This window comes from Camelus bactrianus, chromosome 15 (assembly GCF_048773025.1).
Source record: "Camelus bactrianus isolate YW-2024 breed Bactrian camel chromosome 15, ASM4877302v1, whole genome shotgun sequence".
NCBI lineage: Eukaryota > Metazoa > Chordata > Mammalia > Artiodactyla > Camelidae > Camelus > Camelus bactrianus.
In genome coordinates this window covers 67,325,247-67,395,436 of record NC_133553.1, presented here as the reverse complement: position 1 = coordinate 67,395,436, position 70,190 = coordinate 67,325,247, and the positions used below count along the sequence as shown (strand labels likewise).

The window sequence follows — 70,190 nt, the reverse complement described above, 5'->3', positions numbered from 1 at the left end:
ACAGGTGACAGGGTTTAAGCAGGTTTGACCCCTGGCATGAGGGGCAAAGTAAGATGTGAAAACAAGTTCCCTACCCTGGCAGGGCCTGTGAGTTTCAGGCCCTGTGTTGGTGGGAACAAGGCAGGTCTCTCTAGAACTTTTATGTACATGAAATTCTCCATGAGCTGGGCCAGACTCATTCCAGTGTGTGTAAGATTTGGCTCAGATCATTTGTGCCAAGCTTTGGCAGCTGGAATGAGACTGGCTGCCCCAGATTCTTGTCGACTTTAGCTGCTTTTGAACTGTATCCAGGGTCAAGGAGGGAACATACTGTGACGGGGTCAAGACTGTCCAGGAGGGCAAAAAAAGATGGTAGATGTCTTAAAGGGAAGCTGAGACACCCAAAGGGGCCAGGCTCAGGTTAGGCGGTGGCTATATCTACCCCCGATCGCTGCTGTGGCCTGCAGCCAGCAACAGCGTAGCCCCAGCTCACTCCGTGCAGCCACACTGCTCGTCCCGCTGTTCCTCCAACACCCGGAGCCAATTCCCACTCAGGACCTTAGCACCTTTGTTTCCCTAACCCTCAGTGTTACTTGTTCCTTCATGTATTCAGCTCTCTGACCAAATGCCATCTACCCAAGAAGGCCCTCCCACACCACCTGTCTAATGTCCCCTAGTCCTTACCTCTGCCTTCCTTGTCTATGTGACATTTCTAGCCAAAACCGCATTTTTTGTTTGTTTGTTTATTCATTTATTGTCTGTTCCTCTAATGTGGTAGGGATCTTGTCTTGTTCACTGATATATATATAGAGAGAGAACAGAGGCTCAAACCCTGGCTCCACTAACTGTGGGATCTCAGGCAAGTTACTTATCTCTCTGTAAAATGGACTGGAAAATGGGAATGATAATTATATCTACCTCCAGGGTTGTGATAAGAGCTGATTGAATCAATGTGTATAAAATCTTAGGTCGATTCTGGCCAATGGGAAATAATTAGTATTAAACAGTAACATTATTATAACGACTATACTCCCAGGAAGCTCACGACTTGTGTATTCCGAGGGGGTGGGGCGGGGCAGTCCTGGCAGCGTTTGGGAATGAGCGAGTCATCACTGTTACTTCTCCCCAAGCCAAGATGCCCCTGCAGGCTCTGAACCAGCCCTTTTCTCCCCTCTGCACCTGCTCTCTGTTGCCCCCTGCAGGCCCTAGATGGAGGCTGGTGAAAGCTAACTGGGCTGGGGGAGCTACAGCTGATAATACTGCCTAAGGAGGAAAGAGGCTTTAGATGGCAGTCCCTTTACTTAAGCTTAGACCTTGACAAAACTGCCACAGAAGCCATCATTTGCAAACATGATTGGGAATCACTGAGACCACAGAGGGACTGTGAGTACCTAGGAGTTCAGGTCCCAAGAGGGACCCAGAGCAAGACCATCCCACTGCTCCCCCAGGCTGCAGGGGACCGTGCTCTGGCACGTGGGCCAACCTGAGACACCCTGTAAAGCCACTCCTCGGATTAGCCAATGCCTCCTCCAGCCTGGTATTTTCTTGACCTCCTTGCCCCCATTCAAATAGCCAGACTATTCCGTGCTTTGCCTCAGGGACGGGGTGTGAAAGCAGAAAGAAGAGACAAAAGGAGCTTCCTGCCTTAGGGGAACAGAAAAGACACTTGGCTGGAGCTCAACTGAAGCGCGGGAGACGTGGGAGACGATGCTTACGAGAAAGACCAAGGCTGTCCCCTGCCCCGCATTCAAGGCCACCTGCAAACATGGAGGCGGGCTCTGAGTTCCACCATGACCTGCAGGCACCAATGAACAAGGACTGTGGGGGACAAGGCAAGGACATGGAGTGTAGGGACCTACAAAGGTCTAGAGTCTAGAACTCTGCAGAGCCCCCCACTGCAACCTCAAAATGGAAACCATGAGGGAAACTCAGAACCAACAGCGATACGTGTCAGCACCTTTTTAAAACAGGGGCTCAAAATATAGATGGAGAGTGTTTTGTTTTGTTTTGTTTTTAGATGGAGAGTTTTAAAAAAATAAACTAATGTTTTCTACACCCTTGAGTTTACGGGCTGAAATTGATAGTCCAAAAACAGATTTTTTTTTTAAAGAAAACAATGTTGCTTAAATGTACTATTTTAAAATTTTCATTTAATAAACATGTAAAAAAATTACAAAACAAAACAATTTAAAATAAACAAAGAATGAAATTAAATTAAAATTTTGACTTAGAGGAGAAGCTGGAGCAGCAAAGTCAGAAATTTAATCATTTGTAGGACTCAGAACATTGAACTCTGATCTGAAATTGAATGTGACTGTTCCTTAAGATTGGGTGTGAACTTACGTCCCAGTTTGCCTTGGGTTGTCTCCATTTGCCCTGTTGTCTTGGCTTCATTATTCAGTTCCCTCTTTCATTCTCAGAAGGGATCCAGTTTGGGCAACAAGTTATATGGTGACTCTGCTTAAAATTTTTGAATGAGAGTGATCCCGTGGGCTGGCCAACTCTGAGCAAGGTGCTATGAAATGGAAAGTAAGGATTTCCAGGCAGAGGTGGCTAGGGGCTGTGGGACAGTGACGCTCAGCCTCCTGGGGGGCTGAGAATCTCACCTGGTTGGGAAAGGAAGGGCAGGTGTGGCATGTTGAGGGGAGTCGCGGTGAGGCTGAAGGTCAGGTGCGGGGCGGAGCTGAGAGGACAGTGGTGGCGTCAGAGTGAGATGTTTGAATTTAATATTTCAGCCGTGGAGCACTGCAGGGTGACAGCATGGCCCAAGCTATGACCGCAGGAGCAGGCAGGAGTAATGGAACCCTGGCTGCATTTGGGGACAGGAATTGGGCAGCTAAGCAAGAGACTTGGAAGGGGGGTTGACAACTCTACACCTTTTACTCCTATTGAATTTTGGATCTTGTTACTGTATTACCTTTTCAAAAAAACATACAAATAAAATTAAAATATAAAGGAATTCAGGCTACCTTAACCATAGATTCTTCTAGATCAAGAGTGGAATCAATCATTTTATCAAGTTTTTAAAAACCCTGTTCATAAAAACAAGTTGCCTTGAAATACTTGAAAAGATGCTCAACCTCACTTATTTGAAAAAAGAAAAGGAAGAACATTAGAGCCACAGTGAAATACCATTTTTCACCTTTAGACTGGCAAGTATCAAAAGCTTTCACAGCAGCAAGTGTGGAAGGAAATGGGTTGTCTCCCGCGCCGCGGCTGGAGAGGCTGCGGGCGAGCGCGGGCACCGTGGGGCTGTTCCGACAGTATCCGTAACTCCTACAAATGCACTTACCTTTGCTGGGTAACAGCAACTCTTTGTCTAGAAAATTATCTTACAGATATACCCCCACCTGTGGACAAAGACGCCTGTGTGGTTCGGGGCAGTTACTCACCTCCCTACACTTACATCAGAGGGTTCTCGTGGGAGTTAAGTGATGCAAGGCACAGATAGGCTATTAAAGAGGGCCTGGCACACAGTAAGTGCTCAGTAAATGCTGGCTGTTATTGTTACAGCGTTGTTCATGGCAGCAAAACATTGGAAATAACATAATGATAAAGGAAAGTTTTGTCTTACATTGGAAAAACCATGGAATAGAATGGGCATACTTTTCAAGCCAAAAAGAGAAAGAAAAATATCATATGATATCACTCATATGTGGAATCTAAAAAAAAAAAGACAAATGAACTTACATATAAAACAGAAACAGACTCACAGACATAGAATACAGACTTGTCGCTGCCAGTGGGGAGGGAGGTGGGAAGGGATAAACTGGGAGTTTGAGATTTGCAGATACTGACTGGTATATATAAAATAGATAAATAATTGTATACTGTAGAGCACAGGGAAACATATTCAATATCTTGTGGTAGCTCATGGTGAAACAGAATATGAAAATGAATCTATGTGTGTTCCTGTATGACTGAAGCTCTTGCTGTACACCAGAAACTGCCACAACACTGTAAACTGACTATACCTCAATAAAATAAAAAGAGTGGGCATGCTTTTTAAATAGTGCTATGGAATGATTTTTTATAAATATTGTTAAATGGAAGAAAAGGAGAGTGTAGAAAAGTGGGTGTGGTTGCCATCATTTGTGTGTGGGGTGTGCCTACGGGTGCACGTCCTCTCCAGGGATGAAGTCAGAAGCAACCGGTAACAATGACGATTCCTGGGGGGAGAACTGAGAGACAGGGACTCGAGGGCCACTGTGTAACCTCTTGTACCTGTTATATTGCCTGCCATAGGGACGTATTCTCTAGTCAGAAACAATTAAACACATTGATGCATAGATCCTAAAGAATCGAAAGCAGGGACTCAAACAGATACTTGATGTCACTGTTTGTAGCAGCATTACTCACAATAGCCAAAAAGAGGGGGAGACACCCCATTGTTTACGGATAGATGAAAACACAGACGAAATGTGACCTGTCCACACAGGAGAATCTTATTCAGCCTTAAAAAGGAGGAAAAGCCTGACATGTGCTAAAACATGGGTGAAACCTGAGAGCGTTGTGCTAAGTGAAATAAGCCAGGCACAAAAGGGCAAATACTTGTACGACTCCACTTATATGAGCTGTCAAGAATAACCAGATTCATAGAAGCAGAAAGTAGAACAGTGATTATCTGGAGCTGGGGGGAGAAGGAATGGGGAGTTGGTATTAAATGGGCACAGAGTAGCGGGGAGGGCATAGCTCAAGCGGTAGAGCGTATGCTCAGCACACACAAGGCCCTGGGTGCAACCCCTGTACCCCCTCTAAAAATAAATAAGTAAGTAAACCTAATTACCTTCCCCCCCAAAATAAAAAATAAAAATAAATAGACATTAAAAATAAATAAATAATAAAATTTTAAAAAAATAAATAAAAATGGGTACAGAGTTTCTGCTGAGGCTGATGAAAAAGTTCTGGAAGTGGAGGGTGGTGATGATTGTACAACAGAGTGAAGGTGCCTCCTTAATGCCATTGAATGATACACTCGAAAATGGTTAAAATGGTAAATTTTATATCATGTCCATTTTATCACAAAAAATAACAAGTAAAGAATTTTAATCATAAAAGTGGTCCGTTTTTGCTTGCTCAGAGTCATGTTAACTGCAGAGATTATTTACCAGGAGGTGTGGTGAACAAGCCACAAGAAAGACTCCCCCTACCCAGAAAGGACTCAATCTCCAGACCCTGGCAGGTCATGCCGTTCTGCTGACTGGCTTTGGGGGGATTCGTGGTGCAGAACAGAGGGGAAAGGCTGAGCCAGGACCAGGGCGGGAGGGGCGCTTCACCCAAGTTGGGGAAGAAAAGGAAGGGAAGAGGAGACGGGTGGGCGCAGAAGCAGAGAAAACCCCTGACTGGCCACAGAGACTTTCTCCAGGAGGAAGGAGGTGAGAGCTGGGAATGTTCGGCGAGGGGCTGGATTTTGAGGGGGCTGGAAAAGGCTGGCCTTTGAGCGGTCTCCAGGGATGTGTAAAAGACACCATGTTCCCCAGAGGAGCCCGGAGAGGCTGGTGATCACAAATGTGTAGAGAGCATTTCCCTCTCCTCACCTCTTCTCTCTCCCCAGACAACAGCCCTGAAGGGGGTTGCAGACCACTGGTAGCTAAATAAGTGAGTAAGTAAGAGTGAACGCCAAGACTCCCCATCCAGACCGCCAACTGCCACAGGCTTCTGCAGCCACACCAAGCTGGGATGGGAAGAGGCCTTCAATTTGAAGTCGAGATTGAAGTTTGAATTATTATTGGGATGGACATTACAGTTACTGAAATGAGACAGAGACTCTTGTGAGCTGAACAGTCACGTGACTTGTCTAAATGCCATCCAGTGGCAGACCAAGATCCAGCCCGGCAGAGTACATTTAAAAGAGCAGCAAGAGGCAAAGCTCCAGTGGCTGTCTGATTTTATCCGCTGAGTCATGCTTGTTCATCGGAATAGTTACACAATGCTATCTTCAGTTGTTAATTGAAATGCACATACTTTGCCTCTCCTGCTATATTGTAAGCTCTCGGACGGCAGGGCCCCATGTGCTGTTTATCTTCCTCCTGCCCCCTCAGCCCCGCGAAGCGCTTTGCATGTACACAGTAGGCACTGGAATGGCTGCTAACTGAAATGCTAGCCCAGAGGGATTACCCGAAGTGAGGCAGCCCTGGGCCATTTGTGTGCTTAAAACACTGTTCTCAGCATCAAGCCGGTGAGTAACAAGATCTGGCTGAGTTGAAATGACTCCTTCTAGAGAGAGAGCCCATGATCTAGGGTGTCTGATATAAAATGCTGCTGCCAGTTGCCCAGACCGAGGAGGATAGGGGCAAAGATGAAGGAGGGGTGGATGGTCCTTTTCTGTTTCTCTGTTAGGGCTGCCCTTGTTCTGGATCAAGGAGAGGAAGGCCAAAACACAAGAGGAGGGCGAGTCAGACCCCGTTTACGACCTATGACACCAGAAGTGAGTACTGCATGACTTACTGGGCCTCCAACCGAGCTGAATTCATTTTTGATTAAGAGAATCTGCAAGGGCTCCTGGTCTCGAGATTGTATAAAATCACCCCAGTCATGTACTCCTGAGATAATAAACCAACAGAAGCACAGAGCCCAGTTCTTCAGGGAGGAAAGTGGATCCCAAGCAGCTCAAGAAGCAATCTTTTCTACAGATGAAGGCTGAGAAAAGGAAACCCAGGACCAGCTGATTCTGGTTTGGGGAATGGTAACGTTGAAGAACGCACCGTTTCTTTCTTGTGACGAAGTTATCTCCCATGCTGGCATGGCCACCATCCCTGTTCACAGAGGAGGGAGGTAAAAGAGATGTTTGAGGGTCTCCACTATGAAGTCTAAGTACTTGATTACTGCCTTTCTGGTTAAGTGAATTTGACTGAAGCGAGAGTTGGGCCGACACTCAGTCGAGCAACAAGCCACTTAACTGAGTGCCTGCAATTCATGGGGAAAGATGACTCTCCTTAGACTGAGACATCCAAAATAAGTTGTGGGGTGAGAAGGAGAAAGAGCATGGTTGGTGGATCTTGGGGTACTACTGAGAAAACACCTCTGCTCATGAGCTCATGGCTCAGTTCCAGATTCCAGGAGGCCTACTTGGAGAGAGGGCAAAACACACTTTCTCAGGGACAGAAGTCCGTAGAGCTAAGGGCGCTGGGTTTCTAAGTCAGAATTGCATCAAGGGCCGGATGCCACTTTCCTTGGAAAGCCACCTGATCTCCAGGGGCCCTGCTAACACAAGAACTGTGCAGCCTGTCCCTTCTAGGGAGAGAGATGTGGCTGGGCTCCCTGGCTGCTCACACGTCCCCTTCCTCTCATCCCCTCAAGAGCCCGAGAAGCAGATCCTTGGGAAAAGGGTGCCTCCCTCGGACTGGAAAGCTTAGCTGAAGTGGGGATTTTTAATATAAGTCCTGGACTTTCAGAAGCCCCTAAGAAGATGCTGTAAAGAACCCTTATTGAACTGGAAGCAGCCTGAAGCAAGCACAGGACCAACCACTGTGAAAAGCATGGATTGAAGAGGGGTAGTTAGACACCCCCCCACCTCCAGGCAGAGAACAGAACCAGGTGTGCTCTCAGCTCCGGGCGAAGCCGCACATTGCCCAGATGCCCATACGCAGACCCACTCCTCTCTCTGAAGGCGGGGACAGGGGAGCACAGAAAAGTGACACTACTACAGGACAAACCGGTCATTCTCTTATGGGTCCTCTCCTATGTTGAAATATTATAGATCAATTTAAACAATTAGATTGTCCCTTATCTTTGCCCTCCAAGTCTTGTATAGATATTTAGCAAAAAGCAATAAAATTCTCCCCTGACTCTCGGTGGGCTGGGGATTCCTGCCTATGCTGCTCAGTGCGCTCACCCACATCCCCAGACCGCAACCGACAGCCATGCTGTAACTCCATATATTTAAAATCCACTCTACTCACCCCCAGTGCAGTGGCCTGGCTGCTCCTGGGCCCTTGAATCCAATCCCTTTAGGGTGGACCTTTCAGTGGGAACCCACCCACCACTCCTTTTTTTCTCCTTCTGTGATTAACATAGTGCCTCCTCTATTGCCCCACCAATCAGCTGTTTTAGAACCGAAGAGTCTTTGTCTGTTCATAGGCGCTGTAAAAAGTAACATTCGTTTTATGTTTTTTAATCTAGTGTCCATGTCTTCCACGATTCTCATTGGCTTATCTAATCAGCACGTCCCAGGGAGGTTTATTACTTGCTGGCTTAGCTTGTCCAAGTACAATGAGCCAGCTGAGGCATTTACCCAGGGAGAATCCGCTCCTTGAAATAGGCAGTCCTCGGCAAAGATGTCACCCCCTTTGCCTCTTCTCTCCAAAGGCCAGAGATTAAAGAGGGCATTCCACATCCCACTGCCACCCCAGCTCCGCAAACCCCAATGCCTGCTCCTTCAGAGAAGGACACAGAAAACCAAAGAACAAACCAAACTCTACAAGAAAAATGTTGTGTACTCTGTGACTTCTTGAAGTTTTATGCTGTTATTAATTCCTTTTTTGTAAATAGGAAAGATACGATGGGGGAACATAAGTGGAAAACAGGAAGTTTGGAGGGAGGAGAGAAGGGACAGTGAGTGGGAAGGGAAAGGAAGTGGGAGGTCGGGGCCCGGGGTGGGGTGGGGAGAGGAGCATGCTGGGAGCCCCTGGCAGTGTCAGCTTCTCCAGGCACCAAGTGTTGGGCTTGGCATTACACACACCTTCTCTTATTTAACTCTCTCAACAGGCCTGCCAAGAGAGCATTTTCATCCCCAACCTTGCAAATGTAGAAACTAAGGCTCAGAGAATATAACACTTGTCTGGACTCACAGAAATAGGCGAAAGAGCTGGGGTGAAGCCCCACTGAAAAATGAACTCCACACGCCTGCTTCCACAGGCCCTTCTGTGGATTTTCTGTGTCTTTTGGCCTGTATTTCAGGGTTTACTTCCCTTTCAGGTAGGAAATTAATCTGGCTTGAAGACCCACCTTCTTCCTAGATCGTGCAGAGTTTTCCCTCAGTGGAAGAGCCACACCGTCGGACCGAGGGCCCGCCTGCAGCAGACAGGCGGAAAATCTGATTTGGAGGCCACGGTTGAGCCATCACATTAACCGTAGTTTCTCTTCATAACCCACGGAGTGGAAGACTTGCGAGACTGCAGTGACCAGCTCACCCCAGGCTGCCTGAGACTTCTCTGGTTTGAGCACTGAAAGTCCTGTGACCCAGCAAAGTCCTTAGTCTTGGGCAGATCGGGACAGCCTAGGCCAGAAGGCACAGTCCCACGCCTCAAGGAGTTTCCAGCGGGTCAGAGATGAGACAAATTCACAAGCACAAGAGTGTGAGGCCCCATAAAGAAGCAAGACGGGAGGGAGGCAGCCAGTAAAAGAGAAATCACGTGCATTTGGTGAATTAATTCATTCCACAAATGGTCATCGCTTGCCTTCTAAGGGCCAGACCTTAACCCAGGCCCTGTGGGTTAAAGAAACACATCATGGAGGAAGTGGCATTCAGATGGGCAGAGAAGGTGGGGGTAGGCACAGGATTTGGAACAGCAGAATTTCCAAGGGGGTAGTTGAGGCAGAGGGAAGAGCTGTAAAAATGAAGAACTGTGTCCTGGGAACATGGGGGTGGTTTCCCTGGCACAGGGCAAGTTTGGGGACAAAAAGCTTTGGGGGGACCATTCTAAAGAGGCATGAACGTCAGGAAACGTGTCTGAACTCAAAGGAATGCAGACTGGGACTTTGTGCAAGAATGGAATAATGGCTCCAGAGTGGATCGTGGCACAGGTGGAAGGATCAGTTGGGACATTACTGATACAGGAAAAATGGGGCCCACGAGGTTAGCTGTGTCCCTGGGATGCACCCCATCAAGTGTGGGTCCTTGGCTTTAGGCAGGAACTCAAGAGCAAGCCATACTTGAGTAAAAGTAGATTTATTCAGAGAGACACACACTCCATAGACCAAGTGGAGGCCATCTCTGAAGGCCAGAGAGACCACGAGGTGTGGGGGTGGGTGTTTAGTTTAAAGTAAAAGCGGGTACACACTCCACAGACAGAGTGCAGGCCGTGTCCGGAGGCGAGAGAGTGAGAGGCCGTGAGGCCCTCTGTTACTAGTCACTGGTTTCTGTGGGCTCAGTGGCTTCATATGCTAACAAGTGGGAGGATCATTCCAACTACCCTGCGGAAGGGGTGGGGATTCCCAGGAACTGGGCCACCGCCCACTTTTTAACTTTCCATGGTCAGCCTCCGAACTGTCATGGCGCCTGTGGGAAAGCCATTTCCCATGCTAATATATTACAACGAGAGTATAATGAAGCTCAAGGTCTACTGGAAGGCAAATCTCCCGCCATCTTGGGCCTCAAGGTCTACTGGGAGTCGAATGTTCCCCCGTCTTGGCGCTAGCTGCTGTGTCAGTCTTTTAATGGCTGTGTCCTGCCCGCTTCCTTCCTGTCTCATTACTGCCAGGCATTCAAGTGAAACACTTTGGTTTCTACCTCCCCTGGTTTTGTTTAAATCATTTGGATATTAATCCAGATTATTTTGCTTTTTTATTTTCATTTTTGTTTTTCACTTCATACTGGAGTTTGAGGGTGGTCTTTTTCCTGGGTTACTGAGGGGACAGACAGGAAGTTATGGGATGAGCAGCTTTCCCTCCAGGATGCACAAGGTGGACAGGTTTGCAGGCTGAGGATCCTTTCCTGATGGAGGAAATAGGGTGGGAACTGCTCTGGCAGCAAAATGCTTTCCTCTTAGTGTCCAGTGTCCACTGAGAATTGGCTGGTGTGCTGCATGCTCCTCTAATGCCACCTTAGGGGTCCACCACTGCAGCTACGGTGAGTTACTTTTAATTTTTTATTTTTTTTTTTTGGCTTAAAACAACAAACATTTATTATTCCAAAGTTCCTGTTGGTCAGGAGTTCTTATTTACTCTGAATGCCATTCTGCCTTGCTGGAGAAGGACAACTGATGTGGGTGAACAAAGGACAGGCGGGGTGGGGGGAGGGGGACACAGAGCCTGAAACTCCCTGATTACCACTGACTGTCACAATGTCTGCTGTCTCAGAGCCTCAGGATTTCCCACTCTGCTTACTTCTCAGGTGACTCCCTCTTTTCTCCATGTCTGGAAGTAGGTTTCTCAACAAACGTGATGAGAGTAGTTAACTCGTAGAACTCAACTTACACCCAGAACTCAGGCAACAAGGGATACTGGGAAATAAAGTTTTTGTCTTTCCAGTCTCTCCAAATCCAAGGATCTACCACAGGGTTTTTAAATCTTTACCAGTTAGTAAAGTTATATTTGGTTCTCCAACTGACAATTGTGTGTTTTTTCTATTACCCAAAGTGGGTGGAGTGGTGAGAGGCGTACCTTCCCCTGACTGTTCCCAAGCCATTCAGCCGTGGCCGGGCAGCCAGCTCTCTAAGAAGGCGACAGTCCCACGTGAACCACATGACCGCGGTGGGACTGGAGAGGAGAGATCTGGGTGTCAGGTCCCAAAGAATCCACTGTATTCCCTTCCTTGTTTTCCAACTTTGCTTTGGAATTTTTCCCTTTTCTTTCATTAAAAAAAGAAGTGTCATTTCAGTGGGATTGAGGGAGAAAAGAGAAGTAAATGTCAGGGTTCAGTTCATCACCTTGAACTAGAGTTTTCAATTCCTATTCAGGTTGAACTGTTTTTCATTTGGTTTTGAACAATTGCATTTTTGTGAATTGATATCCATATCCATGTTTAAATTGGTGTATTTCTACTTTCATATTCATTTAAAAGAATTCTTTATCATATATTAGAAACATTTTTCTGTTTGTCATTTATTTTTGTTTATGGTCTTTTCTTTTTCTTCTTTTCCTTACAGAAGGGTTTAGTATGTGCATGAATTTTAAGGAAGTCAAATCACCCATACTTTTCTTTAAGGTTTCTAGGTTTATTGTCAATCTCAGAAATGCTTTAATTATCCTCAAGTTTATGTACACTTACATTTTCTTCTAGTTCTTTTCTGGTTTTGTTTTTTATATTTAACTATTCAATCCATTGGGACTTTAATTTAGTATATGATAAAAGGATTTAATATCATTATTTTTCCCAAGTGTTACATCACCAGTTGTCAAGTTTTGTACCCTCTACTCATTGGTTCGAAATACTACCTTTATCACAGGCTAATGTTTCCGTGTGCTTAGTCTGTGCTCAGCCAACCATCCTGACAACATGTTCTACACTCAGTCTCCTTTTGCTACTATCTATTCTCCCCTCAAATCACTGTGTCCCAGGTTCTACCCCCACAGCGTCACAAACATTTCTCCAGCAAATCTTATCATCAGACTCCTAATTGTCAAAGTCTGTGGATGCTTCTCAGGTCTTTTCTTGAGGGACCTCTCTGTTACATTTGACATTGCTGGCAATTCTTTCCTTCTTGAAATCCATTCTATGGGGGTGATTGTGTTTGGCTGTTTTGGTAAATTCGGGGACTTCTGTGTCATTAGGTATGTACACCTTCATCTTTGCTAAATAACACCAAGGCACTTTCCAGAAGGGTTGTGGAATTTCACACCCCCACCAGTAGTGTGCGATAGTCTAACTAGATTATTTAAAGACAAGAATTGGTAGATCTGGGATGTGCTGGGTCTCTGCTCCCTGGCATTTGCTCAGTTCCCCCTTTTCACCTTCTTCCCGCAGATTTTTTCCTCTCCTGTGAGCTTACATCCTGCTGTTGGCCTAAGCCAACCCCACCACCGTCTCTACTCTCTCCTCCAACACAAACCAACTGAGAGCTTTAAACCCAGCTTCCTAAAACCTCATTTGCATTTTCAAAATCATCAGTGGTTTCCCAGGGCAGTCAAATAAAGTCTGAAATCCTTGGATTAGCACCCAAAAACCTTCCTCTGCCTGGTTTCCTCATTTTTTCCAAGATTTATCTCCCCCCTACTCCCTAAGGGGGGTGCAATCGAATCCAACCAAGGGAACTCATCCTGCTGGTGGGAGTGTAAATTGGTACAACCACTCTGCAAAAACAATGTGGCAATGTTTAATAAAGAAGGAAATACACCTGCTGGATGACCAAGCAGTTTCACCTTTTATGTGTGTACCAGGGCACATGAATAAGAGTGCTTACATAGCATTGTTTGTAGGTGCTCAAACATGGAAACAACCCAAATACCCATCAAGAGTAAAATGGATAAGTAAGTTCCAGTCTCTGCATCCTTCTTCACTCTGCCCCGCCATTGACCCTAGGTCAGTGAGTATGTTTCTTTTGCAGATATAGCTCTGTTTAAAACTACCTATTTTCCAAAATAGAGAGTTAGGGTTATTTCCAATGAAAAATGAATTTCCAATATCATTGTGGTAATATGTAGGAACATTCCAGCGGGGAAGGTATAGCTCAGTGGTAGTATGCATGAGGTCCTGGGTTCAATCCCCAGTACCTCCATTTAAAAAATAAAATAAATAAATGAACCTAATTACCTACCCCCTCAAAAAAAAATATGTAGGAACATTCTAACAAGTTGAGGTCACATTTTATCATTCTATTAATCTAAGTGCTCCTTTTCTTTTTTTTAATTCACTTTTTAAAATGTATACACATTTGGGGGAAGGATATAGCTCAGTGGTAGAGCACGTGCTTAGCATGCACAAGGTTGTGGGTTCAATCCCCAGTACCTCCATTAAAAACAACAATAATAAACTTTTTAAAAAATAAAAAACACTTTAAAAGTAAAAATAAAATATATACACATTAAATGGAGTATAACCTATTAAAGTATTGAATCACCGGGTTGTACAGTTGAAACTAATATAATATTGTAAATTGACTATACGTCAATAATTAATTAATTAATTAGCACATGTATTAAAAATAATAAAATAAAATCTATATACAGTCTCTTTTGGGGTTCAGTTCTATAAGTGTTAACTAATGGATACAGCCTATCCTTTCCTTTTTTTTTTTACAAAGGAGTATCAAGATGGGCTTAAGGTAGTGTCTTAGATAATGTTCACTGGGGCCTTGGAAAACAAAGTTTCATTTCACACCTTGGTAGGTGGGTTGTGTTTACTCTTATGAGTTCATGAAAGTGAAGTTCCACCTTGGTCCTTGCTCAACTGTTTAGCTCCTGATCGCCTGCCAGGACGGCCAGTCCTGGGCTGACCCTTTTCACTAGAATCAGAAGGGTCTCTTCTGGCAAAACAGGCCTGGCTTTTACTCTCTACTGGAAATGAACAAGCTGTTGCTGCAGGTGAAGGGCCCAGCCAGGGCTCTTTCTAAACCAGGTGCCCTTGGCTACGGAGTATGTGTATGACCTAAAACTCCAGAGGAGGGTCTGCCATATCTGAGCTACCTTACCTTCTAGACAGTGTCAAAATGTGATGGCCTAAGCATTGAGGGAGAGTGAATACTTGTCCCCTCACTTCTCCAAGAAAGGCAGGGAACATTGGGCCATTTAATCATATAGTAATCACACAGTTTTCAAAGCACCTTGAATCAGCTAACTGTTTAACCACAAGCCCACCATTCCATTCCATTTGCTCCGACATTATGGAAAAAAATCAAAATTTTAATTAATAGGAATAAAATTCTAGAAATACCTGCAACCCATCAAGAGACCAGCCAATGTCTCACCCAGTATTTCACCCCTTCCCTTGCCTGTTGTTTTGACCTTTCCACTTCAGTGGGTGACTTCACAAAAATGGGATGCTAGGCCTCACCAAGATGGTGACCTCGACGGCCAGCCTCTCTAGGTGGGTAGGGATTAGCATCTCCTATAAGTTCCCAGGTGATGCTAATGCTGTTGGTCAAGGGACCACACTTGGAGAATCCCTGCTATAAATCAAACTAACTATTTATAGGAAATGTGAAAGGTACAGGAATCTATTAACACCATGAGGATGCATTAAAAAAAATGGACTCTAAGAAATAGTTCCTTCAACAAATAAATTATAAGGAAAAAGCAAGCAGGGAAGAATTTAGAGATTAATGGAAACTTAATAGGCATGGAGAGCAAAGCCAAGATACCAGCCCGGAAGGAGTAGGAGCCTAGTCCTGCACATGAAGCTGGACATTAGCGTCTACCAGACTCTGCCACAGGTTTCCAGTGGTGGCTACTGGCTAAATGCATTGCAGCCTGCTTAGACTGTTCACATCCAAATCACTTTAAAGGGAAAGACTGTCTATATCAACTTGAGTATTAAGTATCATGGGAGCTCTCTGCCCAGGCACCAGTAGAACAAAATCCTGGCTGAGGAGACGTGACAGATTCCAGGTTCTCTTTTATAATTTCGCTCCAGGATGACACTGGACATAGTGCTTTCACTGTCATTTGCTTCATAGATCAGGGTGGTATCTTTGCAAAACTACTTCAAGTGGGTAAAGCAGATATCTGAGATGTCCAGGGAATCTCAGGAAATGGACACTCACCCCAAACTGAATCTGGGCTTCAAGGAAGGACAGATCATCAAGTAAAGCAATGGGAACATTACCACCAAAAGATGGTGTGTTTCTAAGTGCAGGACTGTAAGAGACTAGGGGGCCTAAGTTTACTCCCATCCCACCTGGAGGCAAAGTCACTATTCCCCCTCCATCCTCCAAGATTGCCGTCAATATTCAGGTCGCCCCACTACCCATTCCAAATCTAACCTTGGAAGCAGTGATGCAGATTTCCTTTTAGGGTGAGATTCTCCTGCTCCAGTCATGACAGCAGCTCCAGTCTCTGAGCAATGACCTGAGGAGACTTTGGCACTGCATCCAGCTCTGTTCCAAACCTGGCACCACAGCTATCCAACTGAGACCAGGTCTGAATAGCACTGGCAGGACATCAAAGACAGACTTGAAGAATAAAAATGCCCTTGAGAAGACAGGGAAGAAAACCCCACCCTTGAGGAAGAAAATGGAGGAGGTACAGAAGGTAGACCTGATAAAGAGACTCTTACAATGTATGATGTATGGGTTTGGGGATGATCATAATCCTTGTACTGAGCCAGTGGATATTCCTGAGGACCTTGTCATAGTGTCCATCACTGGAATGACTCAAGGCAATGTAAACTGGAAGACAGGGTCAAGTGCGAATTGAAGATATCAACTTCTTGATTTGAAGGGATCCAGGAAGTTTGCTACTAAGTCTTACTTACTATGGATGAAGAATTGAAACAAACTAGAAAAGCATTTGATGATGGCTCCTATGGATCTTGACATCTTTAATAATTTCTGAAGCTTCATTATTTTCTGGGACAACCATATATAGCAACTGAATATTTTCTACAGTAAAGTGCTGATATCTAACTATGTAAATAAAAGATGGAGAAACACAAGATTTTCATGTCTTTTGATTTCAGAATGATATTTTAAGTGCCTACCACATTTAAATTACTTATTAGGTTTTAATGACCACACAAAAGTTGAAGTATCTTGCAAACCACACAGGTCCTTTTGACTATCTGAAAGATGTATTACATGTCTTTGTGCCATTGTAGGCTGTACTATAACTGCTTAACATGTGAAATCTAAATGTCACCTTGGACTGTATGATAGCTGAAACATGTGTTTCATGTATTCTCATTTCTAGACAACAGAAATCTAACAGATTATTAAAGACAGTGAACTAGTTTGTGTTTTCTTAAGTAAAAGATGATATAAGAATACAGTATTTTGTAAGAATGTTTATCTGTCTCAAAAGATAAATGGTTTCTCAATAAGGAAACACAGGCCTTAAAAAATATATTAGACCAAATAGACTTAATTGATATTTATAAAGCATTCCATTCAAAAGCAGCAGAATATACATTCTTCTCAAGTCCACATGGAACCTTCTCTAGGCTAGATCACATGCTGGGCCACCAAGCAAGCCTTGGTAAATTTAAGAAAACTGAAATCATATCAAGCATCTTTTCTGACCACAACGCTATGAAGCTAGAAATCAACTATAAGAAAAAAAACTGCATTGACACAACATTGTAAACTGACTATAATTCAATAAAATAAAATTTAAAAAAAAGAAAAGGAAAGAAAAGAATGCAAAAAAACCACAAACACATGGAGGCTAAATAATATGCTACTAAACAACCAATGGATCACTGAAGAAATCAAAGAGGAAATCTAAAAATACCTACAGACAAATGAAAATAAAAACATGATGATCCAAAAACCTATGGGAGGCAGCAAAAGCAGTTCTAAGAGGAAGTTTATAGCAATACAGTCCTACCTCAGGAAACAAGAAAAATCTCAAATCAACAATCTAACCTTACACGCAAAGCAACTAGAGAAGGAGGAACAATCAAAACCCAAAGTTAGTAGAAGAAAAGAAATGATAAAGATTAGAGCAGAAATAAATGAAATAGAGACTAAAAATAATTTTAAAAGATCAATGAAACTAAAAGCTGGCTCTTTGAAAAGATAAACAAAATTGATAAACTTTTAGCCAGATTCATCAAGGGAAAAAGGGAGAGGGCCCAAATCAATAAAATCAAATGAAAAAAAAAAAAGTTACAACTGACCACACAGAAATACAAAAGATCATAAGAGGCTACTATAAACAACTTTACACCAATAAAATGGAAAGGCACAATCTCCCAAGACTGAACCTAGAAGAATTAGAAAATATGAAGAGATCAATTACCAGTGCTTCAACTGAATCAGTAATTCAAAAACTCCCAACAAACAAAGGTCCAGGACCAGATGGCGTCACAGGGGAACTCTACCAAACATTTAGAGAAGAGTTAACGCCCATCCTCCTGAAACTATTCCAAAAAATTGCAGAGGAAGGAACACTTCCAAACATATTCTATGAGACCACCATCACCCTGATTCCAAAACCAAAGATATCACAGAAAAAGAAAATTACAGGCCAATACCACTGTGAACACAGATGCAAAAAGCCTCAACAAGACACTAGCAAATTGACTCCAATAATTCATTAAAAAGCTCACACACCATGATCACATTGGGTTCACCTCAGGGATGCAAGGACTTTTCAATATCTGCAAGTCAATCAGTGTGATACAGCACAGTAACAAACTGATGCATAAAAACATATGATCATCTCAACAGGTGCAGAAAAAGCTTTTGATAAAATTCAACATCCATTTATGATAAAAACTCTCCAGAAAGTGGGCTTAGAGGGAACATACCTCAACATAATAGAGGCCATATATGACACACCCACAGCTAACATCATACTCAATGGTGAGAAGCTGAAAGCATTTCCTCTAAGACTAGGCACAAGACAAGGATGCCCACTCTCATCACTTTTGTTCAACATAGTTTTGGAAGTCCTAGCCACAGCAATCAGAGGAGAAAAAGAAATAAAATGGATCCAAATTGGAAGAGAAGTAAAACAGTCACTGTTTGCAGATGACATGATCCTATACACAGAAAATCTTAAAGACACTGCCAGAGAACTACTAGGGCTCAGCAAGTAACTTGGTAGAGTTGCAGGATAAAAAATTAAGATACAGAAATCTGTTGAATTTCTATACATTAACAACAAAATATCAAAAGAGAAATTAAGGGAACAATCCCATTTACCATTGCATCAAAATGAATAAAATACTTAGGAATAAAACTACCTAAGGAGGCAAAAGACCTATAATCCAAAAATCATAAGGTGCTGATGAAAAAAACTGAAGATGACACAAGCAGATTGAAAGATATACCTACAGACTGGGAGAAAATATTTGCAAACCATGTTATTGACAAGGGCTTAGTTTCCAAAATATACAAATAGTTCATACAGCTTAATATCAAAAAAACAAACCAACCAATCAAAACATAGGCAGAAGACCAAAATTGACATTTCTTCAAAGAAGACATACAAATGGCCAATAGGCACATGAAAAAGTGCTCAGTATCACTAATTATTAGAGAAATGCAAATCAAAACTACAATGAGATGTCACTTCACAGTGGTCAGAATGGCCATCATTAAAAAGTCCACAAATGATAAATGCTGGAGAGGGTGTGGAGAAAAGGGAACCCTCCTGCTGGTGGGAATGTAGTCTGGTGCAGCCATTATGAAGAACAGTATGGAGGTTCCTTAAGAAACTAGAGTTACCATATGATCCTGCAATCCTACTCTTGGGTATATAATCTGGAGGGAACTCTAATTCAAAAAGATATATGCACCCCAATGTTTACAGCAGGACTATCTACAATACCCAAGACATGGAAGCAACCTAAATGTCTATCAATAGATGACTGGATAAAGAAGATGTGGTATGTATATACAATGGAATATTACTCGGCAATAAAAAAGAATGAAATAATGCCATTTGTAGCAACATGGATGGAGCTAGAGATTATCGTACTAAGTGAAGTCAGACAAGGACTGATATCACTTACATGTGGGATCTAAAAAGTGATACAAAAGAACTTATTCACAAAACAGAAATGGACTCATAGACACAGAAATCAAACTTAGGGTTACCAAAGGGGAAGGTGGGGAGGGGGTGGTGGAGTGGGAAGGGCTAAATTAGGAGTTTGGGATTAACATTTATACACCACTATGCATAAAACAGATAACCAACAAGGACTACTGTCCAGCACAGCAAACTGTATTGAATGTCTTGTAATAACCTAGAATGGAAAAAGAATCTGAAAAATAGGCTGAATCACTTTGCTGTACACCTGAAACTAACACATTGTACATTAACTATACTTCAATTGAAAATGGTTAAAAAAGAAAAAATAATAAAATAAAAGCTTCGTGTCTTATACATACTATTTGTCGTTGTAGGAGAACCCATTTTTCCAGATCAGAGTAAAGCTTCTAAAATAAATGCTTTCAGTGGTAGCTGGAATGGCATGCTTAAAAAGCTGATGGTAGAGGAAGCACTCGGCAGAGCGCTTTATAACATATTTGTTAGTACTTGCTCATCATGGGAAAGTGTACTTGACTAAAATCAAATACGGCTATGAAAACCACTTGCTCAGCTTCCTGTAGCTCAGGATATACAGATTTTGTGTATATTGCATTAAGTTATTATTGCCTTTAAAGGACTGAAATTGCATTAAAGGGATCAACAAATGCCATTTTTTGTGAAACTGAACATTTTGTGTGCTGCTTATAAACGTTATCTATAAATCAGCACTTGGGAAAGTTCTACTTTCTTAATTTGTTAATACCAGGAATAAAATATGAAAAATTAAACAGAAAACAAATCACCCGGTGGGGGGGGGGCATCAATCTTTGAAACTCCCCAGTACTGAAATGACTGGGCAGTCTTTGTCTCAGCTTCCCCACTGCATGTGAGCGGGTTTATGCCATTCCCCTTTGTTGTTGTGCAGCCAAGGGAGGCTCTACCATGTCATTAGCAAGATGGGAACAGTGGGACGTACCATGCTTGTGGCTGACTGTGAAGGGCCAGCAAGCCAGGGAGCAAGGACCTGTGACATCTGAAAAATTCTTCTCCACCTTTCAAATTCCTCAAAGTCTTTCAGTCATCTCATGACCCTCATATGTCTCTTTGTAAAGTCCTATTTAGCCATTTCAGGGGACAAAAAGCCACTTCTTTCTCCACTAAGCCACTCTCTGAAAACGGACAGGCTGGCCTCAGTGCTTACAAATCCAGGCTTCTGGCAGGGATGGGGAAGGAGAAAGCCGTCTTTCCTGGTCACTGTTCTGTGCCCTTCCTCACCGCACCCAGGCCTGACCGCACCTCCATCGCCCTCCTGTGCGTTCGCATCTCTTCCTATGATAAAGGGCCGGTGTCGGTGGCACCTCCACTATTCTGTTTCTTGAAAAGTGCAGCCTCTTTGGCCAGTTCGGTGTGGCTTGAATGAAGGAAGTTCAAAGGGCTGCTCTAGGTTAGAGTCTAAGGAAGGGTTTATTTTCTTACAGCTCCATCCAGTTGCTGCATTTGAAGCAAAGCTTCGCTTGGTATTTGCCCCATATTTAAAGTAGAGGTTTTAACATTTTTAACCTGATCTGTGGAGCAGAGGCTGAAAGCACTTCACTCTTGTTCAATACCCAGTATCTTGTTCTTCCCTTACTGCCTGGGTGTCTCTCTGGCTCCTTTGCATAAATCCTTTTCCAATCCTTTCAAATCTTCAGTATAAATTTGTTCCATCACCATCACTTGCAAAGTTGGAGTCACCGCTTCAGCTATGTGACAGGCTTCCCAAAGGTGGCTTTGGCACCCACTGCCTCAGCGGGCCCGGGCCTCTGGGAGACGGTTCTGAGCAGGCCTGAGACTTGTCCCACTGAAGTGGGCGGAGCTGGGGTGCCGATACCCCGACTCCCTGTTGGTGCTGGCTGAGACCTGCGCCCAGAGGCAGCACCTCCCCGGGAGCAGGCCAGGGAAGACTTCGGGTGAGGGCAGGGGGGCACAGGACACCGTTGGCTTTTACGTGAAGAACGAATGATGAGGGGATATGGGCGGGGCCGTGTGCACAGACCCCCTTCCCTGTTCTCAGGCCTGGTTCTGTCGCCGAGGTCTCACTCCCCGTCAGTCCCTAGGGAGCCTTTCCTAACGGCCAGTTAGAAACAACACCGCCTCGTACTCTATGCCCCTCCCCTGCTGGTTTTGCTTTATAGCACTTACCACTCCCTCATGCATTATGTGTGTGGGTTTTTCTTGCCTGAATCATTTCAGTGCGGGAAGAGACAGCACACAAATGTTTAACGCATCAGGCAGTCGTGAGCGCAGGGGAGGAAGAGTTAGGAACGTCGTCCGGGGAGGGGCTGCTACTGTATTCGGCAGCTTGTGTGTGGCGGGGGGTCCTCTTCCACAAGATGTCACTGAGTGGACAGAAACCTTTAGGGAATGAGGGAGTGAGAAAGCTTCCCAGGCAAAGGAGACAGCAGGTACAAAGGTCCTGAGGTGGAAGCACGTTTGGCGTATCTGAGGCCAACGCTGCGGGAGCACAGGCTTGAAGGGGAGAGGAGGCAGGTGAGGTCAGGCAGGTGGCGGGGAATCTGACAGACGGTTTGGTCTCGGTAAGGACTTGGGATTTTACTCTGCGAATTAGTCAGGGTTAAAAAAAAAAACAAAAAAAAAAACTAGCTGCCCTCCAGCCACATGCCGCCCGCGCGGCCGGGCCCTCCCGCACACAAAGCCGGGGGAGCGCGCGCCTTCTCTGGTGACGGGCGCGCTCCGTCTGCTTCACTAACGGGTCATCTGAGGTAGAAAATGAGGACATCAGTTCTTCCCTCAGCACCTGTTGGGGTGTTGCATGGACTGAATGTTTGTGTCCCCCAGAACTCATCTGTTGAAATCTAATCCCCAGCGTGATGGTCTTTTTTTTTAACCAAGTGAAGTTTCGGGGCAGGGCGGGGGGCGGGCACTGAGGCCAGAAAGGCGGCGCCCTCGTGACGGGTGTCAGCGCCCCCGTAAGGGCCCAGAGGGCAGGCGGACGCTCTTTGGGCCCCGTGAGAATAGGAAGAAATCAGCCGTCTGCCGCCGGACGCGCACTGTCTCCGGAAACGGGCCACGCCGGCACCCTGAGCTGCGAGAAGCCAGTTTCCGATGTTGGTAAGCGCCCCGGTCGGTGGCGTTTTGCTACAGCAGCCCAAGCTGGGGCAGGTGCTTACGCGCTGAGGAAGGAGATCCTTGTATTGAGTTTCAAGATACATTCTCTCTCCTTGACTTCCTTTTACCTCGTTCTGGCTTCGGGTCCACTTTTTGTGTCATTGCTCTTCCCCTCTGCAGCTCTCTTCTTGCAGGGTCACGGCAGGACATCTTCAAGGTAACGTTCTCCGTACAGACACTAAAAGGAGAGTCTCTACAATCGCTCGCAACGAAGTGCTGGGAAACCAGTGTTCTCAGCCCTCCTCTGCGCTGTGCTCTGTGTTCTCAGGATGATGACGTGATACACCTGAACTGCTGGCTCACTGAGAATGAAATGTAAGGTATATGCATATAAAGCCTATATTGGTGCAGTGATTTAGAATATGGAAGCCAAGAGACAACTCTCTGTAGTACATTACCTTTTTCCTGAATCTTACCCAAGTACACATATTGTAAAACAAATCATTTATAAGACAATCGGGGAAATTTGAACACTGGACATTCGATGCATTATTTTTTTAGGTGCAACAATGGTACTGTAGCTTTCTTAAGAGCGCTGCCTTTTAGGGATACTAAAATACTTTTGGATGAAATGACAAAACGATGCCTCGGATTTGTTTCAAAATAATCTAGGGGGAGAGGAGTGAAGAGACAAATAGATGAAACAAGATTGGTCACGAAACAATGAAAATGGGCACATGGAGATTCACTACTCTCTACGCCAAGATTTCCTACAATAAAAAGAAACAGAACACAGGGTGGGACACGTATCTACTCTGACACCGGTTACTCCAGCGAGATGAGTCCAGGTCTCACCCTCAAACTGCCCAGCCTTCTAGGGAGAAATGGAGGCCAGACACCGCAGGCCACCCTTCTGAGGACCTCGGCAATAGGGGCCCTGCCCCGGGGAGCAGCACTGTGCCGGCTGGCACGTGGCAGGGATGGAGGGAGGCTGGGCAAATAGATGCGCTTCTCAGTACACAGAGGAGGAGAGAGCTACACGGGGCATAGCGCCTGCAGGGAGGCAGGGGAGACCGCACACCCTCAGATCCCACGTTCTCCAGGTGTTCTGGGCCTACCTGGCAGGGCTCGAGGGGTTCAGTGCTATGAAGCTTGCCCAGGGGAGCACACGTGCTTCTGGCTCGCTGGCAGCCCCCAAGCTGAGCAGGGCGGAACTGGCTCTGGGGCCTTGCATGTTCCCTGGGATCAGCCAGCAAAGACTCGGGTCTCTGTATTGCCCCGACTCCTGCTTCCCACCGCGCGACAGCCCAGAAAACGGGAACCCAGCCGGTAAATTCAAACTGGGGCGAGGGGCCAGCGCCAGGAATGCGTGACTCCTCTCCAGCCTCGGCTGCTAAGAGTAGGAAGAAATAGCACCTGGCAGGAAGAAACCACCACGGCAGCCACCCACGGAAACAAGCCCAAACTGGGGTGCTGAGGGACGCCTGTCCTGGGAGACCCGAGTGATGATGATTTGTGTCCCAAGCGTTTGTCTTGGGAATGCGGCTGCTCGTATTTCATTTCCTTTTCGTTTGCTCAGTATCAGCCTCTCCCAAGCATCACTTTTTATTCAGTGCCTGAATCAAACATGCTGTCTCATTCCGTCTTTCTCTGAAGATGACCTGAGCGGAAAATACCACCCGCGGAAGGTGCTGTTGGCCTCACGTCACAGACACAGAAGCTGAGGTTGATAAGTTAAAAAGCCTCCCCAAGCTCACACAGCTTACCAGTGCAAGAGCTGAGATGTGAGCCTTATTCTTACTTCACAAAGCTGCCTCCACGTTGGGGAAGGTGATGTTGGCCCTGAGAATCTGCCCAAGAACCCCCAAGAGAGGGGAGGGGCTACCAGGAGACAGAACTGCCCTTGCAGCTGCCAGCCAGCTCTCATAGCACAACTGGCAGTGCTGGGTTTAGATGGACTGAGGAACCCATCCTTGATACAGAGTACCTCACGAGGCCTCTCTCCCCACCATCACATCCCATCTCAGCTTCCAGAAATCTCTTGGGCCCCATTAGCAGCTCCCATTATCATCTACAGGCCACGTCTGCTCCCCCTCCACCCCCCAGCACGGCCCGGCCAAGAAGCTCTCACCACTGAGCAGCGGGACCCAGTGGTACACGTGTGTTGCTCTCTCCATTCTCCACCACGACCCAGTCTCTGTTCCCTCTATTCCAACACAGGGAACTCTGGTCAGCTCACCAGGCATTTCAGAATCACGTCACTTTCTGAACTCAGCCCACTGGACCTCTGAGCTACACCAGGAGCTGCTGACCACCTCCCCCGAATCCCTCTTCCTTGGCCCTGTGACACCTCCTCAGGGGACCTCTGCTCCAGTGGACGATCCCTGGGGCTCTGCTGCGGGTTCTTCAGCTCCGAGAACTGCCCAGAGCCCCGCCCTCCTCCTGCCCTGTGCTCTCTCCCCAGGGGACCTGCAGCCTCACCCGACCCCCTCGACCACGCCCTGCAGGCCAGTGCCCTTCTGTTCACCGCACCGCTTCAGGGCTTGGGTGACGTGCCACGCCGCAGGGCACGGGATCTGGCTTTTCTGGGATGAAGCGATACAATCCGGGCAGGTGAAGGGAGCCAGAGCCCGACAGGGCGAACGCGCAGCAATGACGGACGGGGGCAGAACGGAGAGGAGGTGAACTCGCGCTCTGTCCCGCCAGCAACCCCATTGTGGTGCTTCTGTGGCGTCCACCTGAGACACCACACGTGGGCAAGCGGCTAGCTGTGTGTGCACCACCTCCCTGAGACAAAGTTTGTGTTCTCCTCTCCCTCCCTGCTCTGGGGTTGTATCTACCAATAAAGCGCCAACACTTCAGCTGTGTTTTCTAAGAAACCTGAGTTAAGGCAGAACTAAACTACGCTTGCAACCACCACGGACACGCTCCCCGCTCACGCCCCAAACTTCATCTCCACCCCAGACTCTCCACCGAGCCCTCGCCCAGCGGGTCCACCTGCTGACGGACAGCTCTGCTCGGCCGTTCTCCCACGCGCCTCAGACTCATCTCTAAACTGAAGCTCGCAGGGCCCCTCCCCGAACATGGGGCCTTCTCCCAGGTTTGGGGGGAGGCAGACATGAAAGACACCCTGAAGGCGCTGTCAGTCTGGCTGAAGTGGGAGACAGATGGGTTAACTAACAATTACAATGGAGCGGGACGCTTACTAGCGTAAAGCAACGCTGCAGGAGCGTGTGCTGAGGAGGAGAGCGCCTGCCGTGCACCAGGCTCGCGTGTGCGATCTCATTTAGCCTTTACAGCGGCCCTGTAAGGTACTGTTCCTCCCGTTTTGCAGCTGAGAAAGCAGACCGGAGATCAGAAACCTTCCCAAGGTCACAGTGCACCTAAATCTAAGCACACCAGAAAAAAAAAAAATAATAAAAAGGTTCATATTCTTTGCTGCCCCAGAACAGGAGCACCTAGTAGGTCACAGGGATTACAGATTTCCTAAGGCAGCAATGCCTGAGCTTAATAAATGAACACGATGTCAGCTAAGGTGGCGCGGGTGGGGTGGGGGCGGGGAGGTGGAGTGGAGGGAAGGAGGTAACTGGCATTCTGAGCAGTGGGAAGAGGCCTGAGCCATCACAGGGCGGCAGAGAAGCTGCAGGGGGCCACTGAGGCTGGACCGTGAGGCACGAGAGAGGCTGAGGGGCGGGCAGGACCCAGGGCACGGGTGGCCTCATGGGCAGTCCAGTGAGTCTGAATTTTAAATTCTAGGCACTTCAAGGAATCCTTTCAGGATTTTGTTTCATTTTAAATTCTAGTTGGAAGAACCACTTCAGGATTTAAAGCAGAGAATGACATGGCCCAGTCTGCATTCTGGAAAGGTCCCTTTGGCATCAATGAGCACTGGCTGAGAGAGGCAACGGAGGCAGGGGGACCAGTTTAAAAACTGCTGAAGTACCCAGAACAAGAAATTATTCACAAAGTTAGCAGTGGAGGGAGTGGGAAAAAGTGAACGGGTATGAGAGACGGTAATGAAGGACAAACTGAGCAGGACTGGGTAATAAATTAGCTAAGGAGAGTGAAGAAGACGTCAGATACTCCGGTTTGTGGCTTGTCGCACACGGGACGTAAGAGATGACTTCCCTTTTAGACCTGCTGACTTTGAGATAGATACCGACAGGCAACTGAATAAATGAGTCTTGCATTCAGGGAGTAAGTGGTGAGAAACTGCTCTCAAGGGACAGGAAAGCCCTGTCCTCTCCCCACGCCTCCGGGAGGTGCCCAGTCTCGGCCCTTGTTTTCTCACCCACCGAGGGGAAGGCAGGTCAGCAGCGTGGGCAGAAAGAACAGGGCCGCCACACACTCCCGGGAGAGAACAGTGCGCTGTGTGATTTCCTCAGCGCTAGCAGAGCCCCGTTTGGAGACAGACTCTCTGATACCAAGACACAGCCCCCCTTCCCAGCCAGTTCCGGGAGAATTAAGTCCTCACACCCCAAGATACCCCTCACATGTAATGAGTTACGTCCTGCGCGTCTAGGCTGGTAACAGCTACGTAAACCCCCCGACAGCATCGAGGAAGGTCACACAAATCATTTTCTCTTGGAAGCCTCCCTGAAGAAGGCCAAGGCACAGAGCAGGTATCAAGCACTGTAATTCACCGACCTTCCCGGAGCGGGCTCCGCCTGGGAACCGTGCCCAGCACTGCCTGTGCCCTGGGCCCCCAACCTGGAGCCTCCCTGTCCCATCTGCTCCTTCCCCTCCAGAGAGGAAGCTCCCCAGCTGGAGCTGCTCTGAAGCACGAAGGGTCTCTTCCTGCAACTGGATCAGAGACCGCCGGCGGCCTGGACAGGGTCTCCCCAAGAGAGGGATAAAACAGCGTATCAAGGAGCCAGCCCACTGCACTAACCGGCAGGGTCAGGGTGCTGCTCGCTGGCCTCAAATGTACAAGTGATTCCAGCAGATCTCGGCCAATGCCCAAAAAGCTGTAAGTTTTTTCAAAGGGGCTCCTCAGGTGACACTCATTTGTAGGGGAACTTGGGAGCAGCGTTTGTAACTTCTCTTTGCTCTTACTGATCTGTAATGTTGTCTCTGAGAGGTCCTGGGTCTTATGGGGAGACCGTGGACAGTGCATCAGAAAGCTGTCTGGAGAGGTGATCGTACCATTAGCCCAGCTCCAAATGCTGGCTTGAAGGCCAGTGGAAGATCCAGGAAGCAGAGGCAGGCCTGGCGGAGGCTAAACACTCCTGACCCTCCTACCTCCGTAAATGAACTCAGGTGCCGAGCGCCCGGTCTAGCCCCTGCCCCCTTGCTCAGAGAAACTTACTGCATGTGAATTTGAGGGACACAGCATTCTACAGATCACTGCCTTCCCATCCGGCACAGCCAAGCCTCCTCGCATCCCCTGTCCTCCACTCCTGCTCCGAATCAAATGGCCCATGTCCCACTCCCAACACCACAAAGAAAGCACTGAAGCAGAGGTGGCCTCGATCAAGACGTGAAGTCCTTCATTAGGGGGACCTCACTCAACCTTTGTGGTGGGGTCTCAGCCTGCCCCCCATGGCCCCTGAGGCTCCTCAGGAAGGAGGAAGCAGCTAAACAGCGGGTTTTGGCAGAGGCCGGGGAATGGAAATAGGGCAACCCACGTCAAGGGGCCGGGGCGGGACACTGACAGGTGGGGGTGAGGCTGACCGGGGCAGGAAGAGCTCTCCACACCCAGGGGCTGGCCGAGGTGGCTGTGTGGCAGGCAGAGCGGCCCCAGGAGGGCTGAGGGGAGAAGGGGACCGCGGGGGAAGGAGCACTTAGGAGATGAGGCGACCGTGAAGCTGGTGTAGCTGCTCCTGGGTGAGCACCAGCCGGTGCCGCTGCCCAAGGCCAGCCGCGCACGAGAAGATCACTTTGCCCACGTACACAGTGTCGTCCTGCTGCTCCTCCTTGGCCTGGGGGTTGGGGGAGGAAGAGGCCCCAGGTCAGGGGCTCACTTGTGCCGTGTGCCCCTGACACAGTCCTGAGCGCTGAGACCGAGGCAGCCTCTCAGGACCTGAGGCTTTGAGGCTCCTCGGTTATGACGAGCACGTTTTTTTCCAAATCAGAACTGGAGTACACAGCCTGACAAGGGAGTTTTCAGCCCATCCTGATATCGAAAGTCATAGAAGATGTTTGTGAAAATATTGGAATTTTTGGAAGCCTTGCCAGCACTCTTAAGTTGCTTCCAAGTAAGGCTGGGCGAGGTAACTCAGATGTGCAGTTGTTGGACCTGAGACCCCAGGGGCCTCTTCAAATTCTGGGGAGAGGGGAAGGGCCCACCTGAGCCCTCCATACTGCCCACCCTCCTCCCCGCACTCCCCCTTACCCTGAGGAAGGCTGATGAGGCGAAGGTGGCAAAGTCAGTGGGGACCGTGGCTCCGGGGCGCTGAGATACGGTCTCCTTAAGGACCTCATCCTGGTGGAGGAGGGGAAGAGGCTTCATTCAGGGGACCCCACCGGCTAGCCCAGTGTGGTTTCACAGGAACACTCAGACCAAGGAAGCAGGGACCCACTCCTCTTCATCACCACACTTTTGCTCTCAACTCCAACCCCACCGCTACCCAACATCCTTACTTTACAGATCCTTCAAGGCCCAATTCAGGCTCTGCAGCTTCTGGGAAGCCACCCCGACCATCCTACCCCGCAGTGACCTCAGCTCTGACAGAAGCAGCACCTGAACCACACGCTCAACCTGTTTTGCTGATGAGAATCTGTACCGAGAGTGAGCTCCCAAGGCAGGAACCCCGCCTTCCCTGCCACCCCCTCCCCAGCGGGCCGTCGAGCACAGGGCTGGGTTCCAGGAACCCCGGCACCTCCTGTGGAAGTGAGTGTGCTCAGGGCCCCCCAGCGAGCGCTCTGAAATGAGCACCGCAGGGTGAGAAAGGGCGGGGTCCAAACTGACCTTGAGCTTCTCGATGGTGTCACTTAGGGCCTTGAGCTGAGCCACCTGCTCCAGGAGCTGGGCCGAGGGGCTTTTGGCAGCTGTGGGGAGAGCAGGCCAGTGAGGCCACCAAGGCCCAGACAGGCAGCCGAGCTGGGTTAAGGGTCAAGAGTGCAAATGCTGGACCCTCCAACGGGGCAGACACGGAAGAGAGCAGGCGAATCGAGCAAACTGAACACAGAGGCCACGGAGCAGTGCTGGTGGAGCCTCCCGGCGTGAGAACTGCCCGGGCAGGGACTGCATCTCTGGGGCAAGGCGGGGATCTGTGGTTCATCCCAGGAGCTGGCAGGTCCATACCTGGGCTGGCGCGGGTGATGTCCACCACGCGGGTGTGCGTGCTCAGCTGATTCAACGTCTCCAGCAGCTGGGCGGTCTTGCGGTACAGCGCTCCAGCGGCTAGCTCACTGCCAGGGCCCTCGTGGGGTGGGAGGGAGAGCTTCGCCACGTGCAGAGGGGGCAGGGCTGCTAAGGACGCCTTCATCTGGGCTCCCTGTGAAGGAGGGGACGAAGGAAGAGGGGTGGCAGTGAGAGGTGACAGCAGGCCCTGCTGCCTGTCATCAGTGAGGCAGCTACATGCCACCTCGACCCGTCCTCCCCGGGACCCCCTCACCTTGAGGACGCTGTTCTCGTGCTGCAGCTGGGAGATGTGCAGTCTCATGGCAGAGATCTGCTGAAGCAGCAGCGGCGAGTCCTTCACCAGCCCTGGGCCTGGCACAGACGCCGGAGCCTGTCCGGGGGCACCGCCTGTGGGGACCACAGCAAATGTCATCAGCTCAGGTGGAGAGGGCTGAAGACGGCCTCCACCCGCAATCATCCCCTCCTACCTCCAGTCCTGATTGCTCCCCAGGGGCAAGTCTCACCCTGCGCCCCCAGCCCCGACTCCCACCAGCCCTGTTCACCCCCAGCCAGGATGGGTCTCTACCTCGCTGCTGCTCTTCTGTGCTCAGGACAGCCCACGGGGAGCAGGAAAAGAGGAGAGAGGAATTAGATGATCTGGGGGTGAGGGGGACACACCAGAGGAATCCCGGGTGTGCGGGAAAACCTTTCTCCTGATCACCACACCTTCTCTAGCAAGACCCTGCCTCTCTCAGGGGAAAGAGCGTGTGAAAGACAGAAAGGGGAGGCCACGAGACGGGGTGCGAGGAAGAGTGGCCGCGGGAGTGTGCGCTGGAGGAAGCACGCGGGGCATGAGGCCGTTCCTGCCTCATACTCCATCTCCAAGAAAGGCAGACGGAAGGCTCCCGAGACCCTCGGTGCTCCCTAGCGGCAAAACTTACGTTGAAGATGCAGACACACTCCCTGTCCCTCAGGTCCCCCACTGCTCTGAGGCAAAAGTCACCATTTTTTTTTTGGTGGGAAGTTTCATAGATTAAGAACCAATATTTGTTTAAAGAACTCATGCTAAAACAACACAATGTGGCAATTCTGGAGACTCCTCTCCCAAGGAACATGGACACATCTGCACCATGAAGACTGTACAGTCAAGAAGACACTTGGTGACCTCCGGTATCAAGCAGCACCAGTGATGGGGCCTCCGAATGAGGAGCAGACCCTAGGTGAGGCCAGCTGACAGGAGAGGCCCAGCAGGGGGATCTAGAGATCCTGAGGATTTAATTCCACTACAATGAGTTTGTCTGCTGGTGGTGAGGAGGGTAAGCAAGAAGCGGAAGAGAGAACAAAAGCAAACTATACAGTAGATGGGAACGACGATGGCAATGACCGTGACCTTGGTCAGGAACCTGGAGAGATGATGCCTGGAAGCCAGAAAAACTCCAAGTAAGGAGCCTTGGCCACACAAAGAGACCAGGCAAAGGTCAGAACACAAGCCCCAGGTGACACTGGGCGAATTCAGCAATGGAAGGGACAACCACACCACAGGGTGAAGCCACATGGACTCAGCGGAGAAAACGTAATGGCCACGCAGAGGAGGAACGAGGGGCGAGCACCGGGCCCTGCTGGGCGCCACGGCCGCGAGTCCCGCCTGCTGCAGGCCGGTGGCCCTCGTAAGTCACGGCTGGGACAGAAAGGCCAGACCGCAGAACCAGAAGGGACATCTACCAGCGTCTAACTGATGCTGTAACTCTGAGCTTCGCGGACAACTCGCTGATGCCTCACTGCCCCCACTTGGTCAGACAACGCCACACACCTCAGGAGAAGTAAGTGCTTGGTGAAAGCTGCCACGGAGTGACACCGGGCAAGCACGTTCCCAGCTGAACGTCCGGGCGGGTAAGAGGGGGCAGAAGTCAAACTGCGACCAAGGGCGGGAGGGAGGCCTTTCAGGTTCCTCTGGGCCGGCCCCACTGCACTCACCCCCAGCAATGTCAGAGACCAGGGTGGCAATACCCGAGGGAGGGGGCCCCCGGAGCCCCTCGATCGTGCGCTTGGACTGGCTGTTCAGCCGCTGCTTTAACTCTGCTTTCTCTGCCTCCAGCTGGTCGATGTCAGCCTGAAGGGCATCCATCGTCTCCTCAAACTCTCTGTGAAGGAGAAGCTGGGCTTGGGCAGAGCCCCTTCCCCAGGGCCCCATCCCCACTCCTCAGTCCCGGCGGGTCCCGGGAGCGGCCCTGCCGGCGGGGAGCCAGGGGCAGAAGAGGCTCAGACTGGGACCACACCATGGGGCTGTGCCCCCGGGGGAGTCTCACTACGGGGGGGCCTGGGTTGGGGGGCAGAGAGCTGCCGCAGGAGGGAGGGCTGGAGTGAGCAGGGCCCGGGGGAGGTGCCTGACTTCTCCTTCTTCCGCAGCAGCGCCTGGGTCTCCTCCAGCCGGGTCTGGACCTTCTCGATGCGCTCATCTGCATCCTTGGCCGCACTGTCCAGCTTCTTCTCCAGGAGGCTCAGCCGCACGTTGGCCTCACTGAGCTCCTCCCCCTGGACGAGGGCAGAGCGCGTCTAGTCCCCTTACACCCCCACGGCCCCCCAGGGACCCGGCTAGACCGTGAGACAGCAGGCTCCCTCAGGCCCCCCAAGAACTCCCACTGACCACAGGCACCACGCCCCCCCTCAGCCCACACCACGGCTGCCCTGTGCCCCACAGTACTTCCTGGCCCCCCAGGTCCTGAGCCTTCCCTGCCCTCACCTTAATCTTGAGTGACTTCTTCAACTCCTTAATAACTGTCTCTCGATCTTCAAGCTTCAAGCCCAGGCCTTCAGCGTCTGTGATCTCCGCACGAAGGGCTGCCGCCCGCAGCTCAACAGGGGGAGGCTAAGGGTCAGGGTCAGGGCAGAGGGTGGGGCGGGGAGAGAAGGTCACCAAGGTGCTCCTTTTAGAGATCCGGTCACAGGGAAAATCTCCTTGCTTTCTCCAAATCTCTTCCCTCGGCCTCCCAGCCCTCCTGTAACAGCAGTAGCTCTGGCAGTCCAGGTCCTCCAGGCCCCCGGAGGCCTCCAAGGGGCTCCCCACCCACCTTGCTAGGGGGCCGCTCTGCGTCGTACTCTCCCTCCTGCATGGCCGTGGCCACCTTGTTCATGGTACTGATGAGGATGCTGCATGACTGGCGCAGACACTCATGGGGGCTGCTGGAGGGGGCCCCGTAGATCTGTAGGAGCCCACGGCAACAGTGAGAACTCCACACAGGGGGCCCAGCTGACTCCCCCAGCACCACCTTCAGCCCAGCCATCCCGGCCCACCTGCTCGTTTGCTTTGAAAGCCAGCTCCTCCAGGGTAGCCACAGGCAGTCCCTCATTCTCCGCCAGCGGGGCAACGAGCTGGGCGGCGGCAGCTGCCACCTCCTGCAGCACAGCCACCACCCACGTCAAGTGCTTCCTGCAGTCCAGGAGGGTGTCAGATACCTGTGCAACCGGTCAGAGTCAGGAGCCCACCCTGGGCCCAGCACCACAGCCCCCAGCTCTCTCAAAACCATCCTTGTCCCCCAACCAGAGCCCGATCTTGCCATGCCAGGCCCCTCCTGGTTCTACTCAGCTTCCTTCCCGTCCCCCCTCCCAGCCCTAAACCTGTGGGCCGAAGGCTAGTGCAGCTGGGATCCCGGGAGCATCCGTCCCTGGCATTCGCCTTCGGATCTTCTTGCAGAACTGGCGGATGTCGCTGCACGATGTTTCCAGGTCCCGGAGCAGGAGGGCAATATCTGAAGCCTCCTGCCCACCCTGCTCAGGGAGTAGGAAATGCATGGGGAACCCAGTCAGTACTGGGGCTGAGGGTGAGGAGGCGGGGACCAAGAAAGAAGAGGAGCCCACGCAGACCCAGCTGTGCTCTCACCTGCAAGAAGGCGCGCAGCCGGCCCGCCTCCACGCTCATGCAGTCCAGGGCGCTCTGCGTGAACTGTGAGGACGGAGGCACGGCGCTCAGCTCTCAGCAGGGGGCCCTCTGCCCCGTCACCACCTCTAAGGAGTCTCCGCCCTCGGCTGACCCCCGTACATAGTGGGCCCTCTGGCTTCCCTGATCTGGCTTTAGTGACCCTGTCCCAGTCCTACGTGACACCCCTTAAGGGCCTGATCTGATATCTTCTGTTTCTGGTCTCTCTAAGGGGCTCAGCCGCCGGCCCGGACACCTCACCTTGATGTGGTCGGCCAGCTGCATGGTGCTGTCCTCAGGCTGATCGGCGAGGTGGACGCTGTACAGGTGCTGAAGACGGATGACAAAGAGGCAGACAGCCTTCAGGCCTTGGAAGAATGGAGAATTCTTCCCAAACTGCAATTTGAGCCCCAGGTATCCTGGGACTCCAGGGGTACGAGAGAGCAAGGGCGCCCAGCAGAAGAAACCCTCCCTTCCTCCTGGGCCAAGCCGGGGTTCTCGCCCCAGACCTGGTAGTACTTGATGGCCTTGGTGAGAGGCTCCACGTTGACAGTCTCATCCAGCTGATCCTTGTGCAGCAGCTCGATGAGGAAATCCAAGGAGCGCTCGTGGGCACTCATCTCGGGGTAGAGGCTGCCCACCTTCTTATACACGTCCACGTGGCACTGAGAGAGGGCACTGGAGACCAGCGGAGGGCCCTGTGAGGCCAGGGTCTCCCAGGCAATGTCAGTTCCAGCCAGTCCCGGGCCCGTGGCCCTGGCGTAGGGCTCGGGGGTCACTTACTGCTCGTAACGGTGCAGGGTGGCCTGCAGCAAACTCAGCGAGTACACCAGCCCAGCAGCAAAGCTGAGCTGCTCCCCCGCAGCCCCTCGAAGCCCCGGCCGCTCTGAACAGTTCTCACTTAGTTCAAACTTCTCCTGGGCCTGCTTCCGGATCAGCTCTGCCTGTGGGAGGAAGCACCAGAGACCTGGGGCTCAGGGCAGAGAACGGAGAACGCAGACTTAGGAATACACGGAGCTGAGCAACTACGCGCGGGGCACGGAGACGTGAGGGGGAAAGCAGAGACAGCTCTCAGACGGGCAAGGAGCCATACACGGGGAGAGGGCACTGACGCGGTCACCGGTGGTTCTGGGGATCTGGGATGTGGGGATGGACGGATAGCAGGACCAGTGGGATCAAGCTCCTTCCCAAGCCTTCAGGCCGCCGCTCCTGCTGCCCTTCTCCCTAGAATGCTCTCCTGACAATTATCTCCCCACTAACTCGTAGGCATCTTCTGGGTCTCACCTCAAGCGTTATCCCTTCAGTGATGTCCCTCTACCTAAGTCAGATCCCCAGCTGTGTTCTCTCAAAGCAGCCACCTCCCCACCGTCACCCGCCACGCGTAAGAAACGTCTGCCTGGGCCCCTGCTGACTGTGCTCCTCACTGCATCGCGAACTCTGCGAGCAGGGGCGCTGCCTGCTGCCTTTCCTTGGCATCCGCAAGGCCCTGTTCAGAGCAAGGTCAACAGACTCCGGCGGAGCATGGGATGGACAGACTGTACCTTGCAAACGAGACGAGGAATGAGCAGCAGCACCAGGACGCAGTCGTGGTCCCCGCCTGGCCGAAGGAAGCTGTCGGGCATGAAGGCTGTCAGCAGGGACATGTGCCGGTTGGCCTGGGCCACCTCCATCTGCCTCAATTCCATCTCAATTGCCTGTGAGGCAGACGAAGAGGTGGGCTCTCAGCCAGTCTGGAGAGAAACTCGTAACCGCCATGCCGTGCTCCACCCCGTGCCCTGCTTCTGGGACAAGCCCAGGCCAGGAGGCTTCCAAACCACCCCCCCCACCCAGGAACCTGAAGCCCAGAAGCCCCGGCCAAGTCAGCGCACAGCCGCGCCCGGGCTGGCGCCCCGGCACTCAGCCGTCTCCGGCCCACCCACTCCCCTGACCTTGGCGTGGGCCTTCGTCTCAGCAAACTTGATCTTGAAGTCAAAAGTCTCCGGTGGCGGCTGCTGCTGCCTCTCCGCAGACGCCTCCTGCTGGCTCGTCAGCTCGCGGTTCATGTCCTGGGGCGGGACAGACGGTGAGGCCCGGCCGGCTCCCGAGGGGCCCGGGACGGCCGTGGGCAGCGCGCAGGGGGCACCAGGCACCTGCAGGTGGGCGGTCAGCTGGCGGTACTTCTTGATGGTTTGCTGATAGTCTGCCACCGTCTCCTGGGCCGCCTCCACCCGCTTCTGGGCCTCCCGGACCCGCGCACCCGCCATGTCCAGCTGCTCCCGCAGTTCCAGCTCCGTCTCGCGCGCGTTCTCCTGCAGCTCGTCGTTCATCTCGTTCATCGCTTCCTGGGAGGCCGTGAGGTGGTGGGAAGGAAAGTCAGGGGGAGGGCACAGGCCGGGGCGGGTTCACTCACCACACGCCCTGCTCCAAGGTCAGGGGTCACAGGTCAGTCCATCCCTCAGCAAGTCCCTCCCAACCCCCCCAGGGTCAGAGGTCAGGGGCCTGCTGTTCTCTCACCAAGTCGCCCACGGTCTCCCTCAGTTCCCGCACTTTCTCCTCCAGATTCAGGTTCCGGTCCGTCAGCATCTCCACCATCTCCTCAGCACCCAGAGCGGCGTCCACCTGCGTAACCGGGAGGGGGCAGGGAGGAGGCTGCTGAAAGGGGCCCAGACAGCACCCAGAGGCGGCGCCAGCAGGGGGGTCGGCGGGGGCGCCCCGGGCAGGGTGCTGGGCCCCCCAGGCCAGCAGGGGGGTCGGTGGGGGCGCCCCGGGCAAGGCGCTGGGCCCCCCAGGCCAGCAGGGGGGTCGACGGGGGCGCCCCAGGCAAGGCGCTGGGCCCCCAGACCTGCTCCTTGAGCTCGTCGATGGTGCTCTCTGCCTGGGTCAGCTCCTCCTGCAGCCGCTCCCGCTGCTGCCTCACAGCTTCCAGCTCTTGGTTCTTCTTCTCCATGAGCTTCTGCAGTTTCACATGCTCCTGCTTCTCTGAAGAAGAAAGATCCCGCATCCTGGGGGAAAGTGGAGAGAGAAGGAGAGAGGGCGTGTGTCAGAGCCCCCGCGTGATGGCCGCCCTGACCCGTCTGGAGGCAGCCGGGCGAGCCCAGCAGCAGAGGGCCCTACCTCACCAGGGCGTCCTTCAGGCGCGCGTTCTGCTCCTCGAGCTGCTTGAGCTGATAGCTGGACGCAGCCCCGTCAGAGCCTGGGGAAGACCATCGACACTTTCAGACAAGGTTCCGACCCTGCCACTCGGTGCCCGGCTGCTCCTGGCCCTTACCCTTCTCTTCAATCTCGGCCTTGAGGATCTCCAAGTCGGTGGTGAGCTCGTCCACACGCTCCTTCAGCGCCTCCACCTCCTGCTGCAGGGACTCGGCCCGCTCTTCGGCCATCTCCTTGTCCAGAGTGGCCATCTCGATGGCGTCCGCAGTGTCGGCCATCTCCTCCATGTAGCGTTCCTTGGCCTCCAGCGCCTCCTTGGCTTCCTGAAGAGCGGTGGAGGTGGGCGGGGGCACGAGCGCGCAGCAGGCACCCTTTCTCACAGGACACTCCAGGCTCCGGTTCCAGCCCAGTTCCCAGCGTGCTTCCCCGGGCCCCGGGCCTCCCCAGACGCCCCCTTCATCCCAGGCCCCACCTTCCGCGCCTCCTTGAGGCGCCGCTGCAGGTCTGCCTGCTGCTCCTGCATTTTGCTTTTCCATTCCTGCACCTGCTCCAGCTGGATCTTGTGTTTCTCCAACTCTTTTAGTTTTGCCTTGTCTTCTGCGCGTTTCAGTCGCAGGGTCTCCAGTTTCTCCTCCAGGTCCCGCACCTGGGCCCTCAGCCCCTCCTCCTCCTGCAAAGGAGAGACCCCTTGGTCTATGCACAGCCACCCCACCTTCCCCACCGAGGCTGAGCGGAAAGAAACGTATGTAGCCGTCATTCCAGGCGCAGGGTCAATGGAAGTGGCATACGAACATCCGAGGGAAGCCCAACGCGTACGGGGCAAGTGTGGGAGAGGGGCAGCGAGGAAAGGGGAGCTTGGTCAGTGACGAGAGGCCTATGTGCTGTCCCCACCCTTCTGACCCAAGTTCTGGGCCTCCCCCAGCCCTGGGAAACGTCTAAGCTCCTGCCAGGGTGACAGGCCCCTTTGTGTCTTGGTTCTTCTTCACGCTGACCCCAGTCCTTACCTTAGAGGGGGAAGGAAGCGGGGGGGCTGCTCCGGGAGAGGTGAGGGCCGGCGTGGGGATGATGGGGGCCGCCAGCGGGGTCTGGGCCGGGGTGCTGGGCTCGCTGCTGCTCAGCTCGCCTGCGGATGCTGATCCGGAGGGGCCCAGGGAGCTACTGGCCCCGGCCGCCCCGGAACTGGCTGGGCGGGTGGGCTATCGGAGAGGGTAGGGGCAGACCAGAAAGAGCAGGGGGCAGGGGTGGTAAAGAGAGAGAGACGGAATATGAGACATGGTGAGAGAAGAGACAGAGGAGGATAAAGGCAGAGAGTATCAGAGCACAATGAGAACAGAGAGAGCGGAGGGCAGACGGAAAATGACACAGCCAGAGACAGTGACACAGGACCGGGGTGAGGGGGCGGTGGCGGGAGAGGAAGGGATGGAAGGACACATAAGATTATAAGGCTCCTCCCTTGGCACTGACCCCACGTTCCTCCCAGCTCTGGCACTATCCCCTTGGGGCGGAATCCCTCACTCCCAGACCTCCCCTCTGTGACCCACTTGTGATCATTCTAGCGACTTCTTAACACTATCCTATCGTTGCTCTGGGCCTGTGCCCTCCTCCCCGAGGGGGAAAAGTGCCTCAGTGTCCTTCCCAGAGAGAAAGAACAGGCTGATCTCTAACGTTCACGTTCCCAAAGACGGCTGGGCTAGAAGTGGGGGTACGAGGCTCTCCGCCCCTGTGAGGCCCTCCCCGCTCTTTAAATGAAGCTGACTCTCCTTCCCTTGGTCTACTTCAGGGGAGCCGGCAGGTAAAAGGGCGAGGGTAAAAGTTGCAATCCTTGGCTCCCCCCAAAACAAGGTCAGTACAGTCAACCCACCTGTCACCTCCCTCTCCCAACACACAGGGGCTCCAATCAGAGGACGCTCCCCCGGCCCCGTGGAGTGAGGCCCCGAGCAGGCAGGCCTGCCCGTGCTCTTCCTCGCAGGGCTGAGCCTCCAGGCTCTCCAGCTGGGCTGACACTCAGAGACTGCGCGCTAGCCAGACTGCCCCCCGCCACCCAAAGCCTTTCACAGACACACCCACCTCCTCATTCCCTGACACTGACACAGCCAAGTTCTTTTTCACCTCTCTTCCAATCCCCCTGCCCCCCAAACACACACCCAAAAGCTGGTCAAAATGCCCTTCTTCGAGAAAGCCTGCCTGGATTAACCACAACCACTCTAACTTCTCTTCTGCATTCAAGCTACCCCCTCTGAGAGCCAAGAGTCATTTTCTCAGGAGGGGCCTGTCATTACCCTCGGTCCCCTCACTCCCCTGAAAAGAGAAGCCAGGATGCACTGTGACCAACTTTCACTTGCCCGTACACCTGCCCACACACACGCACACGCCTAAAATGTGTGTACACTCAGCAGTGGCTTGTACAGAGGCCTGCTTTTTCTCACCTTGGGCCGCCGAGTTGTGGTCTGGACAGGCAACAGGAGCCAGAGGAGAAGTAGTCAGGAAAGAAAGGACAATGGAAGACAGACAGACAGCAAAAGGGACAGCAATGAGAGCAGGAGCAGCAACAGGAATGAGGCCACGGCTAGCGGTCCCCCCGCTCCCTCCCTCCCCACCCCATCCCCTTCCTCCAGTGAATCTCTGTGTCCTACTCCAGGAACTCAGAACTCCGATTCCCCACTGGCTCCTTTCCCCGCTTCTGTCCTACCCTTGCAGACCTCACCCCTTCAGACACCCTGGAAACCCCAGAAGTCCCTGTCTCCTAAGCTGAACCACAGGAGACCAAGGGCAGCAGCTGGCAGAGAAGGTCTCCAGAGACCAGCCTTCTGCAACACCTTCTCCCACTCCAGCCCAGAGCCCCACCTGCCCACCACTCCCAAGGACCTTCCCAGGTCAGCCCCTTTCTTCCAGTGCCAGACTCCACAGAGGACTCCCTAGAAATCCCATGTGACGTGAGGGATGATATGAACCCAAAGTGAGGGACAGGAACCTGCAGAGGGAGATCAAGTCCCCGAGGCAGAGGAGCACTGCTGTCCTCCCGCCCCCCAACCCCCTCCCCGGGACCAGTTCCCGCAGCAGTCCCCAGCCCAGGGCAGAGGGCTCAGGTGTCAGCACCATGAATATTGCATTAGCCAGAAGCTCAGAGCCCAGCAAAGTAACCCCACCCGCCTGCAAGAAAGGAGGTGGGGGCGGGCAGCAGCACTGGGAAACCACTGCCCGGAGCCAAAGCCAGAAACCCCTCAGGTCACTGCAAAGTGGGAAACAGATGATTAACTCCAACACCCAAACGGTGTTCTTGCCACCCAGAGTCTCACAGATCTGGCAAAAACAAGATTTCCCTTGGGCCCTGCTTCTAGGTCTCCCCAGGAGACTAACCCCGCCCTCTACTACCCTGGGTGACCCTCCATAGCTGTGTGTTAAAAGCTACTCTAGGCAAAGCCCCTTGGTACAAACCCCAGCGAGGGTGGGATGCTGGCAGTGCAACCAAGGGTCATTCTAGCAAAGGTCGGGTGAGGCAGGCCTGCTAGAGGCATGAACATGTGGACCTGCTTCCCCAGATCCTCTCACAGGAATCGCTCCCAGAGCCAGTTCACAGCAAAAGATGCGTGAAGCCCAAACCTGTGAGGCCACTGGGTACAAGGCCCGGAACAGAGATTCAGAGCCAAAAGGAGGCAGGTCAGCAGACGCCCAGGGCACGGGGCACGGCAGCGACACACGCCCCTCCCTGCCCCCACCTGCATCCCCGTCCTCCTCCCCCGACCAGGTAGACAGAGGAAGGCAACCAGCCCCCACCCCCACCCCAGCAGCCTGCTGCCACCATCACGCTGGCAACCCGGCAGCAGGACCAGAGCAAGCAAGAGTACCTTTCGGGCTGTCGGTGCCTGTCTCATCATTGCAGAAAACCAGAGAGAGCCAGGGGAGGAAACAGAGGAAGGACAGACGGAGGGAAGGAGGGAGGGAGGGAGGGAGGGAAAGAGACCGAACAGAGGGAAAGGCGGCGGAGACAGGAGATTAGTGCATCAAATCCCAACAATGCAGCCTCAGCTTCCCGGCCCGGCAGCTCCCCAGCTGGCCAAGGGCTGCAGCTCAGATGCAGAAGCCCCCACAGGTGAGCGGTGGGGACAGCCAGGCTCCGGCAGGCACCGGAGAGGCACCCGGCCTAGTTCGCCAGCTTAGGCTGATGGCAGCCTCAGTGGCCGCAGCACCAGCTCCGCCTGACGTCATGCACCCACCCTCCTCTTCTCCACTGTGGGTGGAGTCACTGCTCCTCGGTCACCTAGCAACTGCCAGGCTCTGCTGGCTCCTCCTCCTCCTCCTCATGACTGGACAAAGTCCTTCCCTGAACCCGCCCTGCTTCCTCCTCCAAAGAACTGGTTCTGGCTCCTCCCTCCCCTTCCCGAGATCCCACCCCCAAGAATTTGCTCCAAGAAACTGGGCTGGGGGCCATCCCATTTCTGCGATGACCTCTCTGGGACCAGGGTATCACTGGACAGGGACACCGGGCCTCGCTGCTTCATCAGCCTCTCTCATGCCCTCACTCCCCTCTGCCCACAACCCCATCATCTCCATTTCTGTCTCTTATACACACAGACAACACCCTAATGGTGGCTCAGGAGGTGCGGGCGCCCAGAGCACCCCTCCTCTGCAGGGCACATATGAAACCCTGGGGAACATTCCATCTGGGCAGCGGCAGCGCTAATGACAGTGTCTGGCTCCTCTCCCAACTCTCCCCTGGTTGTAGGCAGGGCTGCGTCTGTCTGTAACGGGCTTCTAGAAAGGGCTGCGCACCTTGCAGAGACGTCTGGTTTCTCTCCCGCCCTCCCCCTTTAAAAGCCCTTTTTTTGTTCTGGTGCAGCTCCCTGCTCCCTGTGAGAGAAGCACTGCGGAGGGAGACCGAGTGGGGGCCTGGACTACTTGGCTGGCACTCTGCACCCACCGGGAGCCAAGGCGCAGCAAGGGAGCCTAGGCCGGGCTTTGCCACATTTCCCCAGGCAGCTGCCGAAACCCCGAGATTCGGGCACGGCTCAGGCCCCACCCAGGGCCAGGTGGGACTGCGGCCAGAACTCCTCCACAGACCCCAGACTGCAGGTCCCTGCTCTGCTCTCTTCGGGGGCCTGCGGTAAGATGGGACCCGCAGCCAGGAGACAACAATCAAGGGGAAAAGCCAAGTGTCTGCAGCGGGTCCAGCATCCTTAAGGGCGGTATTTTCCTTCTTACATCCCTGTTCCGTCCTGAGCCAGGACCCCAGCATATTGTCTCCTCCAAGGCAAGACTCCCAAGTGAGGACCCGCCACCAAACAGACGTCAAAATACGTCCCCTCCCCACCCCACTGCCTCAACCTAGCAGCTCCCCATGCAAGGTCAGAAGGGCCAGAAACAGGCTGGCGACGCGGAAACCACAGAAACACACACACAGCACAGGGCGTACAGGTCAGACAGGCACATGCGGGGGGGACAGCCCCCAGGGCAGGCGCTGGTGTGAAGAAGTGGTCATGGCAGCGACTTAGGCCAGAGCCTCGGGAGCGGGAGCGGCAGGGCTGAGCCGCACTCTGATGCTGGCCGCGGAAGGCTGCGGGGCGGGGGGGGGGGGGGCAGGGGAGGCGGGCGGGCGCGGCCCCAGAGGACGGACGAGGCAGGGAGGGCGGGGCGGTCACGGCAGCCCCACCCAGAGGCAGGCACAGCGCAGGCTTCTGAGCTCAGGACTGCTCCCCCTGTGCTCTGTTCCCTGACCGCCCGCCTCCTGACCCAACCTCCTCACTTCCTACGTCCCCCACTCCCGAACCCCCGGTCTCCCCTGCCACTACCCCTCAGTTCAGGCTAAGTGAGAAGCCACTGCACCCAGTAAACGCTCTACTCCATGCAGCTGCTGTTTCCGGTCGAATGCTCGGCATCTCTGACTAGAAGTCCGGAGGCGGGGGCAGGGGTGTGAGGACGGGTGAGGATCACCCCCAGTCAGTGCTACCTGGGCCTGGACATTGAGCCTGAGGACCCTGCACCCCTCAGAGGAATTCTGAAAGCCAGGCTGCCATGTCCTCTGGCCACCCCAGTCCCAAGGGCGCACGCACACGCACACACAGGCATGCAGCAGCCCAGGGACATGCAGGACAGCTGGGGAGGGGGCTCATGGCCCTCACCCACCCAGGCACAAACAGTAAACACACCACCTTCTTAGGCTTCAGTCCCCGCTGCATGAGGAGTAGGAAAGGGCAGAGTTAGAGAACAGAGTGAAGGTCACACGGCGCTGGCTGGCCAGACATCCTGGGTACAGGTGTTAGGACCAATTCAGGCACACACAGGTGTGGAGGGAGTCAGGTCACTGTCAAGTCCAGGGTTAAGTGAGAAGAGGGCTCTCTCAAGGATCAGCTTCCAGGAGGTCCACTACCTGGCCCAGGGAAGCTGGAGAGTCTGGAGCCCCACCTCACACACCCTGGACAGAGCAGCAGAGGGGAGCTACAGCGGGCCCTCGGCACACAGCCTACAACAGGTGGCAGAGGGCCCGGCTCCCTTCCATTCACCTGTGAATAGAGCGCGCCTTACTCCTCCAGTCCCTACCTTCCCCCTACCCTACAGCCTTCAGGTGTCGGCAGCCTTGGGGACCAAAAGGCAGGAAGCTGACACTACTAGGGTCAGACCTGGCCTCCTTAGGCCCCCGAGCCTCAGTTCCAATGGATCCAGAACTTCTGGGCCCTAACAGCTTTGCTCTGCTACCGCCTCTAGCGCTAAGGCAGCAACTCACGCCCAGAAAGCTTCCTTCGCAGGGAGAATGGAGGCTGGAAGGCTAACTCCGTTTACTCACCTACTGCTTCTCCCTGCCTAGGATGGGGTCTCCCTCCCCTCTTCCTCCTTTCCCGCTTTCTCCCTCTTGCTCCCCACGCCCACCCCCAACCACTTACCGGTTTGCTGGTCTTTGCGTTTGAGTCAGCTCCCTCTGCAGAATGCAAACAGAAACACAGTGTGTGCACTGAGGCGCAGGGGCACAGAGCACCGCGGCCGGGCAGGCAGGGTGTAACAAGGGCACACGGCGCTGGTGGAGAATCTCAGGATCCACCGCGGCCCCTGCTCGGGGGAGAAGTCCTGGGGGCTCGCGGGTGTGAGGAGCAATGCAAGCAGGTGGCGCTCACCTCTCCTGAGGACCTTCGAGGCAGAAGAATCGGGTGTCTCTGGGGAAGTAGTGTCTGCTCCATCTTCAAACACCTGGATCTGAGGCCACAGAACAGACTCACTATAGCCAGATCACGGATGGGTGGACGGAACAGGGGCCCCTGCCCAGGTCCTAAGCAAGCCTGGGGTATAGGGCAGTCTCCCTAAGGATGGCTCTCAGTCTTCCCTCCCCCACTACCTCCCACTCTCCCATCCAGAGACTTAAGCTCATACCCAGGACTCGGGAGCCCCAGCACAGCAGCTGCGCATGCAACAGAGCATGGGTCCACGCCCACGTGCGTTCCTGCACACGTGTACACACACACACACACACAAAGGAGGTGAGCACCTGGGACTGGCGCACAAAGATGCCATGTCCTTCATCACAAGTGAAGTACTTTCTGCCTTGGACAGTTCCATCATTCTTGCCCTTTGCTTCATCCAGGATCACGCCTACCCATTTGCCAGTGGCAAAGAGTGTGGCTCCAACATAGGCCACGGTGCCCCGGTGGCCTTTCCCAATCACCTCCACACGGGAGCCCACTCGCAGGGGCCGGGCGCTTGCCTCCGCACTCATTCTGCTGCCACTGGGAGTCTGAAAGACACATGCAAACGTGCAGGGTTAAAAGCCTCAGGTCAGAGGTGTCATCCTGATGGTAAGAAAGGCCCCAGTCAGGACCCTGGCCTGAACCCCATTTCTCACGGTGAAGTCCCCCCTGTCAAATTCCCCTTTGACAAATGTCAGTGATGTGTTCTAAAATTTCTCTAGACTCCTCTGGAATCTGCCAGAAATTTTTTTAAGTTTATACTTAAATTTAACAATAAATCAGAATTCACTGATAGATCTGTAAGTGTCACCCCACATGGCTGCTCCCTCAGGAACACCGCCCCCAGGAGGGGAACTGCTCAAGCAAATAACGTGGTTTAGACCAGGCTCCCCACAGCACAGTGCCCTGACTCATGGGCCAGGCGAGTCCGTGAGCGACCCCACAGAACCCTGCTCCCCTCCCCCCTGCTGCCTGTCTTCCCTGAGGTTCAGGTGGCTCTCTAAGGCCTCTCCCTTTCAGCGGCACACAACCGCCTCCCCTTCTAGCCCTCAGGTCACCACCACTCCTACCTGGGCTGACTCCCCACCCCCACCCCCACGCCCCCCGTCACACTCCCAGACGCCTCAGGGAGCCCATTCAGCCATTTGACTCCCTTCTTCCCGGCCTGAGCCTGGGCTACCAACTCTCTACCCACAGCTCTGGAGAGTCTTCACTCGGGTTGCTGCTATGGAAACAAAACTGAAGGCCAGGTAAGGCAGGTACCTCAGATCTGTCCCCAGACTCCGCCCACTGGGCCAAACGGATGCCTTATCACCCCTCGGATGGACAAGCGCAGGACTGACTGAACGCTGTCCTTGGGAACCTCTCAGCTTCTGACACACCCGTGATGACAGGACAATGTGAAATTAGGTCCCAAACAGGCCCAGGGTTTAGAAGAAAATCACACCTAAGCCATTTTTAGCAATACCAGCTCCAAGAACCAGGGGCCTTGCAAACAGGTGAATGAGGCATGAAGTGGCAGCAAGGCCCTGAAGACGCCACAGGGTTCCCTTCTGACGCCCCACTTGGCTACATAGGGAACCTGGCCAGAGCCAGTCACTCCCCAACGTTCTCCCCCAAAGAGCTCATCTGGGAAGCTGATGCTAACATTCCCAGGGGCTCCGGGACCCCAAATCATACCTGAGACAGCAGAGTGGCTCTCATGGACCCGACAATAAAAGAAACTGACCGTAACATCAGGGCTGGCCTCAGACTCAGACACTCTCCCCAACCTCCTAACCCTAACCAGCCTCCCAGACCCGGGTGGACACACTGGGTGGACACTCCGGATTCAGCCTTGGCCAGAAGAGCGGGAGAGCAAGTGACACACAACAAAGCTGCTCGGAAGAAAGGCTTCACTGCAAGGCCATTCCAGCCCACCGACCCCACTCGGAATCCCCAGGACGGTCTGGCCGCCCGCAGGAACCTCTGGCCCGAGCTCCAATCAGAGTCAGCAGTCATGCCTTGCCAGTATCCACCGAGGGCCCAGCGCTGGGAAGGGCAGCCTGTGCGGTCCAGCACCAGCGGGGCTGCGAGTGGCCCCAGCCTGTCTCCCAGCCCCCACAGCAATGTCCACAGGCACCCAGGCCTTCTCCAGGGCCCTCCCAGACCAGGGCCACTTACCCGGCTGTACACGTGCCTCTTGCTCTGGGCCATGTTGCTCCCCTGGCCTCCACCCCCTCCCCCAGGTGGCCAGCGACAGAGAGAAAAGGCAGAAAGCTAGGCAGGAGGGTCAGGGCTCCGGGCCCTCATGGACAAGCGCAGGAGCCGGCAGGCATGGCCCTCCCCAGTCCATGGACCTCACTGGGTGGCCCGCTGGGGGAGGGATGGGGACAGAGATGGGGGCTGAGCAGCCAGAGCCCCTGCTGCCGGAGGATTCCTGAACCCAGACACAGGAGTCCTGCCGCCAGCTGATGAGTCTCACTCTGCGCTAGTGCTGCTCTAGACTTGTCAGGAGCCGCGCTGGCCTCTGGGTCCTAATGCCCCCCTGCTCCACCGGGGCCAGGACAAGAGGGACAGGGAATGCGGGACTGGGCCCACCGTCCTAGGGCCGGGAGCACAGCCCTGGCGGTCCTCCTAGTCTGCACGCCCTCACCATCCCTGCCACCCCCACCCCCGCCCCCAGGATCCGAGACCTCAGCAGACCCACAAGCATCAAGTGGCACTTCAAAACAGGGCCTGCACACGGCCAGAACAGGGTATCTCACTCTCCTTTCTCCCTCCCCTTTCTAACTTCTGGCCTCCGGGCCAGACCCACGTGACTAGGGTCTGGATTTCAATCCTACCCTGGGCCAGAGGAGCCAGGACCCCTGCCCAATACACAGCAAAGGAAGGGCAGCAATGGCGGCAACGTCACACCCACACACACAGCAAGTCACGTACCCCAGCCCCCACAGCACTGGCCCCTGCGCCCTGCGCTCCTGGCCTTGCTGCCCAGGCATCTCCTGAACAGAAACCATGAAAAAGCTGATTTTCTATATTGCACAAAATGTATTTAAAAATAACCATGGGTTCCTTTTATCATTTAAAATGTTTAATTTAGTAAGATGATACAGCCTAGTGAGAGGTCTCCAGAGGGCTCTGTACCCCAGACCACTGCATTCATGTACCCATCTAGCATAGGCTGTAAGCCAGCAGTTCAGGGTCCCTGCCCCGAAGTAGCCAACAGGGTTGTCCAGGGCGCTGACCTCTGGCTCCACTGGGCGCAGCGTGGATGTAGATGCCCTGGGCCTGAAGTACCTGTCTTGTCCGCACTGGGCTTCACTGGCCGAGCAGGGTCTTCCTCCATTCCACCCTCTTGCTAAGGCAGGCCAGACAGCCTAACAGTAGAGTGATAGCCAACGGCCAGATACACGGCTCCCAAACCCCTCTCCACATCTCCAATCCTGGCCAGACTCCCTAAGAAACCATTCTTCTCCTCCCCTGCAAAAGCTCCATGTTGTCCCCTCCCTTCTATCCCCATTACACGGGTGGGCAGGGCCGCGCAGCTCCCTGCAGCCTGGGCTTCCGCAGGAGCACAGCACTTTACAGTCTACAGAGGACCTTCAAGAAGACTTGTTTAGCGCCGCGGTTCCGGTTCTAGACGGGGGCTGCTTCTGTTCGATTCCTGGCTTCAGCATATGGTAGCTACATAAACTCAGTCCAGTCACTTCCTATCTCTGGGCCTCAATGTCCTCACCTGTTAGTTGGGAACAAGCAGAGAACCTTTCTGAGAGCTGCTGCGAGGATTAGCTGAGATAATCCACGTGAAACATTTCGGACAGCGCAGAGTAAGAACTCAAAGCCAGGGAGCTGGCAACGTCGTCCTCAGGTTTGGACACCTCCATCCCCCACAGAGAGGCAGGCCGGGACCAGTGCTGACAGAGAAGCTGAGGCTTAGACAACTGAGCAACTTCCCTGAAGCTACACAGAAGGCAAGAGGTGAAGCCAAAACCGCAAGCAAAGCCTGAACCAGAACCCTCTGGGCTTTCCAGTCTGCTCACTGGGTCACATGCTTCTAGGTTCCCAAAGCCGCGCTCTTCCTCGGGGCCACACAGCCTTCAAAGATTCAAAAGGGCTCAGATTGAAGAGCCACAGCACAACTCACTAGCCACACAAGCATATACAGCCACCTAAGTCCGTGCAGGCTGTTTCCTCCCCTGTGAAAACGCGACCAGCACCTGCCGTACGTTGTGAGGCTCAAATAAGAGAACGCACGTAAAAGCGCTCTGTAACACGTGCAGAGGCTGCTGGAGTACAGAGAACTACCTCGCTGGATAAGAAGTGGTGAATAGGTCTTAAATAAAATGTCTCAACAATAAACATTATAAGGAATCACAGAGAAGAAGAAGGTGAGCTGGAAAGAAAAGGAAAACCCGACTAGGCCTTGAATTACGAGTTGCTTCCGTGGCTCTGTGGAGCAGGAAGGCCTGCGACACTGCAAACTGTGGGCGCAGGGTGAGCAGCGACACAGGACTCTGCTTGCCTGGGGAAAATGAAAGATGACTGGCTGGGCTGAAGTGAAGAATTCTAGATGAGTTCTCCTATCAGACTAGGAGCCTTTCAAACCGGAGCCCACAACCTGTCCTCTTCACGCTCTCGTCACTCTCAGTGCAGGGAGTCAAACATTTCTTGAATGGCCTAGCGCGTCGACACTGAGCTGTATCAGAAGGTAAGTATGGACAGTCAGGGAGTTTAACACCAGCCAGAGATGAACTGGCTCCGGTAACAGCGGGGAGCCAGACCCCCCTGAGCAGGAGACTTGCATGATGAAAGCTCCTTGAGGAGGATCAGCAGGTGGCAGAGAACGAGGCGGAGCAGAGGCGGGAGCGACTTGGTGAAGACAGGGACGCACAGGACGGAGGCCGCGGCAACAGAGCAAGGGGTGAGGATGGTCTAAACCCGGTTCCTGAGAGAGACGGAGACAGAGAAGAGGAAATGGACCAATTCAGGGACAGTACAAAAGAGCCTGGAGAAAGCCCCACGTTGGATCAGACATGGGGAAAGCAGCGGTGAGCCTGTCCGGGCTCTGAAGGTGACAGACCTGGATACAGCTCTGCTTCTCCTAGTTCCTCACCTGCACATCAACTCCGGGGGAGGTATTTTCAGAGCACCAGTTACCCCATCTGACAAAAAAGGGGGAAGTAAAGCTGACCTCACAGGGATGTTGTGAGGATTAAATAAATAAGACCGGAGTACTTAGCACAGCGCCTACCACAGGGTACGTGCTCAACAAATTACAGACATGGTCTTCTCATTGCTGAGAGGGGACGCTGGTAACAGTACAAACACATGTTTCATGCATAAATAGGTGGGTGAATGAATGCATGAGGAAGTGAAGGAATGAGTAAAACTTGGGTGTTTTCTAGCAGGAGGAATGGAAGAATGATTGATAACAGAATTGGAAACTGAGCGTGTTAGCAGAGAGATAATCATCTTGTCCTTAGCATCTTCTCCGGGGCAGCTGTAACCGTGGCCACTAACACATGCATCTCACGCCCTCCTTCCAAGGTGAACCTGTGATGCGGACAACACCGGTCCCACTACCTGCGTCCTACAGGCGACAGAACTGAGTCTCAGAGGCCAAACGCCTCACTCAAGCCTCACGGCCGGCCGGCGGGGGCGCATCTGACTAAGCTGCGCAGGGAGGGAGGCGGCCCTGCAACAGCACCGCCGGGCCCCACCCCTCGTCACACAGGACAACGCCGAGTTCCACGTTCCCTCAGCCGGAAGACAGATACCCCCTGGACTTCTGGTTTCCTCCTCAGTGACACTGAATACTGCTTCAAAGTCTAGGAAAATGGGAAGAGAGAAGGGAAAAGTCTCTGTCTGGTAAACAGGTTACCAGCAGTCTCGGAGCAAGTTTCAGAAATGACAGGAAAACCAGCGGATTATCGGGAATCGAGGCGCAACGAGTAAGGAGGACCAGCCCCTCCGCACCCAGCTTGCACCGTTTCTTGCTTTAACTGGTACCCGGCAACCTTGGAGCCCTTGACTTCCTCTTGCTTCACCTCACTTAACCTTGATCCTGGGATAACCCAGCTGTTTGCTTTCTCAGATCCCACTCGTAGAGGTTTGAAATCCAGGCAGTCTGAAAGCAGGGACCGCACACTTGAACTTGAACTGAACTGCATAGGCACTGGGTATTCTGATTTGGTTGCGAAGAGATAAAATGAAACATAATGCTAATGAGCAAGATACAGATTTTCTTAAAACTAGGGTGAAGTTGTACATCTCTAAAGGCACCAATAGGGAAGGGATAAGCGTGAACTTGAGTCCCCCAGGAGTGAGGAAAGGAGAGGGGAACAGACACTCAGGGACTGGAAGCTTGGAAGGCTGGATGCCAGGTGTGCCCAGGAACCCAGAGAAGACGCACACAGAGCCCTTGGTTCCCAGGTCCTGTTCCAGCATCTGCCTTGCAGGTCTCAGACAGACAGAACTCAGACCCTACATGGACTTTCCTTACCTCTCCAGCTCCCCATTATCCCCAGAAATATCTGCAGCCCACTCCTAATCTGAATACAGGGCTACCCCCTCCCACGGTACCCCCCTCCCCCCAGGAATACCCACTAATTGCCAGGTCCACCTCCACAGGGCCCAGACCTCCAAGAGCCAGGAAGGAAAGCTACTCCTTTTCCTCAATGAAGGAGCTTTTGCAGGAAGGCAACAGGCCCTTGAGAGCAGGCAGCCCTGTATGCAGGAACTGCAACCCTCCCAGAGCTGGCAGGAGTCCTCCTCAACTGCCTATGCAAAGTTCCTGCTGCTTCCTCCCCATGAATCAACCAGCAAGTCCCTGGCACTAGGACCCTGCAGACAGGGAACCCTGAGCCTGCGCCCTAAAGAGAGAGATGCACCATTTCACAACTTCAGCAAAAGCTAAGCAGCCAACAAAGCCACGGCCACCTCGGCTGTGCTGGGCTCTGCCGTCAGGGCAGCTCACGGGCCACTCCGCAGAAGCAGGGCATTCTGTCCTTTCTCTTTTTAAATCCACGTCATCATCTGATCATCATGGAAATCAATCTCTTCAAGTCACCACGCAAAGGCGTATCCATGGCAACCTCAAGAGGAAGGACACAGAAACGATGCTCCAGCGGCTGCAGCAGGAGAAGGTAAGTCCATTTTCCACCCATGCCATCTCACCATTCTCCCCTTCCGCTCAAGCCAGGCGTGCGCCTTACCTACAAATTCTACCTATCACACCAATGGCGAAAACATAAAAGGTGAGTATTAATAATCTATGCTATTATATAAGGTTATGAGTCTGCCCTGTCCCACAGCTGGCAGAAAAAATTATTTTCTCAGCCTGCAGTACCTAACAAATCAATATCCATCACTTGTCTTTCTAGTCAGGTTGCTGGGAAACCACACAAGGATTTCAGAGTTCCCTACGTAGCTGTAAAAATACAGGAGCAACGTTGACCCCACCAACCTGCCCACCCAGGCCACCATCTGACCCCACCACCCTGCTCACCCAGGCCACCATCACACCCACAGACTGGCCTGGTAACATGCTCTCCTCAGCAGCCCTAAACTGCAGCCCCTCAAGGTCCAGAAATTGGAAGTTGGGATTAGATTTCTGCCTTTCTCTGAGGCCTCAGTGGAAGGAATGCCATTTCTGCAGAGCTTAGAGACTCATCGGACGTAAGTACCACTAAGCGTAAGTAAGTCATCCTCTCAATTCCCTCTTCTGTAAAACAGGGATAGTAGCAACACCCTTCTAACAGGATTGTTGTCAGAATCACGGGAAAATGCCTGGGAAGCACTCAGAAGAGTGCCTGGAGTCAAGCACTTACTAACTGCCAGCCACGATTACGATCAGGAAGAGGAAAGAGAAGGCTACAGTGCAGGGTTCAAGGTCAGAGGGAATCAGCGTTCCCGGAGCCCGTCTCGGGTCTGCGCTCGTCCCCTCTCCTCTCTGGGGAGCTGTTTCAAGCCTCCCTCCCCACTTTCAAGTCCCTTTCCTGCTCGAGCCCCCACCAGGGTCCCCACCCCTCAGCAGGTAAACTTGCTGAGAAGGAAAACTGAGCCTATTAGATGAGAATTCCTTTGCAATTTTAGATGCATCCATCACCGCCTCTTTCTCCCCACGTTCTCTCCTTTCTTCTGTCACTGCTCTTCAAGGAAACGATGTCCCCTTCTTTTCAGAGGCAACCCTCGCCCCTCCTCTAAGGGCCTGATTCAGCCATCACCTTTTCCTCTGTGCCTTCAAATGCCACCTTCCTACTGGCTCTTACACATCATCAGATAACCCATGCTCAAGGCTTCTAGTCCAGGAAAATCTGTCTCTAGTCTCTGCTACTCCTCCACAAGCTGCCACCATCTCCCTTCCTTCCTTCCTTCCCCGCCAAAAACCTCAAAGTGAGGGCATCTTCCGCATCCTCACTTCCCGTCCACTCTTCAATCCACCTGGCTCCCGTCCTTATGACTCCAAAGAAGCTGCTCACGCTAAAAAACATAAAAAGCGCCCTGGTGACCACAATCTCCTCATTGCCCAGTCTCAAGGTACATTTTCCAAGCTTATCCTGCCTGACCTCCCACTAGTAACAGAGGCTGCTGATTCTCTTCCTGCAACTTTTTCCTCTGTCGCTCCCTGGACAACATTCTGTCTCACCTTGCCCACCAGTCCCTCTCCTCTCCTCTGGCATCCTCAGCCTTCGAGGAGCGTGGCTGGGCTCATCCATTCCAACAGCACCGACTACCACTTCCACCTGCCACCCCCAGGGCACAGACTCTCCTCTGAACCAGACCCACATTTCCACCTGTCTGCTAAGTGCCAAAGAGCCCCCAAATTCAACACGATCCAAAACACGTGCTATCTTCCCCCCTCAAAAACATTCCTCTTCTAGAGGCGAGGGTATAGCTCAAGTGGTAGAGTGCGTGCTTAACATGCAGGAGGTCCTAGGTTCAATCCCCAGTCCCTCCTCCAAATATAAAAATAAATAAACCCAATTACCCCCCCCAAAGAAAAAAGAGAAAAAAACATTCCTCTTCTATATTCTCCCTTTACCACTGGCACCTCCACCCACCCAAAATAGAAAACCGAGTCATCCTCAACAACTCCCTGTCTCCTGTTCTCAACGAGTCGTTGCGTCAGGTTAACTCTGTCTCTGCAGTCTCTCTGACTCGTACCCTCCTTCCCACCCCCACTGACCTAATCTTTAACTCAGCCTTCAGCCAAGCCTAGGTTACTACAAGAGTTTCCTGACGTCCCTGATCCAGACTCTCCCCTTTCAGCCTAGTTCCACAACTGGCTTCCCAAAATACAATCACATCACCTCCCTGCCTGAAAACCTCCAGTGGCTTCCCTCCCACAAAACTGAATCTTAGCATAAACTACAGGCCGTTAAAAACCTGGCCTCCTTATGAATCTAGTCTCATCAGTCGCCTCTCCTTTGATCCCAAAGTTCTCTTATATTCCAGCCACCTGAATCTACCTCCCTTAGGCTTCTGCGAATGTTGCAAGCGTCACCAGGTCCATTCTCTCTTCATCTTCAAGGCTAGACTCAGTTATCACCTCTTTCCCAAAGATTCCTTTGACGTCTCCACGTGGGGCTAGTCACTCCCCGCTCTGCCCTCCCGTAGCGCTTTGGAAAAACCTCCACTACAGTATCACAGTGTATTTAAAACGTTGTCTCATTATCATCAATTCTTCCAGGGCAGACAGATTTTACTCATCGCAGTCTCCTAAGCACTGAGCACAGACAGCCCTCGACGCTGAGCAGAAGCCTGGATGTGCACCGCGCCAGGCGCTGGGGCACAGGCTGGCTCTGACAGGCTTCCCAGAGACGCCGGGAGGGACATGAAGTCCCGCACATGTCGCTCCGTCGTCCCCACAGAGGCACCTAAGAAACCACAAAGGCAGGGACAGCGCCAGGGACTGGAAGGTGGTAGCGACACTAAAACTCAAGTTCACACGCGTCCAGGGTCAAAGGAGCACAGGGAGACCGCGAGGCCGTAGGAGAAGTGCAGATCTTCTGGGAAAAGAGCTTTAGTGAGGCTCTGGGAGGGACAAGGGCCCAGTCGCTGCTTCAGTGACGCCCTCAGTGGACAAGCAGGCGCTCAGGGAGGTCAGACTGGACAGCCCATCTGTCCATCAGCCAAGGGTGACCAGAACTAGCCAGAACCTCTAAAGAAAAATTATATAAAACCAAATTCAGTGTCTCCAGGATGGCAAGGACCCTAAGATTTGAATCGGGTAACTGCTCAGCACTCACCTCCTCAGGGGGACACTGAAGGTCCAGTTCCCACGCCCTTGGTGTGGGACAGACAGCCCCAGCCCCACACAGCACCCCCGGCTGTAGGCAGGCTGAACACCCGAGGAGTCCTCCACCGCGGTCCCTCCCAACCTGTAACTCCAGGCGGCCACCAGCGAATGGGACAGCCAGCAGAGTGCAACCCACAGCAGCTGGCAATTTTGCCTTACGATTTTCCCAACTAGTCTGACTCCTCCCTGACCACTTCTTTTCCTTTGTACCCTCCTGGTCAATCAGGCCCAACTTATCACTTCTTTCTCGGTATTTCTCCCGCATCCTTCCTTCCTCCTCCATCACCACTGTCATCACTTTGGTCAGCCACTCAACAGCTTTGCAAATTAAGGCAAATCATTTACCCTCTTTGGTGCCTCCTCTATAAAACGGGGTCACAGCTGCTCTGCCCACCTCCCAAGAAAAGACTGCCTTCTGTAATCTGTAAAATCTCACACATAAATATAAGGCATTACTGTTACCATCAACGTAAGTTCTCTTTACTGATCGATGAAACAGACCTGGCCCCCTGCCTTGCTGCTTCTCCATTTCCAACCACATTGCCCACCATAGTAAGACAACCACACACTCTAAAATACTGCTTTGCCCAAAGTCTTTCATTGTAAGTAACCTTACAATCTCACTGTAAGAAATCTTACCATTTCTTACTTTAATCAAACAATCCTGGATCTGACAAATGCAGTGTCATCTCTGCACCACTGTCTGCTGCTCAGGATGCTTTCCCCAGTTTTGCAAGCCCCACCCACCTTTCAAAGTCCAGCTACAGCCCCACTACACCGCACCGCAGAAGGGCTGAATTTAAGAGAGGGATCTGGAACAACATCATGGAAGAGTAAAGGATAATGCAGTCTGGGGAAACTAGGGAGAAACACTGTCATCTCACGCTTTAAGAGTCACCTATTTAAAAGAGGATTGCATTTTCCTTTTCTGTTGCATTCTAACAGATAACCTCGGACCAACAGTATGGAAGCTGCAGAGATGTATTTCAACAAAACAAAAAAGTTCCTTACTGAGAGATTCCAAGATGAAACGGGATGGACGCCTTATATGCATGCAGTAATTTCCCCACTATTAGAAATGTGCAAGTCCAGACCAGCCACTGGGCAAGGATATTTTAGATGGAACTCAACTGTCACAGGGGTAACCAGACTAGAACCACAGCATGTTAGATCTGAAAGGAATCTTAGAGATCTTCTAGTCCAGTCTGCTATTTTATAGGCCCGGACAGGGAAGCGATCACTCAGAAGCAGCCCAGTTTGCTGTGGAGAGCAGGGCGCAGAGCACGGTCTCCTTCAATCCAGTGATCCACATCCTTGCTGCTCAAAGTGTGTGTGGTCCACGGACCAGCAGCTTCAGCGTCACCTGGGAACCAAATCTGTATTTTATTGAACAAGAAACCCCCCCTCCTCCCCTCGGCCAGATGCATGCGCCACTAAAGTTCAAAAAGCACTGACCTACACTACACCCTTCCAAACCTTTAGTTTCGATGCTGGAACTCCATTTCCCAAACCGTTTCATATGTTAAACGGAAACAGTGCCCAAGATTTTCCATTCATATCTGGGAAACTCTCCATACTGTTTACTTCCAGTGGGAAGTTCAAGGTAAATATCATTAGCATATTGAAAACTGGCACATTCTATGGTAGAGAAAACCCTAACCATGAAGTTTCTAAACATATTTGAACACAAAACGCCTTTTGAAAACAGTTACCGTTAACTACTATCCTTAACGTCCCGTGGCTTGGGCTTTGGCAGTCAGTCAGGTAAAGTGTCAATCTCCACCTCAGAGCTCCTCGACTCTCAGGACTTTAAGCACATGCATTCGTAACTCGTCAGTATGGGCGTGCTGCTCTGCTCACTGTAAAAATGAAGGCAAGTTTCCACGTGACCGCCTCTTTAACAACAGCGGAGTTCCTCGTCTGAGTGATTTCGTTGGGAGGACGCGCAAGACGACTTCCCAAGGGTCATCCTTCCAGGTAAGGCGGGCCCCAGGAGTGGGTGGGAAACAGACACACTAAACGCACATCCAGGCCCCCATGCTTGAATCTATTTGGGCTGTTTTTTTGTTATGTTGTTTTGGGGTTTTTTTTTTTTTTTTCCGTGTGACACAACTTCTCAACCATGTGCCCCACAGGAAACCTGTAGCTCGAAGTGGGCTCAGGGGTGCCTCGGACGCTCCCAGGAATGGAGAGGAACCCTGGCAGTTTCGGAAGAACTGGGAAGCACAAGCACTCCGACCCCGGGAGAACACCGCCAGGCTACGGCGCTCGGGCGGGTGGGACCGGCCCAGACGCAGGCGGGCGCCCACCCCCGCCGCGGCCCCCCATACGCGCCGCCCCCGCCCCGCGCCCCCGGCTCCCGGCCGCGCCCCGCCGCGCGCCGAGCCCCCAGTGCACCGCCGGGAGCCTCGCCGACACGGGGTGGGGAGGAGACGGTTGCCAGCGTCGCCGCCTCCGTACCTGTCCTGCCAGGGGCTCCGCGCCGGGCTCCGGCCCCACCGGCGACCGACGCCCAGGCCCGAGCGGGGGGCCCGCCCCGCCCGCGTGGGCTGCCCGACGCGCCGCACGACACCCGCAGGCCCCCCGCCCCGGGCCCTCTCGCCGCTGAGGCCCAGAGGCGCGCTGGGTCCGGGGGACACGCTGCTCTTCCCCGAAGACCAGCCCGGGTTAAAAGCTGCCCCCCGGACGCGGCCGTGGAGACAGCGATCAGGCACAAAGCTGGACGCCTGGGGCGAAGCGCGCGCGTGCGCACTGCGCCTGGGAACCCGATTAGGCCCAGAGGAGGGCGGCGCGCGGCGGCCGGCGCGCTCCCCAGGCGGGCGCGGACGGCGCAGAGGCGCCGGGGAGCTCCCTTGCGTTGGGCCGGTGGGTCCCCCAGAGGGTCGCTGAGCTTTTCAGTGCCAAGCAGCTAATGAAAACAATAGTGATAAACCATATTTCGTCAGGTAGCTTAAGGAGAAGATTAAATTTTGCTGCTGCTCTGTATTGCCCATCGTATGAAGATACAGGCATTCTCACGCCCTTATGGTGGAAATGTAAAATAATGCAAATTTACATAATGACATTTTGGCATTCTTTAATTAAAAGAAAAGAAAACATTAAAAGTGCAAGATCCTTGACCCCAGTGCACCCACTTCTAATGATGTAGCCAAAAGAGGTGAAAAAAATGATAGAACATGTGTTCAAAGATATTTGTACAGGGATATTGGGAGAGCCAGGATTTGATAGACAATGGGTTCGAATTCGATTTCCTGGCTGCATGAGATCTTAGGTCGGTGACTTTACCTCTCACAGCTCTGCTCTTTTGAAAAACGAGGATGTTAATGATAGAGTCTACATGATTAGGTTTTTAGGAATATTAAGTGAATCCATGTAAAGAGAGAGCTATTGGAGGGTTAGGTTTATCCCAGTTAACTTCAGATTGAAAAACAACCTGAGAGATCCATGAAGTTGTTGGTGGGGTGGAGGTGGCGAGTTAATGGTAGAAAGGGGGAACTGGGCAACCTGTCCACCACTGCCCCTTTTGTCCCCATTTCATCTTCTAAATATGTCTTGTTCTTATTCTTGATAGAAAATGCATCGGCGTGATTCAAAAATCAAAACAGCGTGAAGACTGCACTGAGAAACCTCTCCTCACCCCTCTTCCCATCCATTCCTTCTTCCTTGCACACCGCACATAACCCTTGTTACTGGTTTCTCATTTGGCAAATATGAATGTATAGTCTTACTCCCCCATTTCTTCTTTTTTTTCAATTTTCAGTCTTTTTAATGTTAATCATTCTTATATCTGCACTGGTTTCCCATTTTGGCTTCCAGAAGTTAATTGGTCTTTTGAGTATCTTCTGCTATGAGGTGCCTCTTCAAATCTGCTCATTAAAAAAACATAATTTTGTGTCATTTTTTTTGTGTGATTTGTATAAATTCTTTATATATTTTGGGTAAGTCCTTTTGAAATGAGTGGGACTCTGTGGGACCTTCCCAGGACAGAGTGTCTGAGTGTCGGGGGTCTCTATCCTCTGTCCCTGCCTCGCTGTGTGTGAGTGTGGGGTGTCCTTGTCATCTTTCCCTGACGCGCTGTGTCTCAGCGTGGGGTGTGTTCTTCCTCTTTCCCGACTCGCTGTGTCCGAGTGTGGGTGTCTGTCCTCTGTGCCTGACTTGCTGTGCCTGAAACATAGACAGACAAATGCACTAGCCTCCTCCTCCTCCTCAATTAGGTAGACAGACACACTAAACAACTCCTCCTTTAGATAGATAGACAGAGACAAATAGACAGACATACTAGACTTCTCTTCCGCCCGCATTTGATAGAAAAATAGACGCACTAGGCTCCTCCTCCTGCTACAAGAGATAGACAGACTACACTCCTCCTCCATTAGACAGACAGACAGACAGACAGACAGACAGACAGTGGGAGAACCACGCAGGGCTTTGGGGCCGTCACAGACACAGGAAGGCACTGTAGCCAATGTACCAAAGTGCCTGTTGGTTTCCCGTCCTTTCTCTCCCCTACAGTCTAGGAAACAGCGCCCTGCAGCTCTGTCCTTTATTGATCTTTTTTTGCCCTATGGTGAACACCTCGGCAGGAAGAGAGGGGTGAAGATACTGTTTTTGATTATGAAAACCTATATTCACCCTTTATGTCCGTGCATAGTTTTTATCTTGTAAATTAATCTGTTATTTTCCATACTTCACTCTTCTAGAAAATAATTGTCCAGTAAGCAATTGTCCTCAAACAGTTACCTATTCCATGTATATAAAAACATATATGTACTTGTAAGTGTATAATAATGCTTAAATGATTCTGAGTAAAAGAGAGAGCTGATAAAGAGAGTGGCTTCCAACTTGAGGGCACCTACAAGTAAGTGGACAGTCATAAGCTCTTGGGCCCTGGCCCCCCCGGCCCCCCTTGGGTTTTGTCTTTCTCTGTCCTTCTTGCCACCTGACCCCACATCAGGGGGACTTTTGGATTATAAGCCTCAGTCCGCGCTCAGACCAACCAGATGGCCATGCATCGTGACTGCCCGGGGTCCAGCTACGCTCCTCAGCCACAGAGTACTCAAGACTTTCCTTGTGGCAGTCCTTGCTACCCAGGCCCTGCCAGAGCCAGCTTCTGTCCACAGGATTGAGCCCCAAGGGAAGGAAGGAGTGACCCTTCTGTCTCTCGCCAGCTTCTAGGCCTAGGACAGGAGTTAGGGAATATGGGGAGGGGAGTGAGTGGGTCTCAGTGGATTAGCGGCCAACCCACACTCCCACGGGCTGCAGGCAAGCTCCCTGACACTCATGTGGGAAAGGGACAAGGGTCTCGGCACCAGCCTCGGTGCCAGTCAACGTTCCTGGTCGCCAGCTGGAAGGGAGTTAGTGCTGCCCAGCAGTTCCCCACATCTTGGACTCCTTTCTACTCTCATGAATGTTCTCATGATATTTTCTTTCTCCAGGTCCTCTTCGGTGGGCAGCCACTCTTCCCAAGATGCTGTCATTAGTTGTCTGCAGTCCAGAAGTTTCTGCATAGATACAAGTCCTCCTGTCTGCATTTCTCTCCTGCTTGTGTGGGTTTCAGCCCTCAAATGCCACCAGATACAAATTAAATAAATAAATAAATCCCAACAGAAATGGCAACTATGTCTTTGAAAGCTTATTGCTGTTAATTTCCAGGATTTTATGTATTAACCCTTCTAAGAACACATTGAACCTGCTAAAATCTAGCCAGTAGATCTTGGGAGACAAAAGTTTATAACAATAGTAAAGAAAAGTAATCATAGGAATTACAGATGCTGACCCATGTTATCATAGGTTGGCCGTAGGTTTGAAAGGATCAGCAATTGGGTTAATTCATACATAGAATTTATAAAGTTATAGAAAACATTAACAGTTCTGTGGGCTTTAAATCATCACAAGGCCTATGAAAAACAGGAGAGTTTACCTGCTAGTGAAACTTCTCTGTTTTAAGCCATTTATTTGTTTCGTCAATTTAACTCCAATGAAAAAAAGGGAAGGGTTCCCTAAGGGGAGGTGGTCACCATTCTAGAGTAGCGTTACCCACATTCACTCACTGAATACGTATCTATGGGGGGATTCATTTTTCTCAGACTAAGGTGGAAATACCATCTGTGGACATGGGCTAAGACTGTACACAGGGAAGAAAGCGCATGCAGTGAAAATCACACCAGGAGATCAAACTGCTAAACTGAGACAGACAAGAGAGGAGGGGCTCCTCAGAGAGGCCTGTGAAGTCACTGTATTCTTCCTAATAAGAGTGACACCAAAAAATTGTAACATTTAATTTTTTAACATTTTTTATTGATTTATAATCATTTTACAATGTGTCAAATTACAGTGTAGAGCACAATTTTTCAGTTATACATGAACATACATATATTCATTGTCACATTTTTTTTTCTGTGAGCTACCGTAAGATCCTGTATATATTTCCCTGTGCTATGCAATATAATCTTGTTTATCTATTCTACATTTTGAAATCCCAGTCTCTCTCTTCCCACCTCCCGCCCCCTTGGCAACCACAAGTTTGTATTCTATGTCTGTGAGTCTATTTCTGTTTTGTACTTATGCTTTGTTTGCTGTTTTGTTTTGTTTTTTTTTTTAGATTCCACATATGCGCGATCTCATATGGTATTTTTCTTTCTCTTTCTGGCTTACTTCACTTAGAATGACATTTTCCAGGAGCATCCATGTTGCTGCAAATGGCATTATGTTGTCGGTTTTCATGGCTGAGTAGTATTCCATTGCATAAATATACCATCTCTTCTTTATCCAGTCATCCGTTGATGGACATTTAGGCTGTCTCCATGTCTTGGCTATTGTAAATAATGCTGCTATGAACATTGGGGTGCAGGTGTCATCTTGAAGTAGGGTTCCTTCTGGATATATGCCCAGGAGCGGGATTCCTGGGTCATATGGTAAGTCTATTCCTAGTCTTTTGAGGAATCTCCATACTGTTTTCCACAGTGGCTGCACCAAACTACATTCCCACCAGCAGTGTAAGAGGGTTCCCTTTTCTCCACAGCCTCTGCAGCATTTGTCATTTGTGGCTTTTTGAATGATGGCCATTCTGACTGGTGTGAGGTGATACCTCATTGTAGTTTTGATTTGCATTTCGCTGATAGTGATATTGAGCATTTTTTCATGTGTTTATTGATCATTTGTATGTCTTCCTTGGAGAATTGCTTGTTCAGGTCTTTTGCCCATCTTTGGATTGGGTTGTTTGGTTGTTTCTTATTAAGTCATATGAGCTGTTTATATATTCTGGAGATGAAGCCTTTGTCAGTTTCATTTGCAAAGATTTTCTCCCAGACGTAGGTTGTCTTTTTGTTTTATTTACGGTTTCCTTTGCTGTGCAGAAGCTTGTAAGTTTCATTAGGTCCCATTTGTTTATTCTTGCTTTTTATTTCTTCTAAGAGAAAATTTTTGAGATGTATGTCAGATAATGTTTTGCCTATATTTTCCTCTAGGAGGTTTATTGTATGTATCTTGTCTTATGTTTAAGTCTTTGATCCATTTTGAGTTCATTTTTGTATATGGTGTAAGGGAGTGTTCTAGCTTCATTGTTTTACATGCTGTCCAGTTTTCCCAACACCATTTGATGAAGAGACTGTCTTTATTTCGTTGTATATTCTTGCCTCCTTTGTCGAAGATTAGTTGACCAAAAGTTTGTGGGTTCATTTCTGGGCTCTCTATTCTGTTCCATTGGTCTGTATGTCTGTTTTTGTACCAATACCATGCTGTCTTGATGACTGTAGCTCTGTAGTATTGTCTGAAGTCTGGAAGAGTTATTCCTCCAGCCTCTTTCTTTCTCTTCAGTAATGCTTTGGCAATTCTAGGTCTTTGATGGTTCCATATAAATTTTATTATGATTTGTTCTAGTTCTGTGAAGTATGTCCTGGGTAATTTGACAGGGGTTGCATTAAATCTATAGATTGCCTTGGGCAGTGTGACCATTTTAACAATATTGATTCTTCCAATCCAAGAGTATGGGATATCTTTCCATTTTTTAAGTCTTCTTTAATTTCCTTCATCAATGGTTTATAGTTTTCTGTGTATAATTCTTCCACCTCCTTGATTAGTTTTATTCCTAGGTATTTTATTACTTTGGGTGCTATTTTAAAGGGGATTATTTCTTTACTTTCTTTTTCTGTTGATTCATCGTTAGTGTAAAGAAATGCAACTGATTTTTGAACGTTGATCTTGTAACCTGCTACCTTACTGAATTCTTCAATCAGCTCTAGTAGTTTTTGTGTGGACGTTTTAGGGTTTTGTATTTATAGTAACATGTTATAGCTGAAATCTTTGATCATCATGTTTGTCTTTGTAATACAGCCTTATGACTTAATGTCAAGAGAACAGCTTTTCTCAACAAGGTAATTTCCCCGTTTATAATCCAAGAGTTTCCGTGTGACCCATCATGTCCTCCTTTTTGGCCTTGGCTTCCAAAAAGCGCAGAACTGAATGTAATGTTCAGTTGCAAAATGAAGCTGGCAGAAGTTTGGAGAGTCCCTCCCTTCCCCAGAGGTTATCTAGAGGCGCTCATTCAGCAGGACACAGGGGTGTCGTGTCCCTGCCGTGGGTCCGCTCAGCTGTTTGTCGCTTCCCGTGGCTTTGTAGGGACATTGCTGTTGGGCTCAGTGCCGTGGAGGAGACCTTGTGTCCGTCCCAGGCTCCATTCCATCCGGTCCGTATTTGTCTGATGCCGTATGTTTTTCCGTTGCTTTATCCTGTCTTCCTAGGTCTCTGTTTTAGTTGTGTCTTTTAAAAAATTGACTCTAAAGCTCAATTCTTAAAAAGAACCCAATCTGAGAGTCTTTATTCTGTATGTGAGTTTAATCTTTTACAATTACAGTGACTACTAATGTATTTGAATTTAGTTTAAGTTCATTATTGTATTTGTTTCTCTTCTAATCAAGTTTCTAAATTTTTTTCCTTTCAAGTCCCTTTAATTATTCCTAAGTTTTAAAGTGTGATTTCTGGACATAAATCATGTCATAAAAATTAAGTATTTGTTAATTCCACAAAGTGTTGTTAATTAGTACTTCTCTTCCTGAGAAAATGTAAGGGTTATAGGATGCACTGAACTTCAGCTCCCCTTTCACCTTCAGTGTTTTAATTGTCCAGTAGGTGTATCACATTACATCCAAGGCACGCTATTTTTTTGTGTGTCTTTTTAAAAGAAAAATGCCCCCAATTGCAACATATAGATAACATTCTGATTTTGGAGTTGTTAAGACATGAAAAAATACCTCTTAGGATTGGTAAAATATAGTAATAATTTTAAACTCTCCTTCAGTTAATCATTATCATCACAATCATTATTTAGTAAGAGACCATACTCACTCAGATACATAGTCCTTTTTTTTTTTAAACCAATTTGTTTTGTCATTTCTACTTGTAACCCCTCCCTCCTGGGTACCTCCTTCAGTAAGTTTCTTCGTTAGGGTCTATGAGTTTTGTCTGAAAATTCTGTTTGCTTCAACACTATTTAAGATAATTTAATGGGGCTTAGCTTTTTAGGGAATATGTTATTTATCTATTTTTTACTGAGGTATAGTCACTTTACAATGTTGTGTCAGTTTCTGGTGTACAGCGCAACACTTCAGTCGTACATGAACATACGTACGTTCATTTCCATATTCTTTTTCACTGTAAGCTACTGCGGGGTATGGAGTGTATCTCACTGTGCTCTGCAGTGTAAACCTGTTTGTCTGTGTTATGTGTACCAGTCAGTATCCCCCGGGATGTGTGTTATTTTATCAGCACTTTGTCTACAGACACATGTTCTGTTGTCTTCTGACCTTTATTGCTGACAATGAGAAATATTAGTGCAATCATGTTTCTTTGTAGCTAATTTGTCTTTCTCTTTGGTAGCCTTTCAGATTTTTATCTTTGTTTTATGATTGTAATACATTATGTCTAGGTCAGGATTTATTTTTGTATGAATAACTTGAGATTATGACCCTCATTCAACCTGAGTTTACACATCTTTAAGTTCTGAGATTGTTCTCTCCTTTTCTTTCTTCTTTTCCCCATGGAAAAAGTCCTACTAAATGTAAGTTGAACTTTCTCATTTTATTTTCCCAAGTATCACAACTTACTTGGTATGTTAAAGTCTCTCTATCTTTTTTACTGCTCACATTTTTAATCTTCCTGTTCTGCCTTCTGGGTGGATGACTCAATTCTCCTCTTCAATTCACAAATCCTTCCTTTAGCTAAATGTCCCATGTTTTTGAATTGTCCATTTAATACACTTCCGTGATCACTGCTTCGCCCATACTGACTAATCAGATCCCTGGACCAGCCGTCTGGGGGCAGAGCCTTCACTGTGCTGCACAGATGGGGGCACAGAGTTTAGGAACATCACCCAGGTGAGGTACCCAGTACCCAGGGTTTAGGGCTGGAACCTGGGGCCCAGGCTCTTCACACATCTGCGTTGAGGTTTTTACTCCTGTATCTGTTTTTTTTCATTGTCAGAATTTATATTTTTGGTGTCTTCCAAGGCTTTCATTTTGCTCATTATAGTCTTATCTTCTGGGTTTCTTCCTTGAGCTGTAAGAACATTTACTTCCTTTATGGATTCATTCCAAGATTTTTTTATTGCTGCCATCTTTTGGGGCATGTGTTTTGCCTCTTAAGCTGTCTGGACCTCTCCCTCATGGTGACCTAGTGTGGCTTGTTCTGACCGTGAGGCCACTTTGAGGAGAGGGTTTGTGGGGTATCCCGTTGCCCTTGGCTGTGGAGATGTCCTTAGAGGGCAGTTAGTATCTGTGTCCCTGAGGTTCCACGAGTTCCTTGGGCTCTAGGTGAGTTTTATTGTTCAGTTCTTGACTTGTGATACCCATTCCTGGATGGTGGGTATACACTTTTTTTCATTTTACTGGAGGTACTGGGGAGCGAACCCAGGACCTTGCACACGCTAAGGATGCGCTTTACCACGGAGCTCTGCCCCACCCCCCTGGGTGATATAAATTTGATTTCACACCTGTTCACAAGGCAGGCCGGGTCTCTGATTTCCTGTGGGGTTTCTTTGTGCCCAGAGCCTTGTGTGGGCAGTGGTGCTGGCCTCAGGCCTGGTGGCTGACAGGCAGGGGGCCTCCCCACCTTCTGCAGGAAGCTCAGGTTCAGTGGGCTGACGTGGCATTTTGTGTCCCGAAAGGCTTCCATCTGCTCTCAGAGCCCAGAACCCCTGGGCTCCCGTCGCCTGTCTGTGTGAGCTCTGGTCTGGCCCTGGAGGCATTTCCTCGTGTACCCGCAGCCTGGCTATAGAACTTGTAAGCAGCTCTTTGGTTACATTATAGTCACTATTTCTGTTTGGTGCAGATGGTTGGGGGGCGGGTGGAGGTTGCTGTTCCCACATGGGTTAACATCTTTGTTGATCTTGGAGCTTTTCCATGTGCAGACTTGTTGGGTTTACAAAATTCCTCTTACAAAATACCTTACTGTGGATTCTCACCTACTGTGGGTAAATGTGTTTTAATCTAGTTAAAAATAGTATGTGTGCTGGGAGGTTTTTCCCTTATTGTTTGAATAAAACTCAATTTGAAATACTATTTCATCTTTAATAAGATGTGCAAAGCACTCATTCTTAGGGCTTCTAAGTGAAAACTGTTTCTCTCCTTTCGGTTGCATGCTGCCACTAGTCACCAGGTTGACCCGGAGTTCCTTGGCTTAGGTCTGGGCAGCGCCCTCCTCAACAGCCTGAAGCAGGCGGTGGGGGCCCTGGCCAGCAGCGCGGGCGTGCTGGGCACCGTGCAGGCAGCCGCCCAGGCTGCGCCGCAGGGCGGCTGGTCGGCGCTGCTGCCCACCGCCGAGCGGCGGCCCGGGTGCTCTGCGCCCTCCTGCCCTGCGCGGTGGGCTCGGGCTCAGAGCAGGGGCGCGGCGGGCTGGGCTGGGCTGGGCCGGGCAGGTGGGCACTGGAGAGGCTGCCAGGAGGGGAGGGGGCTTACCTCACATTGGCAAAAACACTTTCCATTTTCCACTTTCCAGCAACGAAGTTAATATCAGTCCAGGTCGGTGATTCATGATCAGTCTCGGGGCAGCTTGATGGCTGATGGAGGCTTAGAGTCTGCCTTCAATGCAGCCGTCACTGCAGAAATCCAGGCTCGCGAGCTGACAGAGGTGAGCTTACCTGCCAGTGAGCTGAGATGGAAACGCCGTGCGCTGTGCTCGTACTCGTGAGAAAATAACAGCCTTTTGCCAGAATTATTAAAAACTGAAACACAAGCAAGACTTTTAGTAACGTCCAAATATTTCTGTAATTAAAACTTTTATCTTACATAGCTTTAAAAAATATTGTTACTAATATGATAAAATGCACCTGCTTCAAGTGTCTATTTAATGAATTTGACAGATACCCTGATCATAATATGCATTGTTTCTATCTCCCCAGAAAGTGCCTTTGTGCCCCCTTGCATTTGAAATCAGGACACTGTCCTGCCTCCCTCAGATGATGTCAGTTTTGCCAGTTCTGAACGTCACATAAACGGAATCATACAGTATATACTCGTTCATGTCAGCTTTATTTTGCCTTGATAATGGCTTTCAGATTCATCTGTGTTGGGTGTGTTGTTTCTGCTGCTGAGCAGTGTTCCTCTCTATGGTTATGGCACTGCTGGTCTGTCCATTCTCCTGTTGATAGACATTAGATGATTTTAACTCCATGAAATTGCTATGATCATGCTGTGTATTTTGCAAATGCAAGTTTTTCTCTTGGGTAAATACTTTGAATTCCAATTTGCCGGATCCTAGGGTGAGCGTGCGGTTACAGCTTCCCAAAGTGGTTGTGCCATTTACATTGGAACCAGCCTGTGTGAGCGTTCCAGCCCTCGACCTCATCAACATTGGGCATCTTCTTAGCTTTGGCTCCTCGGGGGGCAGGGTGGGGTGTTTGTTTGTATTTGCATGTGCTAATTGGCCACCATAGCCTCTTTTGTTACTTTCATTGTTGTAATAGTTCTCAATTTAAAAACTTACGCTGCTAAAATTAGACGGAGTGAGTGTATTAGAAATATTTTTGAAAATACACTTTGATTAAATTGAAAAACAATCAGAGGAAATCATATACGTAATGATGTTGGTAGCAACAGCCATTCTCTGTGTACCCTGTTATTTTTCAGGGACCTGTGCTGGGTACTTTACTTTTTTTCTCTTTTAACCTAGTCCACTGTGTCGAGTGGGAAAAGTTGTCTCAAAATTCCATTTTATAGACGTGGACAGGAGCACCACCGATTTGCTGAGGTGTCCTGACTGGTGAGTGGCAGGTCTGCTGACTCCAACCTCTGCCATCTTCCTGCACCCCATGTGGCTCTGTGTGATGGCTCGCCTGCTGGGGCAGTGACAGCAAATGGGCAGAGGCTGTCCTCACGTGGGCTGGCTGGTAACCTTGACGCGATCCAAGCGGTATTTTTAGAACCTGTTAGTTTGGTTAGCACCTATGTTTATTCTGTGCTTCCTGCTGCAGAGCGGGACTTGGGGGGGGGGGTTTGGGATATGTGATCCCTCGGATCATAATCAAGGTGCCTAAAAATTAAGGGGCCTCTCTCCTCTCTCTCCTCAGAAGGCCATGTATTTGAAGCCAAGAATGTCTCCAAGCTACAGAAAGGCATAAACAAAACCCCTCATCACTTAGGAATAATCATTGTTAATATTTTTGGTGCACTGTCTTCCAGAATTTCAAAAGTGCAGACGTTTGCTAACGATACTGCCTGTGGTGCCAGAGCTGGTCCCAGCGACCTGCGTCCTTTTCACTCACAGGTCGCCGTGTCTTTTGTGTTGACTGTTCCGCTGCTAAGTCCGTTTGTTCGGTTGCTTTGGGGAAGACTGTCGTATAGAAGGGGAATCACTTTTTCTTCTTCTTTTTTCTTTAAATAATTTTCTATTGTTGATCATTTAGGTTTTAGATATTTTTAATACCATAAATAATTTTAACTATATTCTTGTAGATTATAAGTCATTGAGTATAAGAATGATCATTAGGAAGGAGTTCTAGAAATGAAATTGGGTCAAAAGCACACACATTCTTAAAGTGATCCATGTTGCCCTCTTACCCTTTAGAGTGGGTGGCACGGCTCCAGTCCTGCCATCAGTCACAGTCTGCATGCCCACACCCCTCAGGGTGGGGAGGGCTGTTGTATTTAGGCAGTTCTGGCTTTCTTTTTTAAATTGAAGTATAGCTGATTTACAATGTTGTGTCAGTGTCTGCGTACAGCATACTGCTTCAGTCATACATAAACGTACATATATTCATTTTCATATTCTTTTTTACCATAGGTTGCTATGAGATTGAATATAGTTCCCTGTGCTAACAATATGAACTTGTTGTTTATCTATTTTATATTAATTAGTTAGTATCTGCAAATCTCGAACTCCCAATTTATCCCTTCCCACTCCCTTCCCCCTCTGGTAACCGTAAGTTTTTTTTCTATGTCTGTGAGTCTAGACTGGTCTGGCTTTTGCCATTAGAAAATAAAGCCGAGCAGGAAAGACCTTGTTTGCTTTTTCAGAGTAAATTTGATGACTAGAACGATGCTTGGTAGGTCTCAGGAATATTGATTGCGTTGATTGGCAACAGATACCTCCTTTAAATTTAAAAAAAATAATAGCTTTATCAAGATATAATTCACCTACTATGAAGTTTTGTCTTTTAAAGTGTGTGAGTTAATGATTTTTCTTATATATTCACAGAGTCGTGCAACCATCATCACCACTGTCTAATTTCAGAACATTTTCATCATTCCTAAAAGAAACTCTGTGCCCTTTAACAGTCAGTCCCCATTCCTACTCCTCCCAGCCACTGACAGCCACCAGCCTGCTTTCTGTCTCTAGGGGTTTCCCTGTTCTGGACATTTCATGTAAGTGGATTTGTACTGTATGTGGCCCTTTGTGTTTTCAAAGTTCGGCCAGGTTGTAGCATCCATGTTGATGTGCCTGGGGTGGAGTTGCTGAGTTTTATGGTGACTCTGTGTTTCATGTTTCGAGGAGTGGCCAGACTGTTTCCTAAAGTGGCTGTACCGTTTCACATTCCCAGTAGCACTGTGTGAGGGTTCCAGCTTCTCTGCATCCTTGCCAACGCGTGCTGCTGTTCATCTTGTTTTTAATGACAGCTGTCCTAGCAGGCGTGCTTTCCTTGATGACTAGTGGTGCTTAGCATCTCTTCGTGTGCTTGTTAGCCATTTGCATGTCTTCTTTCATGGTAGATCTATTCAATTCTTTTCTGCTTGTTTCTTAATCAGGTTATTTACCTTTCAGTCGTCAAGCTGTAAGAACTCTTTCTGTATGGTGGCCGTCGTGTATCAGACACCTGGCTTAGGCACATTTCCTCTTAGTTTGAGGGTTATTGCTTCCTGTTTACAAAACAGATAGACCCCCGCCTCGGTGATCACAGCAGGGGTAGAGAGTTTAGGAACTTCACTGAAGGAGGCTGCAGACCATCAGCACTGGCCGCTTGGACACTGGGTTTGTAGGACAAATTGTTTAGGAACTGAGCAGTGAGTGATGGGTGGGTGTGGGCTTGTGTCACCAGCGGTGTTGAGTCGGTGCACAGCCAGGCTGTGGGATTAGGGCTCAGTGCAGGGTGCCGTCACACCTGCTGCTAAGACAGCTGGTAACCAGTTTCTGTTTCCTGTTTCTTGAATTACAGGCTATTGAAGCCAAAAAAGCAGCACAGAAGGAAAAAGAAATTGATGAACAGGAAGCGAATGCCTTGACATTTCACAGAAGATCTTATTAGTACAGGAATCTATGAATCTTCTGGAAAATAGTGTTTGCCTCTGGTTCAACTCATACAACAGCTTCTTAGGTAAATATTTTAACGGGAGGATGATTGGTTTTCATATTACGATAGTGAGGTGTAGTGCTGGGGTCGTCTCAAAAATGTGTTTGGTTGTTGAGAAAATGCTCTGAAAATCACCAAGGACAGGCTTTAGGGGGAAGAGCAGACTCTTGCCCTCCTTAGCAGGCAGGTAGATGGAAGCGGACATCACCAAGGCAAGTTCATTTTCTTTTTAAACTAGTCGTGTCATGGCCACATTC

General features: G+C 50.7%; 1 protein-coding gene and 2 pseudogenes across 13 annotated transcripts; 1 reads left to right on the top strand and 2 right to left on the bottom strand.

Moving 5' to 3' along the window:
• The first annotated feature begins 14,633 nt into the window (after positions 1-14,633).
• On the top strand, positions 14,634-15,706 carry LOC105066988 (adaptin ear-binding coat-associated protein 1 pseudogene; annotated as a pseudogene).
• A 12,319-nt stretch (positions 15,707-28,025) lies between these two features.
• Positions 28,026-56,750, bottom strand: DCTN1 (dynactin subunit 1). 13 transcript variants are annotated; one of them, XM_074341339.1, is made up of 31 exons: positions 56,619-56,750; positions 44,179-44,424; positions 43,811-43,889; positions 43,583-43,617; positions 40,553-40,570; positions 39,134-39,154; positions 37,712-37,903; positions 37,180-37,377; positions 36,826-37,030; positions 36,672-36,750; positions 36,400-36,559; positions 36,072-36,176; positions 35,708-35,899; positions 35,507-35,623; positions 35,120-35,272; positions 34,362-34,522; positions 34,088-34,256; positions 33,840-33,908; positions 33,543-33,605; positions 33,281-33,430; positions 32,957-33,118; positions 32,734-32,865; positions 32,406-32,531; positions 32,055-32,197; positions 31,640-31,806; positions 30,252-30,266; positions 29,940-30,073; positions 29,627-29,819; positions 29,291-29,370; positions 28,715-28,804; positions 28,026-28,301 (listed from the first exon to the last, which is right to left on the bottom strand). In XM_074341339.1, exons 2-31 carry the CDS (start codon positions 44,404-44,406, stop codon positions 28,164-28,166), a joined length of 3,774 nt encoding a protein of 1,257 aa, XP_074197440.1. In that variant the 5' UTR covers positions 44,407-44,424; positions 56,619-56,750; the 3' UTR covers positions 28,026-28,163. The 13 variants fall into 13 exon arrangements, with proteins under 13 accessions (XP_074197440.1, XP_074197439.1, XP_074197441.1 ...); XM_074341338.1 differs by lacking the exon at positions 56,619-56,750 and adding an exon at positions 55,871-56,014; XM_074341340.1 differs by lacking the exon at positions 56,619-56,750 and adding an exon at positions 55,170-55,309.
• A 13,215-nt stretch (positions 56,751-69,965) lies between these two features.
• Positions 69,966-70,190, bottom strand: part of LOC105066989 (RNA polymerase II subunit A C-terminal domain phosphatase pseudogene) — a 6,692-nt pseudogene continuing 6,467 nt past the window's right edge.

Bases quoted from the DNA above. Each gene is read 5' to 3' on its own strand.
- DCTN1 (XM_074341332.1), bottom strand. From the start codon at position 46,072: ATGGCCCAGAGCAAGAGGCACGTGTACAGCCGG. The intron at 37,378-37,711 runs GTAAGGACTGGG...TCTCCTTTGCAG, and splicing joins CGCTTCCTTCCCCCTCTAAG to GAGGAGGAGGGGCTGAGGGC. The intron at 36,751-36,825 runs GTAAGGGCCAGG...GGTCTTCCCCAG, and splicing joins GGCCGAGATTGAAGAGAAGG to GCTCTGACGGGGCTGCGTCC.